This window comes from Mustela nivalis, assembly GCF_964662115.1.
Source record: "Mustela nivalis genome assembly, chromosome: 13".
NCBI lineage: Eukaryota > Metazoa > Chordata > Mammalia > Carnivora > Mustelidae > Mustela > Mustela nivalis.
In genome coordinates this window covers 47,269,795-47,341,883 of record NC_139032.1, presented here as the reverse complement: position 1 = coordinate 47,341,883, position 72,089 = coordinate 47,269,795, and the positions used below count along the sequence as shown (strand labels likewise).

The 72,089-nt window shown below is 39.6% G+C and overlaps 1 long non-coding RNA gene across 1 annotated transcript; it reads left to right on the top strand.

Moving 5' to 3' along the window:
* Positions 1-17,982: 17,982 nt before the first annotated feature.
* LOC309846495 lies at positions 17,983-56,690 on the top strand. The gene is made up of 4 exons (XR_014301959.1): positions 17,983-18,141; positions 51,643-51,720; positions 52,305-52,455; positions 52,806-56,690. It is a non-coding gene; the product is annotated as an uncharacterized lncRNA (long non-coding RNA).
* The last annotated feature ends 15,399 nt before the right edge of the window (positions 56,691-72,089 follow it).

Genomic DNA, 72,089 nt, shown 5'->3' with positions numbered 1-72,089 from the left:
CCTAAGTGATCCCTGAAGAACCTGGCCTAAGAGTGTAGATAGTATTTACAGTCATTTTCAGGAATTTCTTGTTATGTATGCCTAATTAAATTACTACAAAATTATGTATAGTCCTAAGTCCTAAGAAATTCTCAGCTAAATACTGCTATAAATTGTATTTTATCAAAAAATTATATTGCCCCGTGTTTATCTTCATAAATTCTATCATTTCTATCAGCTCCTGAGGAAACATTGGCACAAATATTTCTGAACCAACTACCTATGTGGTCAAGAGAGGAAATGGGACACCAATACTGAGTAATGAGAATTTATTCTAACTGAAGATGTCTGAAATTAGCCAGAATGTGTTTTTTCCTTTGTGCTGTGTAATCTGAGTTTAAATTTTTTTAAGGGATAACAGGGATATCACTCGCAAAACAGAAAGGCTTATCTTTGGCAGTCTAAAGTATTCCAGTAAGTCATAAATCAACTGGTCATTTCTCCATTTAATAATTTACCACCTTATCAAAAGCATCTCCTTGTTAGCTTTTTATGAGGCTTATCATCTAGAGACAGCCTCCAAAATTAGAGGCTAATAAATTATTAGCTACATGTCTAGATGCGCAACAGCTGACGGAGGAGTAATAAAAGATCCCTCCCTTCTTACTATTCAGCTGGGTAATTAGTCTGTATTCACGGGCACAGTGTTGTAAAGATCTAGAAACCATTCTGTTATTGTGTTCAATATAGGCAGCTGGGGGTAAAGCCTGGCGAAAGGGTTTTAGAAAAAGAAGCTCAGTAACATTTGACTATTTCTACTGGTCACATTTAGACATCTCAAACCTCTACCTCCCTCTGCCATCTGTCTGTGATAGAGGCAAATACTGATTATTTTGATTTATAATTATGAAAAATGTGGGCTTTTTGAGTACACTGTCAGATTTCACTCATCTTGATTTGGCTTTTGGAAGTCCACATAATGCCAGCAAAAAGGCCACTTTTTTAAAAGCAAATCCTAGGGTGTCTGGGTAGCTCAGTCAGTAAGCGTCTGTAAGGGTCCTGGGATCGAGCCCCACATGCTTCTCCCTCTCCTCTGCCTGCCGCTCCCCTTGCTTGTATGTGCACTCAATCTTTCTGTCAAATAAATAAATGAAAATCTTTTATTTCCTGGTGAATTTACAAAGCAAATTATCTAAATATAACTTAAGGGGGTAAAGATATTTTTTTTCCTTTCCATTTATTTATTTATTTATTTATTTATTGTCAGGGAGGGAGAAAGAGGGAGCAGAAACAGGGAGCAGTAAGCAGAGGGAGGAGAAGCGGCTCCCCGCTGAGCAAGGAACCCAGTGACGGACTCAATTCCAGGATCCCGGGATCATGACCTGAGCCGAAGGCAGATGTTTGAAGACTGAGCCAAGAGGGTGAAGATCTTTTATATTCCATTAGATAGTGAAAGTTTTCATGCACTTCAGAAGTATCCTTTCTAGCCCCATCTAGATATGTAATTATGTCTTGCCTTGGAAGATCACAGACAGACTAGATAGGTAGATGGATGGATGGATGAAAGGAAGGGAAAAAAGAAGGAAGAAAGCAGTGGGGGGAGAAGGAATTGAAGGAAGGAAAGAAGAATATATAGGTCACTAGGGACCTAGAACCTATCATCCAGGTTTGCAGTTCTAGAAATGTAGTATGCTTGATTTTCTCAGTATTGATGAGCCTCTTGGAAGTGGACTCAGTCCAACAATCCCACGTAAGAATATTTATGTTTATATTCACAGTAATTTTAAAATTTCACTAGAAGAAATCTTCCTGACCAAGATCTAAGACCCACTGCCTGCCTTCTTCTGGAAAGATGTAGTCATCAGAAAAGTTTGGTCAGTGGAGAAAGAATTTGAACCAAAGGAATTGATATGCTCTCGCAGACGTCACTTGAAACTATAGAAAAAAACAGAACTGAATAGCTAAAGTAAGCGAGCTGATGGCTGAGGCAAAGAGATACACATAGCCGTACGTTCCAGAAGTCACCACATTCAAGATTCAGTCCAGAGATCTGAAAGGGCAGGAACTCAGTGCTGATGGTAGTCACAGAAGACCAATCAAAGAGGGAAGAATGCTTGCTCATGTAATTCACAATAAAGGAATGTATATGTCAACACTTTCCACAAAATATTTCCTGCTTCTCACTTTTCCCCCACTCTGTTGTTACTAGACATGCTCATTGCTTTAACCAAAAATAAATAAATAAATAAATTGGAGTGAAACGTGTCATTTCCAGGCTGAAGATCCAAGAGGCAGGGTCTGATTTGCCACATCCCCTGCTATGGTTAGTATGGAAGCAGAGATGACCACATGGAACAAAGCCCTATGTCAACCTTTGCTGGGCATGTGTATGAGAAAGAAAGAAATAATTATCGGGCTAAGCCACTGAGACACTGGGGTTGTTTGTTCTGAAATATAACCCAACCTATCCTTCCTGTTGTGGTATATAGGCTGGAATTAAAAATTATTCTAAATTAAGGCACCACCTTCTTAGAGTCGAAGAACAATGACAATCTAATTAATACTTAGAAGTTGACTTGTTTATATAATCAGAACAATGGGAACTGAACAGTGCTGTTAGATGCCTGGGAAAGCGTAATGAACTGCCACTCACTATAATTGAGCATACTCTCCAGTGATTGCGTTAGACCCACCTGCCAAACGCCATAGCTCATTTATTCATTTACTCATTCATTCATTCATTCATTCAACAATATGTATAGAGTGCTTACTCATGATGGATCCTGCGGATACAATAAGGAAAAGACTGAGACCATCCCAGTCCTTACAAACTGGTTCTTATTATCTTAGCCTCCTTACTCTCATTCTTCTTGATTCCACGAAGATCACATACTTTACACAAACCACATATTCTTTATTGGAACAGTTTAGGCTACCACTTTCCTTAGTTATATTTTTGTTCTAAACATACACCATCAGTGCTTCTGAAACTATAATGTTTCTTTTCTAATCCATTCCAGACCACGGTTTTTGTAAAATGCTGTACAATAAAAACAAGTTACTAGAAAGACATTTCATGTGTTTCAGTGTCAAAGCAATGGTGGTAAGCTATAAAAGTTTCTAAACGATTACTTGCAACTCTGTACTTCTCTCCTTCCAGGTAGACAAAAATTCACAGACCAGCACTGGTCTGTGGTCAATACTTTGAGCAGGACTCCTCTGGACAAGCAGGGAGAACTAATACAAGCTAAGTTTTCTATTTGCTTTTGTAAAAACCATCTGCCTCTTAATCACCAAAGTGGTAAAGTTTTAAATGCCAAGTAACCTCTTCAGGTTGGCCCCCGAGGCCCATTCAGCTAATTGTTTGTATGATTATTTAGTTAGTATTATTTTAAACCAACTCACTTTTTTATATGGACCAATTTTTTTAATGTCTACTCCACACATGTAGAAAATCCATTTCACTTGCCATAAATAAATGCAACTGAGCAAAGAAGTGGTTTAAATAAGTTGTTACTCAAGTCTAGGGAGAGAGAGGGTGGCCTGCTCTGAGAACAGTTCAAATGTTACTAATGCAGAACTAAAACTTCCTACTTGACCTAATCAGGAGACTGAGAGGAAATTAAAGAGAACTTTTGCTCATTATGTATTTCAGTGCTATGTAATGCCCAGTTATGTTCCATCTAAAAGCATTTTAAGGATCAAACCATAGTTTCTTTATTCTTCAGAAAACAGGGCAATATTTTAACTCATCCCATATGAGGGCCATCCAAGTTGTCCACCATGACTGTGTCTGTCTACAGCCGCCTGTCAGGTGGTCCTAATCACATGGGTAACTGCACACAGGTATCAGATGTCACCACTTCCCCTCCTGATCACCCTGTCTTACAGACCACTGATACTGTAGACCACAGGCCCATTGCAATTCTGAAAGTAATACTCTCCTCAGATCTATACAGTCTTTATGAGCCTTTTTTTTTTTTTCTTAAGCAGACTCCACGTGCAATGTGGGGCTTGAACTCACAACCCAGCGATCAAGAGTCCCGTGCTCTACTGACTGAGCCAGCCAGGCGCCCCTGTGAGACTTACTGGACTCCAGTTGTAGCATCTGACACACCATAAGCACCCAACTAACTTGTATTTTCTTCCTTCTTCCAATAATAACCAGTTTCTTTTCCTGATGAGATGAGAAAAAAAATTTTTGAAGGCTGAAATTCCCCCCTCAGGCTCCCTTGTAGCTACAAGGAGGAAAAGTAATTCTTACACACTTATTTTTTACTGTTGTAGTTATTTAATTACAATCCGCGATTTTTTCAAGAGAACATTTTGCCTGGTACATACACAAAAATATTTACAGAACTTACCAGAGGTTAGATATTATGATTAAATTAGATAATTCACAAAATAAAAATGGCTTAAAACAACAAAAAAAATCATGACCCACAGTTATAATATTGGTCATATCCGATGGACCTCAGAGGTTTGGCGTGGTCTCTCAGTTTTCATGTATCCACAACTTTATCCAACTTTGAACATTACTCTGGCATTGGGGAGCAGAGAGTCTAAGGTCAGAAAAAGAGTCATTCCGGCAGTTGTGAAGTCTTTGTTATTTACTCCCAACTCCCTGGCTTCTGGGTACACATGCTGTGCATAGAACAGTCTGAAAATTTAAATTTGTATGATATTCCCAGACACGTGAATATGAGCCAAATCTTACAACAATGGAGAGATCCTTCCACAGGCATTTCTTACCTAGTGTTGAACTTTATCAAAGAATTTTTTCCCCCAACTAACAGTTTCAAATAAATGCTAACCATACAGTGTCTCTTCTCTTCCCTCAGGATATACAAACCACAGAATTCCGATGACTCACCCCAAAATAGCTTATGAATATGCCAGGGGCGGAAGGGCATGCTGTTTGGTTCTCTAAAACTTCCTGCCAAACTGAAGAAACTGAACATACACAGATATTTGGGGACTAACTGTGAGTAATAATGAGAATTTAATCCCCTTTAGTCTTCTGAGTTAGCAACAGCTTGCCTAACATGTCCGGTTACATCCTGTTTGCTATGCATGTGACTCCTCGAAAAAATAATAATATAATATTATTAGCACAATGTTTCATTGTTAAGACTGCTATTATCTATGTCAGTGGTTCTCAAACATTGGCAGCCATTTGTACACTAAGGTCATCTCTTGGAAGAACTATAAATTCATGGTTTTATGAAATAAACATGTTATTATTGTGAAATAAATTGCAGGATTCAATGTATGGAATTTTAGGGCTCCACAAGCTCTTAAAAAGGAAAGGCAGTTACTTATATTGATTAAAATCTTGGATGTGAATCTCAGTTCTTACACCAGCTATGTCACCTTTCATAGGTACTTGAGGTAAGTCCTACTTTTCCCTATGTAAAATGAGGATATTAGTACTATCTATGTTTAAGGCTAGGATTCTAGGTCCATAGGGTGAGGATTAAATAGAGAATGTACACAAATAAGGAGTACTGTTAAGTAACTAAATTATCTAGTGCAATCTCTTTTCATGAATAATGAATCTGAAGACCAAAGCCATTAATGACCTTGGAACAGTCACACACCCATCTCTGCATTACAGAGCATTATAATGTTGTGGTTAAAAACAGCCCAATTCAGGGGGATATGGGGTATGGTGAGGGCTGTGAAGTATATAAGCCTGCCGATTCACAGACCTGTACCCCTGGCCTAATAATATAGTATATGTTAATAAAAAGAAAAAATTAAATTAAATTAAAAAAAAAAAAGCCCAGTTCAGGCCCCAGTTTTCCTACTTGCTAGCTGTATAACCTTGGGCAAGTCGCTTCATTTCTCGGTGCCTCAACATTCTTATCTATAATATTAAAATAATAGTAGTATTTTTCTCACAAAGTTGTTAAGACAGCAAAAAAATGTAACATGTCACAGTGTCTGGCATGTACACACTAATCAATAAATACTACCACACCAAAATTAAGAAGTTCTGGTTCTCCCAAAAACAAATTTTAGAGTAAAATGAATGTCAACAATGCCATGCTCCTTAAAACTAAATCCATAAAAGCAACCCAGACCTAAAATAAATAAATAAATAAATAAGCAAGCATCCAACTCAAAAATGTGTCGGACACAGTTTACAAGGTGATCAGATTATTTGCAGATGCCTTTTCACATCAAGGTACGTGTCTTCTTCAATGACGTTTGTGTGTCATATTTCCCGTCTGTTATAAAGGAAGGATACCAACGCACAACTTAATATTTCAAATAGTTGCAGGAGTCACTTTGATTGGAGTTTGAAAGGAATGCCAATATCCAGCTGCCCTTGACATGTGTGGAAGAAGTGTAACGCAGTGGGAGAAGTGCCAGACCCCCCTTTGCAGTCCAGGCTCTGCCATGTGTCCAGATAGACTCAAGCTGCTGGACCTCTGAGTCACCATCTATAAAATGGGGACAGTTTCTGCCTTGTTACAAATGCTACATGGAAACAAGTATGAGACATGTTTCATAAATGTAATATGTTCTATGATATGCATTCTTTAAACAGTTATGGCAGTTATTCAAAACTATTCTGCAAGAGTTAAGGGTCAGAAATATACTTTCCTTTTTTTTGCTTAGTACATACTCAAAGGACATAGAGACTCTCATTTTAAGGAGCAGTACAGGAAAGAAACAGGAGAAAGACTTTAAGCCCAAAGACAGAAAGAATTTGAATGTTGCCCATCTTGACATGGGATAAAAAAGCATGCAAGACTATATGCTTCCATATCTCTTGACAATAATTAGCACCCATGGTAGGTACTTAAGACATATTTGTTAAAAGAATGGATGAGACGCAAATGAAAGATGTTAGGATTTACTGTGTCCAGCCCTTAGAGGACACCACTGTATCCCTACTCCCACCCATTTCGTCCCTAAATTGAAAATCCCAGAATTAGGCACAGCCATTGATGACCTCCAGGAGTTATATGCCTATAACTGCTAGCACCTGCACAAAAGACTAAGAAGGTGATTATGGTGTAGATACAGAACTTCTCCCCAGCTCATCATTTGTTATTTGTTTGTTTTTTAGCAATAGACCACCCTTTGTCTTTGCATTGTCTTGAAATTTTGTGAGTGATTTCAATCCTGAGTTGACACCAAGGGCTCAAAGGACCTGAGAAACCATACTTCCTACCCACAATAGACGTCATTTCCAAAAATGAGAGCAAAAGCACCTACATGACCTTTTCACTCCCCGCGTTTCTTGAAACACCACAAAAGAATGAATAGGAACGTTCTGTGGTTTGGGATGGGAGCCTGGACAGGTATGGCCTCTCACAGCAACTCGCACACAGTCCCAGAAAAAACTTGCCAAACAGAACTCTGCTAGGGGACTTCAGGGAGCACTGCGATTCAGACTGCTGCCTTCCGGTCCTATCAGACCAAAGATCAGTTGGAGATGCGTCAGGGTTGCACGTGTTTGCTGGCCCAGAACTCTTATTGCGTCATAGCCTCACCTGACACTGACTCATCGTTGGATGGAAAGCCAAAGCCTAATTGTGTTGGTCATATGTAGCTTCCCACTTGCAGCCAAGTGTTCCAACCCCTTGCAGAAAAATTTCACCTTGCTTTCCCACTACACCCTCAGATATTTCTAAGACAATAGACACCGCAGACTTCTGAATTCTCTTGCCACCCTGAGTCTGCTCCTGTCTCTTCTGATGGCTCCCCTCCCCCATCATGGCCCACCTCGGCATCAAACCTGATGAAGCTGCTGCAGGGGGTTGGGGCTCCTCCCTGTGGGCTCTCAATAAATATGCATCCAACTCAGTTGGGTCACTCTCAGAGATAAGAGGCAGCCTGGATGACCAGATTTCCTAAATACATCTGAAAACCCATTACCTGGGGTCAGGGTGACAGGAGATTTTTTTCTTTACAGAAAAACCAATTTTCTCAAATGCACAGTGGTAAGCCTCAATACAGATAACTGTGTCTTACTTGAGCTTTATAAAAAATTCAACATATCTGGCACAGGAGCTTAAGATTCTGAGGCAGAAAATCTAAATGGGTAACAAAATTCTCCCGAAGTAATAGGTGGTTCACAGACATCAAAGAGTCAAACCCAACATGAAATATGTATTGGACAAAAATAGCATAGAGCCAGCTCTTGTTTCTTGATACTTCAGGCTGTATGTTTTCCCATCTACCCTGGCAGATTCCTTGTCTTATCAGTTTGTGTACACATTGTGCTTGCAAAGTGCTAGAAACATATGTATTTTGGATTTTTTTTGTTATAGAAATAAAGAATGGATGAATGTGAGATTAGTAAGAACTAAAGAGAAGAAAGGAAAAGGGAAAGAAAAAAGAAAGACTAAACCTGTGGCGAATCAACATTTACGCTATGAGCATAAGCACTTTGTGTTATTTTTGTGTGACTTAACACCCTAATTCTAAAAATGAGCCTCTGAAGCCCGATTCTGTGTACAGCGGGCTGCGTGGGTGGGAATGGAACACCCAGCCCTTGAAATCAAAAGAAAAAATTGGGGAAAGAAAGTTTCACAATACTGTTAAAAAGAATACCCAGGTTATTCAAGGTAAAAATACTGAACATGTGGTAGGATCAAACAAATCTCATTTACCAAAAACGGGCATAGTCAATACTTCTACAATTCGAGAAGGCAAGAGAGGCTCTGGTGGGCAAGAGCACACACAAAAAATACCTACATAAATAAAAGTAGGTGGGCCTCAAAGAATTTAGGAGACTTAAACAAAACAGAAAAAAGAGAATTTTAGGGACCAAACTGGGATTGGTGTCTTCTAGGCGCATGCATGTGAGATGACTGAAATGAATACAAGCCATCACCAGGGAATGAGGAGGAGATAGAACGAGAACCGTCCCTCTCCCTTCCTGGAGAAATCAGCAACTCTTAATTGTAAATGATAACATTGCATAATAAATATTTTTTAAAGATTTTATTTATTTATTTGACAGAGATCACAAGTAGGCAGAGAGGCAGGCAGAGAGAGAGAGAGAGAGAGAGAGAGAGAGAAGCAGGGTCCCTGCTGAGCAGAAAGCCTGATGCGGGACTTGATTCCAGGACCCTGAGATCATGACCTGAGCCGAAGGCAGAGGTTCAACCCACTGACCCCCCCAGGTGCCCCATAATATTGTATAATAAATATTAATGATATCTATTAACAAGTAATAGCTACAAATCCACATTGGGTGGAAAATTATGGAGAAAGAAAAATGTTGGGCAAGAGTCTGGCAAGATCACTTGGGGATAAGTGTGGAAGGCACAGGCCACGTCAACCAAAAAGCAAGTATGTGGAACTGCCCTTGCCCACAGCAGAGGGGGACAGCTCTCTCCTGGGTGCTCACACAGCTCTGTTCACACATAAAATCCCGAGCAAGTATTCTTATATATCACTGATTTTGTTGTTTTCTTTGCCAATTGTATCATCTCATGTCATAGTATTAGCTTATAGCAGGTCCTTAATAAACAGTTGTTGAATGAAAAAAAAAATTAACCCATGTTATGGACTCTGACAATGACAGACTTTTCAAGCAGCTTAAGTGGGAGTAAGTTCAGCTTTAAAAAAAAAAAAATGATACATGCTTAAGGAAAACAAAACCCTAGAACTGACTGTAAATTTGAGCCTGCACTGGACTATCCTAAACAAGGAAATTCAGTAAGAATAGTCTCCCAACCTGGACAAAGCTAAACTCTTATCTATTCTCTGCACCTGTAACCGCTTGATTTATAAATAGTTTGCCCTTTTACTTTGCTTCATGGTCAGCTGCACAGCAGAAGAAATGCCTAAGATCACGTTGCTGTTGTGACTAATCTTTGCAAGAACAGTGCAGTAGATGAAAGTGAGAGCATCTGTGATGTGACTTGCGAGAGAGAGAAAGAAAGAAAGAATAGAAAGAAAAGAAAAGAAAAGAAAAAGAAAAAGAAAAAGGGTGCCTGGGTGGCTCAGTCATTAAGCATCTGCCCTCGGCTCAGGTCAGGATTCCAGGGTCCTGGGCTCGAGCTCTGCATGGAGCCTCACATCAAGCTCTGCATTGAGCCTGGCATCGAGCCCCGCATCAGGCTTCCTGCTCGGTGGGAAGCCTGCTTCTCCCTCTCCCACTCCCCCTGCTTGTGTTCCCTCTCTCGCTGTGTCTCTCTCTCTGTCAAATAAATAAATAAAATCTTTTAAGAAAGAAAACAATAACACTGAAAAGAATTGGGGTACCATGGAAAGAGATAGCGCAAGAAAAGAAAATGATGAACTAGTTTCTGAGAAGGTTTGCCCTTATAAGGCAGATGTTACTATATCTTAATATAAGTTGCAAAAACACACTACCCTAATTAATCAGCTCAACAGTATGGTACACAGCCTCAAAATTCGTCATTATGAAAACTATATGGTAGCACTTACTGGTTGATCTGTTCAATATATACTGACCTCCTATGTACCAGCTCTGCTCTATATGCTAGGTGTGCACAAGGGGATAAAGCAGGCAAAAATCTGTCAGAATGAGCCTAACGTTCTAGTATAATGTGCATAATATAATGCTACATCAAGGCCAAGGGAAAAAAATCCAAGACAGCATAAAGGAAAGAAGATGAGCTATAGTGACCTGGCAGACACAGCTGGAGACCTCAGTTCTGATCCCGACTTCTATAATGTCCAGCAGTCAGCTGCTCTTGCTGATTCTCTTTTCTACAGTTCTTTTTTTTTTTTTAATATTTTATTTATTTATTTTACAGAGAGAGACAGCAAGAGAGGGAACACAAACAGTAGGAGCAGGAGAGGGAGAAGCAGGCTTCCCACTGAGCAGGATGCCTGATGCGGGGCTTGATCCCAGGACCCAGGGGTCATGACCTGAGCTGGAGGCAAACACTTAGCCACTGAGCTACCCAGGTGCCCAAGAGCACACTTTTGAAGATGTCACAAAAATATATCCTTATATCTGGTTGGAGAACTTATATCTGGTTGGAGAATAAAATACCCAGAAAGTTACTAGCCATAATTCTGCACTCACCCAGTTTTAAGACCTTCTGGTCTCAAAACCTGTGTGGACCTTAAAAACAAAAACAAAGCTGAAAATTTAATTTCCAAGATTCCTTGGTTACTGATGCCTCTCCCCTGGGCCCCACCCCTGACCCCTCATCCAGCACCTGACAGAAGTAAACATAAATTCTTTCTAGAAGAAAGCCGTTAAACATAGGCTTCAAAGAACTCCCACAGATAAGGTGGCAAGGTGTTTATATGCAATAAAACCAGCCTCCAGGCATGCAAATCAGTAGGAAGAATAAATTCTAACAAGTAGTCAAGATATTAAATAAGTGTACTATTTCAAAGAAATAAATAAGTGCAAAAACATGTAAATAATCATTGAAATTAGAAATGCACTGGGGAAAGTATCTAGCCAATATATGGGGTCATGTTTATTCTTGTAGGCTTGTATCAATGGCCCATACTTTTATCCCATCTTTATTTTTGACAGCTTTATTAGGTATAATTGATATACAACATTGATGTACTCATATTTAAGGTACAATTTGATGAGTTCAGACAGATGTAAACACCTGCGGTATCATCACAACAAATTTTGAAGTACACTATTATTGTGTATTGTATTGTTAACTACAGTTACTATGTTGTACAGCAGATCTCTAGAACTTATACCACTTGCTGAAGATGTATACACATACTGAAGCTTTTTTTTTGAGAGAGAGAGTGTGCAGGTGTGCACCAGTGGAGGGGAGGGGCAGAGGGAGAGGAAGAACCTCAAGCAGGCTCCACACTCAGCGAGGAGCCCCATGTAGGGCTTGCTCTTATGACCCTGAGACCGTGACCTGAGATGAAATCGAGAGTCGGTCGCTTATACGACTGAGCCACCCAGGCACCCCTCCCATAATGAAGCTTTATAACCCTTGAACAATAACTCCTCATTTTCCCCATCCCCCAGTGTAGTCTCTGCTTCTATGATTTTGACTATTTCAGATTCCCTATCTAAGTGGGATCATGTAGTATTTGTTCTTCTATGACTAATATTAGTATAATGTCGTCCAGGTTCATCTGTGTTGTTGCGGCTGGCGGAACTCCTTTTTGAAGACTACATAGTGTTCCATTGTCTTATATATTCCACGTTTTTTTAAGCCATTCACCTGTTGATGGACACATTGATTTTTCCTATTTTTGGCTATTCTAAATGATACTGCAGTTACATAGAGTGTGATCCATATCTTTTCTATGAAGGTATCATAAAATATAATGATTTCCTTAGAACGAAGTTCTTAAGTGGGGTCCATAATGCTTAGAACTCAGGGAGTCTGTGAACTTGAATAGAAAAAAATTCATATTTATTCATTAGTAGAATTTCTTTCCATTTTGAATGTAAACAACAGACAATAGTAGTTGTAATGAACTGACTTTTTCACAATTACGAATCTCAGATATTTTTATATCATATAACAGTTATTTTGCAGATATCACAGAATGTTTTATACTCATCTCATTAGAATTATAGTACTCATTATAATAAACCTACAGTGACTACTCTGTTATAAAGTGATATTTTTAGTGTGTACATATTACCAGATCACGATTTTTAAATTTTTAATTTTTGGACACCCATGTTTCAAGATAATTGGTTTATTTTTTATAACTAGCTTCTTTGTAGTCTGGTATATTTGATTTTATCCATTTAAAAAACATTATGTAGAGACATCTGTAGACCTTATCTGACAGCCACAGTTGTCCATGACACAGAAAAGATTAAGAACAATACTACACCAAACAAACTCAGAAAAAAATACTATGACTCTGAAAATTTAAGTTTAAATTAATTTCCTTTTACTAGCGCAGAGGACCAGAGGGGAAGGGAAAATGGAATGGGAAGAAATCAAAGAGGGAGACAAACCATGAGAGACTCTGGAATCTGGAAACCAAACTGAGGGTTACAGAAGGGAGTGGAGTGGGGGATGGGGTGACCAGCTGAAGGGCATTAAGGAGGGCACGTGTGGTGATGAGCACTGGGTGTTACATGCAACTAATGAATCACTGAACACTACATCAAAAACTAATGATGTACCAGGTGGTGGGTATTATTGAGGGCACGGATTGCATGGAGCACTGGGTGTGGTGAAAAAATAATGAATACTGTTATGCTGAAAATAAATAAATTTAATTAAAAAAAAACCAAAAAACTAATGATGTACTACTATATGTTGGCTAATCGAACATAATAAAAAATTAATTTCCTTTTTATTTTTTAACTCTAAAGATGATCTTTATAAGTCAGCTAGACAAATTTTATTAAGGGCATTTTGTTTTGGCTTTCACGTTTTTATATAGATGTTTGTCACAAATTCAATAATGAAAGAGGAAAGAAATAAAGAGAAGAAGAAGCGGAAGACACGTTTTGCAATCTGTCAAGCTATAAGCTTTTACCTCCTGTCTTACCAAAAACAAAAAAACAACCCGCCCCCGAAAAAACATTTGAATGCCTCTACATTCTTAGTCATTTCCACATCACTTATCTAGAAATTTCTACCAGGCATATTTTCAATCTCTTGAGGAAGTAAGTTACTTAAACTTACAACCTGGCACATAAAATAGAATTTTCACTTTCAGATGTTTGTCTGAGTTTGGGTATTCCATGGTTTGTCTAACAAGGCTGCTTTATCACATTCTGTCTTCAACCTCTTTCTAAAATGTAGAAATGAAATTTAAATATTTTCCCTTCACACTGATCTTTCACTCGATTTAGCTCCCTCTCTGGCCCTTTTGTCTAGCGTTCTATCTTGGTCCTTGGATTTCTGCATGTTTGTGTCTCAGGTTCAGTAAACTCAGCTGACCCACCCCACCCCAACCAGAACTTCAAAAGAGGCTGGGAACAGCCACACTTGTTCTAGCTGGAACATCATCATTCTAAGTCCCTCCCTGTTTACTCTTGAGCTGTTTGGGCCTCCTTTCATCTCCAGTTCTCGGATTCTGGCACAATAACCCAGCTCTGACGTCAGCATCTAACCGCCTGGATTCCAGACTGTCACTGAAAGTTTTATGCAGTGAGGATTCTGGGGCTGTGCTCTCCACATAAATTTTGCAGTTTCTGCTGCCTTGAGGGAGAAATCCCCTTGTCTAGAATAAGACTTCCAAATGCCAGAGGATCGGGATGTGGCCAGCTATTGCTTCTTTTCATACAGCCCAGCAAGGCCTGTATACCATTTGCCACCACTGAAAAGGACTTTTCAATGACCCGTTGTATGATATCATTGACCTTCTCCTGTAACTAAAATAACATGAACCCTCTTGTCACACTTTCATATCCACTTCAGCAAAGTGAAATATCCAATAGAAAAGTGGCCTTTTCTCAAGTTTTCTCAGGGGTTAGAAAGTGCAACGAATTACACCTCACAATCCAGAGAAAAACTTCCAGAAAAAAAATGTTTCTTACTCATCTTTTTCCCCCAAATCCCTACATCATACAGCAGTAGACCAATCTCCCTCTCTGTCCCTCTCGCTCATTCTCTCTCTGAATCTCAGCTCATTGCTGATTTCTAATTTCCATGCAGCTAGAAAAGAGAATGAGGAAAATCACTATGAATTCATGTGAAGCAATTTCCCAAAGACATGAAGAGACTTACAGCACAATGCATAACAACATGTGTTATGCTCCCTTTTGTGTGGCGAATCATACACGTACCTGCATCTCTTTACTAAAAAAAGAAAAAAAAAAAGCAATCAATGAGCAACATGAAAACTATGCACATGGTTACCTACAAGGGGTGAGGGGAGCAGTGACTTTCCTCTGAGAATTCCTATTTTTATAATTTTGACTTGAAATCATGTTAATATTCTGTGTACTCAGGGCACCTGGGTGGCTCAGAGGTTAAGCCTCTGCCTTCAGCTCAGGTCATGATCTTAGGGTCCTAGGATCAAGCCCCGCATCAGGCTCTCTACTCAGCGGGAAGTCTGCTTCCCCTCACCCCCGCCGGCCTTTCTGCCTACTTGTGATCTCTCTGTCAAATAAATAAATAAAATCTTTAAAAGAAATATTCTGTATACTCAGAGAATAAACAAAAAATTTTTAAAAATAAAAAAGGACAAGAAAGAGGAAAAAAAACACTAAAACTGAAAGCAAGTTGAAACAAATGAATCCAATGTTATTTCAAAAAATAACATCAACAGGGGCTCCTGGGTGGCTCATGGGCTAAAGCCTCTGCCTTTGGCTCAGGTCATAGTCCCAGGGTCCTGGGATCGAGTCCCGCATCAGGCTCTCTGCTCAGCGAGGAGCCTGCTTTCTCCTCTCTGCCTGCCTCTCTGCCTACTTGTGATCTCTGTCAAATAAATAAAATCTTAAAAAAAATAACATCAACAAAAAACCTATATTACAGGGATGAAATGTCAGTGAACAAGCTACTCCAGGACCCTCGTGGCTGCAGCATCTGACTCAGGGGCTTGGGCCATGCATAAAGCAGGGGTTGAAGAACAGCAAACACGTTCTGAATTCTTAGTAACAGGTTTGTTTTTGAGTGGTATAGGCAAAAGAATTCTGAAATTATTTTATATCTATTATAGGATTTAGCAAATAAACTAATAAATAATAAATAATAAATTAATGTATGGAGAACCATGGTTTTCTCACTGTGGAAGGAAGAACAAACTAATATGGAACAGGGAATACAAAAACCCTGTGAGCATAGAACCAAACTGGTAGTATGGGCTCAAGATTTTTAATACACATATTTCTATACATGTGTATGGGGACATATATATGTATTTGTGGAATTTATGTTTATGCATACATACAGCATGTGTTTATGTAATTTATATATGTGTACATGTATCGCATATGTGTATACATAGAGATTCTGTGAATAGAATTAAGATTCTATACGTAAACCTATACATATAGATTCACATCTATATGTAGACATTAACTAAGATTCTATTTACAGAACGGCTTAAAAGCTATCACAGTAGCAATGAACACCCCTAGTGCCCAGATCTTAATCTCAAATACCATTTCTCACTAAAGGGAACCAGGAATCCCAGTTTCCCTGATATGAGGCTTCATTTAACAGCTCAAACTGAAAATTTTTAATCTACTTTTAAAAGAAATAGTTATGACTAAGGATTAAAGATCTCCAAATGTTCTCCATGTTCTTTTGAAAGGTGTGTAAAGACCCTCAACTTTTAATATCTTAGAGTCAAATCAAATTCCTAAAGTCCTTTGGCAAATAACTTCTTAAAATCTTTAAAGTCCCCTACCTTATAATTTGAAACAGAAATGAGCTATTGATATGAGTTTACTGGGCTTGGGGATAGCAAAAATATCACAATGCTAGCAAACCTAAGACTGTGTCTATACCTATGTCACCAAAGAAACTGTCTAGGAAATAGACAAACTCATAGATAGGTAGCCTTCATGTGAAAAACACATTATTTTTTCTTCAAGAAACTTTTTTTAGATTAGATAGCAGTAACTCAGGAAGATCTGTGATCTGTGAGTTAAATCAAAGGTCTGCCTTTAACACTTCTAACCTCTAAGCTTGAGAATAACTAAGTGACCTTTTTTTTAAAAAAAAATCCAAGAAAGTTGACCATACAAGGAGAGTTGTACACCTTTTGTTCACCCCAGGCAACCTCCTGTTTTGCATCGTATTTCACTTAACTTTTTGACACCAAATTTACAGTTTCTTTACCAAGAATAATAGTCTTAGCCAACCAGTATATTGTGAAGAGAGGCTTATCATAAAGGGGGAAAAAAGTATATGGTCTTCTCATAGTCTTCTTATAATGAAGTAGGACCATAGGTTTCAAGGGAGACCTACCTTCAGATGCTATCAGGAAGGAGCCATTCAAATCCCCACTAATCCCACAGCAAATGACTCAACCTGCTTCCTATTTATAAAGTCAATGAAGAAAGGGGTAGCCAAAGCCCCAAGGGGTAAAATCCCCTACTTGGGAGCCAAAGCACTGCCGTAGGCAGTTAAACCTACATTTTACCTAGTATGACTACATAGTCAGTTTGCCAGCAGGTCGGGAAGCATGGGTGTCCTGAAAACTCAAAACAGGAAAGAGACCATTTAGGCCTACTAGTTCATTCTTCAGAGATCAAAAGTGAGGTGAAGTGAATTGCTCAAGACAAAACAAAACAGCGGCACACCTAGGACTAAAACCTACTGTTTGGTCTAGAGTCCAGAATTTTCTCTGGAACAGAATTTGTGTGATGCTGCATTTTTTTTTAATGTAAGCTGCTTTAATCAGCCAATAACACAAGTTATTAAGAGTATATAAAGAAACCGTTGAAGTAAATTTACCAATTTATGGAAATCATTACAGATGAAAACAAAGGCAAGTGATGCGATGTGAAGAAAATGAAAAAATTCTTCAAGCATGGCATGTTAGCCCTGAAAGAATACTGGAAGGCGATATCCTTCAGGGTTTTTACAAGAGTTTGTCGTTGTTTTGGTCTTTTGTGGTTGTGTTTTTCCGGGGAAGAGGAGAAGTCATTTTGTTTGGTTTTGCTTGTTTACATCCTGTGTGTGTGTGTGTGTGTGTGTGTGTCGCAATTTTTTGTCATTAACATATAATGTATTGTTTGTTTCAGGGGTACAGGCCTGTGATTCATCAGACTTACACAATTCACAGCACTCACCATAGCACACACCCTCCCCAGTGTCCATCACCCAGCCACCCCATCCCTCCTCCACCCCACCCCAGCAACCCTCTGTTTTGTGAGATGAAGAGTCTCTTAGAGTTAGCCTCCCTCTCTGCTTTCCTCTTGTTTCATTTCAAACAGCGCCCCCGAGGTACCTTTTCTTTTCCGGGGACTCGGTGTGAAAAGCCCCATGGACTTGAGCCCCTTGTTTTATTCCACGGGAACTGAAGGCCAGACACCAAGGTCTTTCCCTTAGAGGCAGAGACGTTTCTTAACGAAGTAACGAAATAAAGATACTTTCTCAATGCGTTCTTATACTGTTGCAAACGGAGGTAGAGGGAAGGGAGGGAAGGAAGTGGGGCGGGGTATCTATCCTCTGCGCCCCCTGCCCCAAGCCCTGGCAGAGCGCAGGCGGGCGGCGCGCCCTGGACGGAGACCGGGGAGTCCCAGGCCCAGCTAGACACAGAGAGGCAGCCGCCCATCACCTCCAGGAGACCCAGGAGGAGGTAGGAGGCCGCCGGAAAGCTGGAGATCCGCTTCGCTGCTTGCCGCTGGGGTGGGAGCGGGAGCGCAGCAAGGTGTGGGCTCGCCTGGGAGCGAACATCTGGAGCGTGGAGGCTGTGCTGTAGGGGGTTGCAAAAGCAGATCGGGTCCCCGCGGGGCTGTAGTTTACAGTAGAGTTAGGATCGCTTTGCGTGTGTGTGGGGGGTGGGGGAGCGCAGGATCGCAGGGGCGCTAAGAAAGAATCTCCGCAGGCCGATTTTTAGGGAATATGTTGTTGAGATATTCCAGACTGGGTTGGTATATATGGCTAACCCGGTGGATTGACAAGACACGGTGCAATCTTCAAAGGGCTTTTGCAAAAGGTGTCTGCTCATTGCTAAGGTTTCAGAAATACCAACCTGCACCACAGTTGCTTTGGAAGAAGGATGAATTAAAATGACTTAGCTACTAATGTTAATCTTGAACCCGAGGAACATGAGAATCTAGCTTGGTGCTCCGATTTAGGAAATGACTGCGCCTGAGTAAAGTTACAGGAAAGAATCATAAAATGGAGGGGTCCTTAAAAAAACCGATCAGGCCCAGCACTCCTTTTCCCCAAAAGTTAAATATTTAAAACAACCAAAACAATTATTTATCTTAAAGTTAATACTTTCCCAGGTATATTAATGACTCATTAATCATTTATATCACACAACACATTTTCATTGACTGTCATGTTCAAAGTAACACAGGAGATTGAAAAGAAAGAGGCAGGAGAGGGAGGGGGAGGGAGAGCGGAGGAGAAGGGGGCGGGAGGAGGGGGAAGAGGAGGTGGAGGAGAAGAAGACGACTGCAAAGAGGATCCTCTAACAATCTGCCAAGGGCAGCGCCTGGGTGACTCAGCTGGTTGAGCATCTAACTCTTGGTTTTGGTTGAGGTCTGATCTCATGGGTCTGGGATGGAGACCCTGTGGTCTCTGAGCTCAGCAGGGAGTCAGCTTGAAGATTCTCTACCTCTGCCCCACTCCTGCTCCCTCTCTCTCTTAAATAAATCAGTCGCTGCTCTCTCTCAAATAACTAACTAGATAAATAAATCTTTTTTTAAAAGATTTTACTTATTTATTTGACAGAGAGAGATCACAAGTAGGCAAACAGGCAGGCAGAGAGAGAGAGGAAGGGAAGCAGGCTCCTTGCCAAGCAAAGAGCCTGATGCGGGACTCAATCCTAGGACCCTGAGATCATGACCTGAGCCGCAGGCAGAGGCTTTAACCCACTGAGCCACCCAGGTGCCCCAACAAATAAATCTTTTTTAAAAAATCTACCAAGAAAAGATCATTCTAGGTCAATGCACATTAATGTGCCAAGCGGACATAAAAGTTCTGTTTAAAAAAAATTAAGTGTGTGATAAAGTTATGACCAAAAAATTAATAAGGAAAGGAAACGTTATCCTTTATATGCTATGAAAATGAAATGATTGGAAAAAGTCTTGTCGGTGCTTCTCATCACACCATACTTCTAAATTTAATTCAGAAGGAATAAAGAATAAAGTATTTTTAAAAGTCATAAACCAACATGAAGCAAATTTAATTATATATTTACTACTTGAGAATAGGAAGGACTAAGCAAAATCTTTGAAAGAAATAACAATAAAAACCACTGACAGGCTTAACTGTAAAAATGTAAAATCTCTTTAGGAAAAAACAAATGAAATTAGAAGAAAAACTTAGAAAAATATTTGCCAGTGTAAAACAACAATATAGAAAAAGTTTATATCTTTACTATAGACAAAATATTAACTCAGTAAGATGGGTCCTGAAATAGAAAGTTGATCAAACATATTAACAGGCAAAAAAATTACAGTTATAGATAAACATTTGAAAAAATATTTCCATAAAACACTGAAACATAATTCATTGTCACAAAAACTTAAATGGAAAAAAAAGAAGACAGATGTAATATTTTATGCATCAATTTATCCTAAAACTTGTATGTTAATATCGTATGCTAAAGAAGTAGAATTAAAATAAGTGCTTATTTTCTGGAAATTGGAAAATAATTTCTGAGGGACCACTAAGCAATAAATACTAAGAATCTTACAAGTATTCTTACCCTGAACACAGTAATTCCATTTTAGCAACTTAATCTATGGACTAGTCATAGATTCACACAGATTTGTGAAAATAATGATTGTTGTTCACTGACTTGGGAAACGCATAAGATAAAATGTAAATTGCAAAAAGTGGGTTACAATTAATAAAAGCCTCTTTGTACACATTACATACACCTATATGTCATAAACGGCCACACTGAAGACTAGAGGAAATATTCCAGAATATTGAGGGTCATCACTGGGTCATGAAATTATGATTAATATCCCAACATTTTTATAAGGAACACGAATTGCTTTCATTACCAGCAAAATAAATATAAAATGGAAAACAATACAAAAGAACAAAAATAAATTATCCAACATTCTCAGGAAACCAAATAAAATTCTATAAAAATAAAGAGCAACACTTTTAAATTCTAAAATATTATGCAATTTAAAGCTAAGGATTTTGCAACTTAATCCCTGAGCAAATGATTACTTTCTCTATAAAAAATCACAAGTCTAGCCTCCTCTTCCTCATCAGCATATGTTATTAGTGTGTGTCTTCAAATAAGTGTCTTTTATGATTTCTAGTGACTTTTCACATTCTTTTTGCAGAATTATAGCAAATGGGACATGTTAAGATATGTGAGACAATCATGTAAATTTGAATATGGATTAAATATATTAAAATTTGTTAAATTTGTAAGTTGTGATGATATGGTTTGCACATAAAACATATTCTTTCAATCAGCAATGCACAATAAGTATTTATGGGTGAAATGACACAATGTCTAGAATTTGCTTAAATACTCTAGCCCCTCCACAAACACAAAAGTGAAGGTCTAAATGAAACAAGATTGTAAAAATATTTATAATTCTTGAAGCTGCATAATAGGTTCATGAGAACTTATACTTTTTTCTCTCCTTTTGTGTATGCTTTAGATTTTTCACAATAAGTTTTTAAAATGTCAATGGAATAGTTTGGGCAGCTACTAATAAATATATTTGTCAAATAGGAAAACATCATCCAAGAGAAATCCAATAGAATGACAGCTTTTAAGGCAGTAGGATTTTTCCTCAGTACTTTTTATATTGTTCAGGTGTAAGATACCACTGGCTTTTCAGTTACTTTCCCTCCCCAACACCTCCTGTTCTACTCCTTCCTGTTAACAACATTTGTCGCTACATGAATACTAGACGTGGGTCAGGAACCATGATGGATATTTTTTTCAAATTTCAATAATCTAAAAGCGGTTTATCCTATTTAAAAGAAACATATTCTCAGGGGTGCCTGGGTGTCTCAGTGGGTTAAAGCCTTTGCCTTTGACTCAGGTCATAATCCCAGGGTCCTGGGATCGAATCCCTGCTCAGTGGGAAGCCTGCTTCTCCCTCTCCCACTCCCCCTGCTTGTGTTTCCTCTCTTACTCTGTCTCTCTCTCTCTCTGTCAAATAATAAATAAAATCTTTTAAAAAATTCTCTAATTTATATATATATTTTTTTAATTTTTTATTTTTTATAAACATATATTTTTATCCCCAGGGGTACAGGTATGTGAATCACCAGGTTTACACACTTCACAGCACTCACCAAAGCACATACCCTCCCCAATGTCCATAATCCCACCCCGTTCTCCCAAACCCCCTCCCCCCAGCAACCCTGTTTGTTTTGTGAGATTAAGAGTCACTTATGGTTTGTCTCCCTCCCAATCCCATCTTGTTTCATTTATTCTTCTCCTAATTATATTTTTAATAAATAAACAAAAGCACATTATTTCATTTGTATTGTTTTAAATAAGTCAATATTTCCATCAGTTACAGGTGGAAATAATTTATTTGTATAACTGTAAAGAAATACCATCCAAAAACCTGGCCCTACCCTGCTATTCCTTGTTGCCACAGCTGGGAGCCAAGTTTGAAAAGTCCAGAAAGAGGAGACAGAAGGATACAGTTCTCTTGTGTTATTTCAATATTTGTCTTTTCTCCTGCCATAGATTTGAGATAGGAAGCAGCACAGAAATATATTATTATAGGAGATGAAACCTCTTGATTATGAAAATCTCTTATCACCTTCAAACTTGATACAAGACTTCTGCCCACATTTGGCAGTTTGTAATCTGCCCTGGCCCAGAGCCCTAAATTAGTGGAGCCACCACGGATGAGAAGCCAACACAAGGGGATTTCAGGCCATCACGCTTGTGTGACTCTAATCCATCTTCTTGATCCTTACTCATCTCTGATCGCCAGGCTCTATGCCCCGCCCTCCATCCTGGCATGTACCACCAGAAGTCTTGATGCTTATGATTTTTCCTACCATTTGTACCTTCAGTTTTCCCCCAAAGACATTTATTTATCATCCTGCTTTCGGTGACTCGCCTCTGCCTGAACCTTGGTTCCAGTGAATTCTCCATGCCTTTCAGCTTTTTTTTTTTTTTTTTTAAGCTTTCCCACTTTCCTGCTCCTCCTCCAGCTATTCAAACCACACCCCAGCGTCGTCGCTGGGCACAGGTACCTGATGCTTCCAGGGCTAGGGGGTTGTGATACCGTTCACGACCAGCCCTAAGCATGTGATTCTCACAAACTGTCACTTTGACAAAGATTTGTAAAATAAATGCTCATAATATGTATTTGCTGGGGTGTTTTTACCATCACCTTTGCCAGAGGGAAAGGATGTGGGCTTTGCAGTCATAGCGGACAATGAAGCACATTTACTTTTCGGTGCATTTTGAAAGGATAGCTTCTCTCATACCCACTTGGTGCAGATATCGTTTCCTGGAAACAAGGAAAATGAGTAACACTTAAACTTGAAGCTAAAACCAAAAGCTTTGCTTGAATGAGTATTTTCTAATTATTCTGCAACCCTATCTTAGACTAGAAAAATTACCCAGACTAACTAAATCAAAACTTTGAGTTTTACTTATTTTCCCTCAGTTTGCATTCAAACATTGTGTGACTTAAAACTTTTTTTTTCAACTACTCACCTATTCAACAAAACAGCTTGTTCCTGTGGACCACTCTATTCAATTCAACCAAATTAGCCAGGCATCAATTATGTTCAAAATACTAAAATTAGGGGTGCCTGGGTGACTCAGTGGGTTAAGCCACTGCCTTCAGCTCAGGTCATGATCTCAGGGTCCTGGATCGAGCCCTACATCTGGCTTTCTGCTCAGTGGGGAGCCTGCCTCTCTGCCTAGTTATGATCTCTCTCTCTGTCAAATTAAAAAACAATAAAATAAAAATTTAAAAAATACTAAAATTATAAATGTGTCATAATAATCATAGATGACAGTTACTAAGTACTTAGTCTGTGCTAGGCACAGCAATTGTCATGCATTGTTTTTTAAAAGATTTCATGTATTTATTTGGGTGAGACAGAGCAGAACAAGAGAGAACACAGGGTTGAGGATGAAAGCAGAGGGAGAGGAAAAAGCAGAGTCCCCAGCTAGCAGGGAGCCTGACATGGGGCTTGATCCCAGGACCCTGAGATCATGACCTGAGCCAAAGCCAGAAGTTTAACCGACTAAGCCACCCAGGACCTGTGTCGTGTATTATTTAACCCTGACAGCAACACTACAAAGTACGGGGGTTATTATTTTCAGCTGCTAAACTGAAAATTCCTTAGTATAGACGTTTAGAGATATTCTAAAGTATTATCGAAAAATGAATTACAGGGGCACCTGGGTGGCTCAGTGGGTTAAGCCTCTGCCTTCAGCTCGGGTCATGATCTCAGGGTCCTGGGATCAAGCCCCGCATTGGGCTCTCTGCTCAGCAGGGAGCCTGCTACCCGCCCCCCACCCCGCCTGCCTCTCTGCCTACTTGTGACCTCCATCTGTCAAATAAATAAATAAAATCTTTAAAAAAAAAATGAGTTACATTTTTAAACTAAAAAATGACAGGCTGCCTGGGTGGTTCAGTTAGTTAAGCATCTGCCTTCAGCTCAGGTCATGATCCCAGGGTCCTGGGATCGATCAGCATGTCACGGTCCTTGCTCAGCGGGAAGTCTGCTTTTCCCTCTTCCTCCGCCTACTGCTCCTCCTGCTTGAACGCGCCATCTCTTTCTCTCTCTGTGTCAAATACATAAATAAGTAAAATCTTTTTAAAAAACGACATAAGAAACACATATAGGCAAATATATAACCTTGGAGGCAAATGACCAGAAAACTATATCTCACTCTGAGTTCACGATGGTCTTTGCCACTGATGTCCTATCATAAGAGTTTCATCATTTGTTAGCATTTCTTCCAGGACATGGAAAGGTGTGAGGGAGAGGAGAAAGGAGAGACCAATCCAATTTAAAGTTTTTCAGCTGCTAGATGCTCTGGTAAGAAGTTGGTTAAGGGATAATCAGAAATGACTGATTTGGCCAAGATTTTGAATTCACCATAATCTCCAAAATCCAGATTTACATATCAAATTTGGACACTGAACTAGAAAGCATTCACTTTTGGACACCTATAAAAGCCAGAAGATTTCTCTACATTATCCTACTTAGTAATTACATCTAGATGACATAGCAGGTTTTCATACCCCTGTTTTATAGGTAAGGAAATCAAGTCTCGCAAAGATAAAGTAATGTGCTCAAGATACCAAAATTGCGATGTCTCTGGGGAAAGTAGCTGAGATGACTCGGAGAAATTGAATTTTGAGATTATGTAGATGTTGGTTCAAATTAGAGCTCTGATATATTCCTGCTGTGTAACCTTGGACCAGCTCCTTACCCTGTCTGAACTTCTGCTTCCTTAACCATAAGATGGAGATAATGATACCTAATACATAGACTTATATAATAATTAAATGAGGTAACGTATACACAGGAGATGAGTTCTTCAAAAGATAGTTTGAATTGATAGTACAGATGATAGTTCTTCAAATTCCTCCCCAGTGTGATTTATGTAGTAAAGGGAAAACCCAGGTCTGCTCAGTTGGGCCAAGACTCTCCCTCAAATGGCAGTCACTGTGCCCTAGAGTAAAAATGTAGAGAAGGACAGAAACTAAAGTGAAACTTATGCGAGGAAAGGAAGGAGGTATGGCCAGAATAAGGAGGGTCAAGGAGCTCTCCACATCAAAGCCTCACGCATTTTAAGCAACATAAACCACATTTCTAAAGGAGTTTTCTTTAAAGATATGGGTTGAAGTAGCTCACAAAATCAAAGGAAACTTGAATAGAACAAGGCTTTTTGCACAACCAGGAAAGAGGACTCAGTCATGAAGGCAGGTTGGACAGTTTCTTCAGGATACAACCAAGGAAATGAAGCCTCCAGCCATTTTCACTCCTTAAGCCACTCACTGAGTTTCAAGACCCTGGGAGAGAGAATCAGTTAGTCTGTGCTGAGTCCTGTATTTGTTCCACGGTTAAAGGAGTCTAGTCACCTATGGCAGCCAGGTTACTTCAAATGACAGGGAAGGCAGGATTCACCAAGGAAAATTGGAATCCCTGAAGAGAAGGAGTATGGAAGCCTGAGCAGGTGGAAAGAACAGGGTTCACAAGAAAGTATATGTAGGTGATGGGAGAAAAGTCACAAGAGGAAGCCTCTTTTATACCATTGATCAAAATGTTTCTGTTCCTTTGCCTGGGTGCCCCATGACAATGCGGGCTCCTTAAGGGCTGGAGGCTTCTTTGAATATCTGTCCTTAATGAAGTTCCCATAATCAGCAAATCTTAGCAAATCTTAGATGTGTAGAAAGTTCCTATGTCACCACACCAACGTCACCATGGAACAATTATTGGTTGGATCCCATAAACAAAAGAAAAATATTCATTTACAAATAGGGCACATAGATGAATAAAATGGAGGATTAGATGTTGAATCTAAATAAAAAATTTGTTAATAATAACAAAATTAATAAATAATTTAATAATAAATTAGTTAAAAGTTCAAATTCCATTCTCTAGAATTTGTGACTAATATAAGTGAGAAAGAAAAAAGATCTTTAAAGTCTGGTAAACAACAGACACAACTTTTACTGTGTACTTTGATATGCACAATAAACTTATCCCTTCATAGTGAGGTTTGTGGGTTTTTTAAAAGATTTTATTTATTTATTTGACAGACAGAGATCACAAGCAGGCAGAGAGGCAGGCAGAGAGTGAGGAAGGGAAGCAGGCTCCCTGCTGAGCAGAGAGCCCGATGTGGGGCTCAATCCCAGGACCCTGAGATCATGACCTGAGCCAAAGGCAGAGGCTTAACCCACTGAGCCACCCAGGGCCCCCATAGTGAGTTTTAAAAGAAAGTAAAAATTTCATTTAAAAAACAAATTCGAGCGGCGCCTTTGTGGCTCAGTCAGTTAAGTGACTGCCTTTGGCTCGGGTCATGACCTCAGGGTCCTGGGATCGAGCCCTGTGTCAGTCTCTCTCTCGCTCTCCCTGTTCTTGCTCAATCTCACTTTCTGTCACATAAATAAATAAAATCTTTCTAAAAATGTGATCCATAGAGAAAGATGCTGGCCCTTTACATCCATCCATGCCAGGGTGAGGACATACTTTATCCACTACCATACCCCAACAACCTGCAACTCTGAGTTGTTTTCTCATAGGAGCATATACGTTTATTGATTTTCCCATACCTTTTGCACATTCCCTTAGTAAGACTATATTTCAGAAGGTTCGAGATAGAGCTTAAAATATTGGAATACAATCTAAAACATGGGCCTTAAAACTAAATGGCTCATGTGGGAATCCAACTCATATTTATTGACTATGGACACTTGCAATTGATAATAAATGACTTGCCCTTGGTGATATTATATTGCCCTGAACTAACAAAGTCACCTCTCAACTAAGGGTGACATCATAAATGCTCTCTGTCTGCAATAGTTAATTTTAATGTGTCCATTTCGCTAGAGTGTGGTGTCCAGGTTTTGGCCAACCGCCAGTCCAGATGTGATACTGTGAAGCTACGTTTTAGATGTGATTCACATTTAGTCTGTAGACTTTGAACAAAACAGGTTACCTTCCATAATGTGGGCAAGTTTTATCGAGTCAGCAGAAGGCCTTAAGAGCTAGAACTGAGGCTTCAGGATAGATATAGATGTATATGCTGTTTGATCTGTTTCTCTGGAGAAGCCTGATGATACAATATCTTAGAGTGTTTCCAAAGGTTTTGTGAATGGAAAGTAGGTGACTCTCTTTTTTAAATTTAAAATAGTGCAATTAAGCGATTTTTCTCTGATTCTATAGCTTATAAATCTATAAATAGCACATTTTCACTCACTTCCTTGTTTAAAACCCACAAATGGTTTCCCAACCTCCAAAATTCTTAGCATAGTCTCCAACGCCCTGTGTGATCTGCCCCAGATAGGCTCATTTGAGCAGATTCGCAGACATCACTTCCTACCGTTGGATATGACAATCAGTGGGACAAAGAATGCCTCAGTCTCTCCCTGGTGAACAAAGGACTAAAGCACTTATCATAGATGCTCTTAATAGTCTCAGTGGGATATCTGAGTGGATTGTCCTATCACTTGCTAGATTATTTCTGTCCAAACAACAGGGGCCTGCCCTCAGATGCAGATTACTGTCTACTCAGAACTGCTAAGTGCCAATGATGAGGCTTATCATGGGCGCTCATTTCCCAGACCCCTTTCTATAACTCAGTCTATTTTGACAATACAACACCCCCATAGGTGTGTTACAATCCACTGTCCTGGTCTCCTAAGGTACACACCCTGATCCCTTTGATGGAACTCGAGAAACTCCGTGGTGCCTATGAATTATTAGAAAGGACATCTTTGTATCATTAGAAGCACATTTACAGAACTATCTCTCAGGTTACTGCCACAGAAGGCACCTTATATCTACATTGGATCCTTCTTTATTTTCTTCAGTTTGAGTGAGAAATGTTTTCTAATACGGTCTAATGTTCCCTTGTGGGGTCTAGAGCTCCCTGTGCCCTGATTAGGTTGTCCCATTCCTAAATAATATGGCCATATGGTTTGTCCCTATTTCTGAGTCATTCTGCACCTTCTCCTAAACCTGTCTAATAACACTCTGTTGTCAAAATACGGAAGAACTGAGGTAATCCCATTCCCACCCCTCAACAAGCAGGGTTGAGAGATAAGCTACTTACTTTTGGGGAAATACGCTAATAAGAAATTCCATAACAGAAAGAGAAATCTGTGGAAATTTCTCAATAAAATTTACTAATGGAATGAATGTGTAGAAAGTTACAACTATACCTGCATCCATCAGCTGGCTGTGCCACCATATCTTAGGCTATAACACACACACACACACACACACACACACACACACACCCTCATTATCACCACCATCACAACAACAATGCAAAGGGACAAGGAAAAGGGACAAGTGTCCCATAATCCTAATCAATTATAATCACAGGATTATAAAAAGAAAAATCTGGATTGTGTGACTGTAAGTATTAAATGAATCAACAGAAGAAAGAGGTTCTGTGTAGGACCTAGAAAAAGAGAAGTAAAGCAAGAAGTGGTCAGTGTCTTTCACGCATCATCCAAGGGGGAAGTGACTTGAACCTTGAGCTTGGACCTACCATTTCTCTAGGCAGATAATAAAGATAATAGCTCCCACCCACAGAGTTCCTGCTCTGTGCCAGGAAAGTTCTAAGCCCTAGGCATTTACAAACCCATTGAAATGCACAGCAGCCTATAAGTAAGTGCTGTTATTTCCCCCATTTTCAGGTAGGGAAAACTGAGACACAAAAGATGTATTTATTTCCCTGGCCCCAAAACCAGGAATGGAGCTGGACTTGATTCTAGATACAGGCCCCCAGGATCTGCTCTCTAAGATTAGAAGAGTAAAACTGGACAAGACAGCTTTCCTTTCTGTTTAGGAAGAGGGAAGAGAAAACTAGTGTTTGTTGGGCAAATGTGAGTTGCTGAGTATTAGGCCAAGAGTGTTACATATACTGTGTTGGAAACAACCCCTGAATCAAACCATCTGATCCTCATTTTATCGAGGTATAATGGGCCTCAGAGAGGTCCCTGGAGAATCAAGTACTTTCTTGAGGATTACTTGGGGAACTTGTCAAAATCAGACAGTGTGTTGGTTTCCTTTCATTCATCTTGATACTAAGCAACAAACAAATGTAGTATATTAAACAGATCCCGGCAAGAAGATGCAATCTTGAGATTATGGTCCATGTGTTTATCTGATATGGACCAATGAACCATTTGATAAAACATGCCACACACACACACACACACACACACACACACACACACACAAAACAAAAACAGGAAATTCAGTTCAGCTGTCTTCTGAACTAAGTCAAATTTAGTTGAGCGTGACTTAACAGATTCCATTCTGCTGCTTATATGAGTCAACAGAGAGTGTTATGTTTAATGAAAAAGACGTCTCAGAATCTGCAGAATTGAGTACATTTTAAATCCTTCCAATTGTTTGGTTAGTACCATAAAAACTTGTTTAGATGTAGGAGAGAGTTAAAATAGAAGTTACAAAAGCTGGAGCCAAAATCAGCATCCAGGAATCTCTCAAGTACAACAACTTACCCTGAGACATTTCCTTCAAACAAATTTACATTTTATTTTAAGGATAAAAGTAGTGGACCTTCTAGAAGGGTCTATGGAAAATAAAGATAAAAATTGAAGACTAAAACTTACAATCCTATGGTGATCATGTTAATATCTGAGGCTGAGATAGTATTTTACAATGCATACACGTTAGATAATATTTCTATGATGCTATTTATATACTTCTGGGTCTTTCTCAGTTAACATTTAATTCAGAATCTTTTCCTATGCTATTAAATATTTTTTGAAATTTAAAGATTGCATATTATTTATAGCCTAGATATACCACAGGGTATCTTCTGCTGTCAGACATTCACTTCTGTTGTTAGAAGCTTGCACCACAATAAACCAAGGAATCAAAGGTAGCGAGAGTATTGACACATTACTCTGAAAAACTGAAAATAAGGAAAAGAATCAAGCATGTATCATGCCTTTCCAGCATGAACTCTTTTAGAGTAATCAAATTGTCAGAGAGAGAGAGCTTTTCTTTACAGAAAATTTCCAGTTCATGCAAAAGGATTGGTTGAATTAGAAAAAATACCATTTTGTAGGTTCTAATGAAATAATGGCTCTAGGCAATGATCATTAATAAATGTAATAACTAATAATTATGTAAAAAGTCAATAGGAACCTTGATAAAGAGCGCTCTCCAGAACTACAAATCAATCTTAGAGTCACTGAAAGTGGGGCAAGCAGAAATTATGTGCATACTGATATAATACAACAGGAAGTAGAAAACACCACACACACAGTATTCTTGCCCCCCCCCAAAAAAACCTGAAAATGAGCCTGACTAATCAAGCCTCATTCTAAGTGCTAGTTTACAGAAAATAAGAGAGAAAGCGAAAAACATTAAATGATACCATGAGGCAGACATCAGCTAAGTCTGACATTCTACAGGACAAATGACCTAGTTTATTCAGCAAATAAATAGCAGGAGAAAGAGAAAGGGGGGACTGTTACACGTTAACTTCAGAGATGTGACACCAGTATGTGCAATGTGCAGACCCTTCTTATGGATTCTAATGTGAGCAAAACAATTATCAAAAGACATTCTGTAGTCAAGGAAGAAATGTGACCATAAACCTGTTTAATTCCCTTAGACTTAATAATGACATTTGAATACTTTTTGAAGCTTTTATCATATAGAAACATTTGCAAATAAAATAATAAGAGGTCTTTCATTTGCTTTAAAATCGTTCTGGACAGAAAGCAAACAGAAACAGATGAAATAAGAGTGGGAAAATATTAATAATTTCTGAAGCCAGGTAATGGATACACAGAGATTGATTGTCATATTCTCTCTACATTTATATTGGCTTTTCCATAATAAAAAATTTTCCTAAAAATATTGAAATGAAAATCTTTGCATATATATTGAAATAAAAATCTTCGCATATATATGGCAAAGTTATATATAAATATCATTTCTGTAATATAGATATCATATATAGGTATGTTTCAGGATATTTATCTATCTTTGTTTGAAATTTTTCCTAAAACCACAGAGTATATTCCTAGAAAGAGAATTGTGAGGTCAAAAGGCCAAACTTATTTGAGGTTCTCAAAAAAAGTTTTAGGTGCTCTCCAGAAAGTGTACACCAATTTATGACCCCACCAATGTCCATCACCAGACCATTATCAAAATTGCATATATGTATTTTGAAACATTCTATTTTGATAGAGAAAGGCTATCTTGTTTTAAGTAATCCTTTACTTAGAAAATGAGTTGAAATCTTTGAATTAAAATTAGCCTCTTGTATTTTGTCTTCACTGAATTTTCTGGTTAAACCTTTTATCCATTTTTTACTGCAGTCAGAGACTTTTGGTTTTGAGCTATAAGAATTTTTTATATACTAAAAATAACAGCCCTTCTTAATCTGATGTCAAATACTTTCACATCTATTGTTTGATTTTTATTTTGTTCATTTATGACTCTTCAAAAGTCAATTTTCATATAATCAAATCTATAAACATTTGTGCTTTCTTTCATTGCCTTTATGCTTAAAAATTCCTGTCCCCTCCTAAGATGAGGTAAATACACATCTTCTTATAGATTTTTAATGATTTTTTGCTTTTTCATTTTTAATCCATCCAGATTTCATCTTGGTAAGTGGTTTATGGTGTTAATTGGCATTTTTAGTCTTTTTTCAAATAGTAAGTCATTTTTTTCTTCATTTTTTTCTTTTCTTTTTCCTTTTTTGGGTTTAAGACACCTCCTGACACATAATAAAGCTCTCCATATACTCTTGTATGTTTCTGACCTTCTTGATAACACAGCTCCCTCTTACTATTGAGTTTTGTGCCTACACCATATGATTATGATTTTACACAGAGATATTTGCAAATGACATATCCAATAAAGGTTTAGTATCCAAAATAAATTTTAAAAAACCTTTACAACTCAACACTAAAAAACACAAATAATCCAATTCAAAAATGGGCAGCAGACATGAACAGATGTTTCTCCAAAGAAAACATGCAGCTATCCAATAGACACATGATAATGTGGTCAACATCACTCATCATCAGGGGAATGCAAATCAAAACCACAATGAGATATCACAGCACACCTATCACAATGGCTAAAAGAAAAACATAGGAAACAACAAGTGATGACAAGGATGTAGAGAAATAGGAACCCTTGTGCATTGTTGGTGGGAATGCATACTGTGGAAAACAGTATGGCGGTTTCTCAAAAAATGAAAATTAGAATTATCATGTGATCTAGTAACTCCACTATTAGATATTTACTCAAAGAATATGAAAACATTAATTTGGGGTGCCTGGATGGCTCAGTGGGTTAAAGCCTCTGCTTTCAGCTCAGGTCATGATCCTGGGGTCCTGGGATTGAGCCCTGCATGGGGCTCTCTGCTCAGCAGGGAGCCTGCTTCTCCCTCTCTCTCTGCCTGCCTCTCTGCCTACTTGCGACCTCTGTCATCAAATAAATAAAATCTTTTTAAATAATACTCTTTAAAAAAAGAAAGAAAACATTAATTTGAAAAGATAAGTGCACCCCTGTTTACTGCAGCATTACTTATAATAACCAAATTATGGAAGCAACCCAGTGTCCATTGATAGATGAATGGATAAAGAAGATGTGGTACATATTTTTAATGGAATACTGGTCAGGCATAAAAAAGAATAAAATCTTGGCATTTGCAATAACATGAGTGGATCTAGAGAGTATAATGCTAAGTGAAATAAGTCAGTCAGAGAGAGACAAATACCATCATTTCACTCATAAGTGGAATTTAAGAAACAAAACAAAGAAGAAAAGAGACTGACAAAACAACAACAGACTCTTAACTAGGTGGTTGGGGGTGTGAAATAGGTGAAGGGAATGAAGAGTACACTTATAGTGATGAGCACTGAGTAATGCGTAGAATCAATGAATCACGAGACCATACAACCTGCAACTATTATAACACTGTGTGTTAATTATACTGGAATTAAAAAATTTTTAATAATAAAAAAGTGATTAAAAATTACTTTTTTAGGGGCACCTGGGTGGCTCAGTGGGTTAAAGCCTTTGCCTTCGGCTCAGGTCATGATCCCAGGGTCCTGGCATAGAGTCCTGCATCGGGCTCTCTGCTCAGCAGGAAGCCTGTTCTCCTCTCTCATTCCCCCTGCTTGTATTCTCTCTCTCTCTGTCAAATAAATAAATAAAATCTTTATTAAAAATTACTTTTTAAAAAAAGAGATAAGGTTGTTAAACTAAGGAAATGAGAGAAACAAGTAAAGGGCAAGAGATATTACAGCAGATTCATTTCAGTGTATATCGTCTATATCACTCAATATTTTGTCAGCAGCTATACAAATTCTGTGAGTTCTAGAAGCAATAGCAAAGCCCCTAAGTTGGTGTACAGAATGTTATTTTATTTATTTACTGCTGTATGTTCTTGGACAAAGTAAATAACTTCTCTTATCCTTCCCTACAAAACAAAGATAACATCTATAACATGAGGTTCTTATAAGGTTCAAATGTAGGTGAGAGGTATTTTTATTACTTTTTTAAGAGGGGGTGGGAGCAGAATGAGAAGGAGAGAGAATCTCAAGCAGACTCCATGCCCAGCATGAAACCCAACATGGGGCTCGATCTTACAACCATGAGATCATGACCCAAGCAGAATCAAGAGTCAGACCCTTAACTGAGTCATCCAGGCACCCTACAAAAATATTGATAATGCCCAGGATAGTGTGAAAAAAAAAGGGGGGACCACTAATCCATTGGGAAAATGCTAGAGATGTTTGCCATGTCTTTTTCAGTAATTTCTGCCGTAAAGATGTTTACTTTTAGGACAAATGGGCATTATGCAACCTGCCACCTATGCTGAAGAGAGTTAGAAAACACACAGAGAGTCTTCTTTAGTTTGTGGCATCATTAATGGAATTAAAATTTTTGCAGTCAACTTCGACTCTATTTGATCAACTTGCCTGAAGTGTACAATGGACTCCTCACTTGGTGCCTTTTGGACACTACCAGCATGGCTTCACCTGTACACTGAGGAGTTGAGAGTAGAAGAGAAAAACCCCCCAATATAGTTGTAAACAAATGGGACAAAAACAAACAGCCGTCCTTAAACATACTTCAACAAGTAAGCTTTATATACCCCTCATCTCTAATATCAGAAGCTGTGATCTGTGCCTTTAAAAAGATGGAACCAGCACTCACCAGCGCAGGTAGGACTGAAACACAGCTGACACCTGGGGATGGTAGCCAAGCTTCCAATAGTGATCTGGAGTGCCTGCCCTCCCCACCTCCTGCTTTAACAGCATGGTGCTTACCTATAGCTGAGCACCCCACTGTCTTTGTCATCAAGCCTCAGGTTTCCCCATGCTGGCTTTTCTTTTCTGCCAGCCAGTCTGTCTCCTCGCTGGCTTCCCCAACTTCTGCTGTCCTCACTTACTGTGTCTTGCCTTCCTCCCTAGGTCAACAAGCCCTAGCACGTGGGACACAAGGAGGAGCAACCTTTCAGTAAATATACTTGGTAAGTAGAAGTGAGTCTCGAATGAACAGAAGAAAAAAAAAAATGCTACTAAGAAGGTAAAAGATGCCAGACTCAAAAATGGCAGAATGCAGCCTTAAGGCAACCGCAGCCATAAATTAGAGGAAAGTTGAATCCTAGTGGAACAGACTCCCTGACAGCTCACGTTTGCATTTCTCTTCGATCAGAGAGAATAGCTCAAGTGAAAACCATATATGCTTTCCCACCAATAGTGTAAGAGGGTTCCCCTTTCTCCACATCCCATCCAACACATGTTGTTTCCTGTCTTGCTAATTTTGGCCATTCTAACTGGTGTAAGGTGATATCTCAATGTGGTTTTAATTTGAATCTCCCTGAGGGCTAGTGATGATGAACATTTTTTCATGTGTCTGATAGCCATTTGTATGTCTTGATTGGAGAAGTCTCTGTTCATGTCTTCTGCCCATTTTTTGATGTGATTATCTTTTTTGTGTGTGTTGAGTTTGAGGAGTTCTTTATAGATCCTGGATATCAACCTTTTGTCTGTACTGTCATTTGCAAATATCTTCTCCCATTCTGTGGGTTGCCTCTTTCTTTTCTTGACTATTTCCTTTGCTGTACAGAAGCTTTTGATTTTGATGAAGTCCCCAAAGTTTATTTTTGCTTTTGTTTCCTTTGCCTTTGGAGACATATCTTGAAAGAAGTTGCTGTGGCTGATATCTAAGAGATTACTGCCTATGTTCTCCTCTAGGATTCTGATGGATTCGTGTCTCATGTTGAGGTCTTTTATCCATTTTGAGTTTATCTTTGTGTACAGTGTAAGAGAATGGTCGAATTTCATTCTTCTACATATAGCTGCCCAGTTTTCCCAGCACCATTTATTGAAGAGACTGTCTTTTTTCCACTGTATATTTTTTCCTGCTTTGTCGAAGATTATTTGATCATAGAGTTGAAGGTCCATATCTGGGCTCTCTACTCTGTACTACTGGTCTATGTGTCTGTTTTTATGCCAGTACCATGCTGTCTTGGTGATCACAGCTTTGTAGTAAAGCTTGAAATCAGGTAACATAATGCCCTCAGTTTTATTTTTGTTTTTCAACATTTCCTTAGTGATTCGGGGTCTCTTCTGATTCCATACAAATTTTTGGATTATTTGCTCCAGCTCTAAATGAAACAGGTTCAAATAACTTCTCAGCCCCGCTTGGCTTCTTTCACTTTTAGTAATGAAATCTCCAGAGGGGTTTATTAGTCTTCATATGAGAGCGATCAAAAGAAGAAAAGAATGCCATAATGGCCGTGTGTGTGTGTGTGTGTGTGTGTGTGCACTATCCTGAAAATCTATATACCATCTAATACTTTAATTCATCCATTGTATTCCCTGTTGAACTAGATTCATACTTACATGTGTAAGATTGAGTTGAATGTAAACAAAACAGTCCTATACAACCTTCTCTAAAACCACCAAGCACAAACCAGAGCCCCAAGTCGTCTGCCATCCAAACAAATAAAGCCGTAGCCTTTCTTCTCATACTTCAGTCGTGAAATTAGAAGTGCTTCTTCATTGTCTTTCCTAATTCCTCAAATTCCTACTAAACGCCTACCATGGGATAAACAAAGCCAGGCATGTGTCCATCCATTTTTGTCATTAAATGACATAAAATCCATGGTATTACATTTTGAATTCAGCAAAGAACACAAAGCTGAGAGAAACCAGACAGCTATGATGACCAGAACTTAAATTTTAACTCAGGTCCTCTGATTCCAAGACCTTTCCACAAGCTTAGCTTTTCTTTCCTGAAATCCTTGCTAAATTCAGTGAGTAACTGGATATAAAGTTTTATCATCAGTAATAATAACAAACACAGGAAGTATCATTATAGAGTATACTTTTAAAAAGTCAGATTGTTTTCGCGTGTATTTAAAATTGGAGGGGCACCCGGGTGGAGCAGTCAGCTAGGAGACCGACTCTTGGCTTCAGCTCAGGTCATGATCTCAGGGTGTGAGATTGGGCCCCACATTGTGCTCTGTGCTCAGTGGGAGTCTGCTTGGGATTCTCTCTCTTCCTCCTCTCTGTGTCTCCCTCTGCTCGTACTCTCTCTCTCAAATAAATAAATCTTTTTAAAAAACTAATAAATAAAATAAAATTGATAATAGATTTCCAAGTAGGAAAAAAAAAAAAGAGCAAAATACAACCGTTCTCATCAACAGGTAAAAGCAAAGTGAAGACAAATGTCCAGACTTTGAAGACAAGCAGACATTCCTGAAAAGCAGCTCCAGCTCTGTCTGTATTTACTATCTCTGTTTCTCTGGGTGAGTCACTTCACCCCTCTAAACCTCGGCTTCCTCATCTGTAATGTGATGTTAACATCTTCACTCAAGGATTAAATCAAATACCACATAATTACCCTGAGCATAGCCAGAAAACCATAGTTGGTACAGTGAGCTTTCAGGTTTTTAGAAGCAAATTAACAAGATTTGCAGAATGAAGATGAATCAAGTTAAACACATACATTCACATACATAATACACAATTATATATGGATGTGTGCCTGTGTAAATTAGGTGAATGTACACATTATTTAGAAAATATGAAAATTGTTGCCTCTGGGATCAAACATGCAGTACAAAGTAGCAGATGTGTCTGCTCAGCCTAGCTCCTTCTCTTCCTTCAACCTTGCATCCCCACCCCATCCCTCTCTTCCAATCCAGGTCAGGATTTGACCTCTTCTTGATCTTCTCCAATGGTGCTGCATAACCTCCCCATGTATACAGTTCACCTGCGGAGGTGACAAGTGTCCCAGGTCCCCCTGCACCCAGGAACACTTAACAGGCACCCACAAGGCTTGGAGCAAATATGATTACATTTACAGATTATTTGGGATTATTTGTGACTTTTCAACACCTTGTCCCACTCCAGGTCCCTACATACAAAACACCACACATCACCATTATCAATTTATATTTGTTTTTGACTTTATAACTTATATTTATATTTGACTCTTGCATCTTCTTCACCGGGCCTACCAAATGGCCCTTCACTCTTAATGACAGGGGGATAATTTCCTCTTAAAGATGTACCATATTTTATATTTTGATAACTCTGGAAAATTCCTAATATTAGACCAAAGTCCCCCTTTGTATGATATTAATATATGTGTTTTCTTCTCTTTAATGATCCTTTAAAAATCTTATCTAATCCCTTTTCTATGAAGTCAGATGAATTTCTGTTGGAGTTCTTTTATAAATCAGGTTGTACCACAAGGGCATAACGCTAAGTGAAAGATGCTAATCTCAAAAGATGATATACAATATGATTCCATTTATATGACATTCTGTAAAAAAGCAAAACTATGTAAGGACAGAAAACATACTTGTGGTAGCCAGGGGCTGGTGGCACCAGTATCAGACCACAGACAGGTGTGTAAGGGAAGTCTTCTGAAATTATTCTGTGTCCTATTATGTTGGTATGTGGGTAGTTACAATAATCTATGCATGTATTAAAACTCATAGAACTGTATATTTAAAAAGGTAACTATTACTATCTGTAAATTTCAAAAAGAATTATTTATTGACCTCTCACTCTGTGTGTGTCCTATGATTCTTTCATTTTAATCTTTATAATGACCCCATGAGAAAAGTAACATGATTATCATTCCCATTCTAAAGGTAAAGAAACTGAGACACAGAAGCGTTATAACTAACTTGCCCAAGGTCATAAAACTTGATAGAGTCAGAGCTGGGATTTAACCCAAGTAGTCTGACCCCAGAACTGAATATCTACACTGTCCTATGGTGTCTCTGAAAGAAAGGGAAAAGCTACTTGAAAGAAAGGGAAAAGGAGGGGCACCAGGGAGGCTCAGTGGTTAAGCATCTGACACTTAATCTCAGCCAGGTCTTGATCTCAGGGTCGTGAGTTCGGGCCCCACGTTGTACCCCATGTTGGGTTCCATGCTGGGTGTGGAGCCTACTTTAAAAATTTTTTAAAAGAAAATGAAAAGGAGCTTCACTTACCCTCTGTCAATGAAATCACATGATCTATTTAAGGAATAGAACATCAGAGAGAATTGCATCAACACAATTAACTTGCAAATACCACTAAGATCGAACATTTCTGGGCCACAAAAAGTCCTAATTGCTGTTTTAACAACTAATATTTAAACTTGGCAGTTTCCAATTTTTCTTGCAGTGAAATGTCTTATTAATCTACTAAATAAATTGTAAAATCAATTTTCTAATGCCTGTGTACACTGGTGGTAAAATCTTTCCCTAACTGTCCCTTAAGGAATCCTGTTTCTGATGTGAAGAAAATGGAGTACATCAGTTGGAGGCTCAAATAAATTGTTTACAGTTTCAAAACTCTTATTCCACTCCTTCTGCCTTCCCACTCCCCAAAGCTAAATCCTTCCGGATATTTGTTAGAACTAAAACCTCTTAGTAATGAGACAAGCAGATAAATACACCCACGTTTGGTGCCTTGTGGTCATTCTTACACATTCATTTAGGTTTCTCAGTGCCTGCATTCTATATGCCCACAAACTCTATTCCATTCACTTTGCAAAAATAAAGCTATCGCTACAAAAGTGGTAAATGGCATGCTTCAAATTCAGCAGCAGCTGCAGCTGGGAAGAGAGAACGAAGGGAACGAATTATGATGGCTTTTTAAAAATAAAAGTTACAAAGAGGGCCTAAACTTGGTAAGCACAATCTTGAGATAATACAGGTTGCTTAGTTTTGATGTAAAAATTTGGTTCAAGGGGCTCCTGGGTGCCTAAGTTGGTTAGGCATCCGACTTTTGCTTTCCACTTGGATCATGTTCTTGGGGTCCTGAGATCCAGCCCCACATCAGGCTCTTTCTCTCTCTCTCTCTTTCAAAAAAAAAAAAAAAAGTAACTAAATAAATTTTAAAAATTTTAATAAAAAATAAAAATTGGTTCAAAAAAATCTGCTTTGCAATTTTTCTGTCCAGTACTTGCTCACGGCGGTTGTAATCACTTCAGCTCCCTACCCAGGACAGATTACCCATGCGGTCATGTACACATTCGCCATTTCCAGGCAAGAATGATCTGAGGTCTCTGTAATATTTCTGCCTCAGATCACCTTCCCTGAAATACTCCAGAGTTTAATGAGCTATTCTCAGCCTATCACCATCATCTTCCGAACATCTGTAGGCTGAATTCCCTTACTCTTCAGGGACGGCTCTTCTAATAAATTCAACGCCTTATGTAACCTACAATTAAGTTCAAGCAAAGTCACATCAAAAAAGGAATGAAAGAAAGACTGTAGAACCTACTCTGTCATTGGAGTCCAACAGTGCCGGCCCCCCTCATCCTTCTGTCACTTCCCATCAGCCTACTACAAGACCTATTACTGAATCTCTGGTCACCTTTTTTCTACAAAAGGGCTTCAGCCATATTTATCTTTCAGGGCTATAGTTAGAATCAAATAAGATGATGCTGACCTAACTGGGCTCTCTCTAAGTGATAGTTATAATTACAGTCAAGGAGAGAAATCCTACAGATGGAACAGCATTTGTCTATGGCCATTTGCAGCTTTATTTCACAATAGTTCCTCAGGCAAATTTGCCTACTCCCTGCCTCAATATCAAGTTTGATCTTGTTACAAACTCATGGGGCTTTCAGTGTTAATTATTAGTTATGAGCACAGCTCCCATGGAACACAATGGATTTTGGTTGATGAAATTAGGCTTGGGAGAGAAATATTTCAGAGATCAGAAACGGCTTTGCAACCTGAGGCAGCTAGCCGGCAGATTGCACAATCGTAATTCACAGGCGCGAGCACACACGCCCACACACCCAGGAAATGTGGGGGTTCTTGTGGAAATCAGTAGCTTATCTATTATGTGCACTCCGGAGCTGTAAACAAGACCATGTGAGGACTCAGCTAGAATGCTTCCTCTGACTCAGTATTAAACAAACTTCCGAACTGTTAGGGAAGGAAATAAAGCCACTGGACCCCCAAAGACATCCATGACAGAGAGCCAGGGATCATGGGAGTTGTTAATATTTAATTTCTGTCGGAGACAGATACAAGAATTAAAGTAAGTTTTGTCATAAAAACAAAATGTTGCTTAATAACCAAAAGCGAGCATGAATTAGAGTCAGTTGTAATCTTCATATGGACTGCCCTATCAGAAATTTGCATGACCTTTGCGGAATGGCAGGATTTTTAAAAACCTTTGGTGTTTTACTCCATGAGACTCCTAGCACAACTTTCTATTTGGTGACAACAACATTAGTGTCATGGTCTATATGATGTTAGCTCAGAATGAATCAGAGACAAAGATCTCACCAGTGGTGGGAAAAAAAAAAAAAAAAAACCCCTAGGGTTTTTTTTTTCTCATAGATTCTCGTAGACAGCACAACATGGTATAGTGGGAAAGACATGGGCTTTGAAATCAGGAGTGCTCTAACCCTAAGTTTTCTAGCCCTGTGATCTTGGGCAAGTCACATCTCCATACTGAGATCCTATTTTCTCACCTGTAAGATCATGACACTGAGGAGGCTCTTGTTAAGATCAAATCAGATATTAGATGAGTAAGCATTTTGACAAGAGCGATGCGAATATGAGGTATTATGACTCACTGCTTTATCCTGTGACTGTCCTCATATCATCTGAAACAGAGTTCAAGTTTAGAAACACCCTGGCATTGTTGTTGCTTGAGGTAAATAACAAGCTCTAAAGCTTACTTCCCTTTTGGGCTTCGTGACATTTTGATTTTTAGAAAGGAAAAAAGATGGCTACCGCCTGTAACCGGAAAGCTGCTGTTACAGCTGAATCCAGAGGATACAGATCTTACTTACGTATAATTTCATTTCTGAGTTTTAGAAGACTGAATCCAGAATTCACCAATTATAAAATAAGAGGAAATGGTGAAAGCACCCTAATCCTTACCAATGCCCACAAAGGACGATGTTTTATTAAGTGTTGTCTGGGTGCTCAGACAGTAAAGGACATTTACCATTTCCGGCAACCCAAAGCTTGACCTCACACTTGGACTTCTGAAGGTAAACTTCCTGAGAGGAAATTAAATACAGAGAACCCCTCCCAGTTTGACATACCAAAAACACCATAAGACTAAATTAATTTTTAAAATTTTACTCTCAAAGTATCAACTCCAACAGAAAATGCAGTTTTTTAAAAATTTAGAATAAGAAGTGAAAGCAAAATCAAAGATATTCAAAATATCCTTTTCTTCTTGCCTATGTCCCTATAAAAATTGGCCCTAAAGTAAGATGAACTTTCTTCCTTCTTTCCCTATATTTTTACTTAAACCCTAATCGCCAAGGCTTAAAAATGAAAACATTCAACTGAAAGGAAAAGAAAGACCTATAACAGCCACATTTACATATGTGACTTATGTAATTCAAGTCAAATATGAAAATTTTGTACCCGATTCTCATTACTCAAGCCACCCAGGATGATTCAGGTTTGCTTTCTTCTCTGAGGTATGTTGCACCTTTCAAGTTCAATGGGCACTCTGAAAGGTCAAACAGAGTCCATCCTTCAGGCAGACGAAACACTGTTCTATTTTTAGAAGACCTCTAGAGAAGGAAATTCCACAAGCTTCCCAGCTACACATTCCAGTGTCTATCATATTGCACTGTCTGAAAAATTTTCCTTCTCTCTTATCTAAATCCTCATTCTGAAGTTTAAGCCTGTTGCCTCCTGTCTGGTCCCTGATGGAGATGATGGAGATAGTCTCATCATCCTTCATAGATCAACCTCCTTGCATGAGGCTCTTCTCAAATCCCGCAAGCCAGAAGCCCCTTGATTTCTTTTATTTATTTATTTATTTATTTATTTTTAAATTTTTTATTTTTTATAAACATATATTTTTATCCCCAGGGGTACAGGTCTGTGAATCACCAGGTTTACACACTTCACAGCACTCACCAAAGCACATACCCTCCCCAATGTGTATAACCCCACCCCCTTCTCCCAACTCCCCTCCCCCCCAGCAACCCTCAGTTTTTGTGAGATTAAGAGTCACTTAGGGTCTGTCTCCCTCCCAATCCCATCCTAACACTCTTTGCTGCAGCTCTTAAATCGTTGCTGTTCCTCACCTATCATTTTCTGCCAAGTTTTCTTCCTTCCACCTTGTATTCACTTCACATACCCTTTCAAAAATGATACTTATAAAAAGCAAAGGAAATCAAAATTTGCCAGTAACTTTACTGCACTAAAGAAACCTTATTTTTTATTTTGTTTGTTCTCACCCCTCCTCCGGACACATTCACACATCCTTGTAAATGTTATGTGCAATTTTATTGAATGTACTCCCAGTTTTAAAAATTTCTCCTTCAGTTTCACACCCCAGAGCATGTGTTGAGTGAGCTAGCTCATTGTCATAACATTAATAATGCTGGTGCAAAGGTCAGGAAGAATTTCCTCCTTCGTTCAATAAAATTAAATGATGGATTATGTAGTACTGAAGCTCTCTCTTACGTTATAAGAACTGAAAGCATTTGACATTGTCCTGGACACCTCGCAGGTCTTAACAAGACACACAGCCAGCTTATTAGAATGAAAAATATACTTTCTAGATGATCCCTGCATCTACCTCTACTGTGCAAACCTAGGTTGGTTGAGAGAGCTGGACCTCAGGGGAGGGCTGAAGCCAGGAGTGGAGAGTCACCTGGCAAATGTGTGGAGGGGCAGGAGCTGTGGCTACATGGTCACACCTCCTAACATCTACTGGGAGATCAGATCCCCTGAGAACAGAATGCTCAGTCCTAATGGGCATTCATACTTGTGTGCCTTCCAATTTATAGTTTTCTCTTTCAAGAATGTTTCTCCCATGGGGCACCTGGGTGGTTCAGTCGTTAAGTGTCTTCCTTCAGCTCAAGTCATGATCCCAGGGTCATGGGATCGAGCCCCACATCGGACTCCCTGCTCCACTGGGAGCCTGCTTCTCCCTCTCTAACTGTTCCTTCTCTCGCTGTGTCTCTCTCAGTCAAATAAATTAAAACTCTTAAAAAAAAAAAAAAAAAGAATTTTCTCCTCTCCCAGTCTGTGTATCTAATCCAGAAAGTTCATTGTTCAAGACTCTGACCTAGGAATACTTGACTTAAGAGGTTGTCCCTGATACCCTAGACTGAGTCCCTCTTTAGAGCTTCCCACAGCAACTTCTGCCTGCAGCATTTACAACCTTCCTGTTGACTTTGCTTTCTCTACCATTATGGGAGCAGAGATTTCTTGGGTAGGGACTATGTCTTCCTCATCTTTCAGTTTACTCATGCTCATATCGCTTCTACCACCTGAGTGGCTTATTAAATGAGTGAAATAAATATAAAGAGGTATTTCGTAGAGAATGAAGTCACTTCATTCTCTAGATAAGGATAGCTTTCATGGAGGAGTTGACATTTGTCTTAGACCTTGAAGAACAGTCAGGATTGGGGCATGCAAATTTAGGAGAAATGTTATTCTAAAGAATTACGTGAACAAAGGAGCATAGGGAAATAGAATGTTTGGAGAACAGTTCAGTTTGGCTGGAATATAGGGTCTGTTGTGGGAAGAACATTTTTTTTAAGATTTTATTTATTTATTTGTTAGAGACAGCACAAGTAGAGGGAGCGGCAGGCAGAGGGAGAGGGAGATGCAGGCTCCCTGCTGGGCAAGGAGCCTGATGTGATGCAGGGCTTGATCCCAGGTCCCTAGGATCATGACCTGAGCCGAAGGCAGATGCTTAACTGACTGGGCCACCCAAGCACCCTGTGGGCAAAATTTTTTAACACACCGACAAAAAAAAAAAAAAAAAAGAGTATATTTGGTCTAAAGGATATATCTTTAATCTATAGACAAGGAATAACCACTGAAGTTGTTTTTGTTTAAAGATTTTATTTATCTTTTTGAGAGAGAGAGAGAGAGTCAGCAAAAGAAAGCACAAGTCAGGAGAGAGACAAAGGAAGATGGATAAGCAGACTCCCCTTTGAGCAAGGAGTCCGTGATGGGGGGACTTGATCCTAGAACCTTGGGATCATGATCTGAGCTGAACACAGATGCATAACCAACTGAGCCACTCAGGTGGCCCACCACTGAAGTTTTTCAAAGAGATACATGACAGAGTAAAATCTATATAGGAGTCTAGTTTTAGAAATGGTTGATACCTGTATTAGACTAACCCTCCCACAGATAACAGTTATAAACTCCAAATTAGTATAAAAAACAATTATTTAAAATTACTTGAGAATAATCAAAAGGAGTCCAAGATAGAGAGGATTCAACCCTTTGCAGAAGGCAATTGCACAGGGTGAGACTTAATCTTAGAAAGCTTCTCTTCTGAGAGCATTTCTCAATCCATGTGGTTCAGGGTGGCTAAAATTCATAAAGAAAGCCATTGTCTTTCTGACTTAAGGAGTTAGAGAATGAATCAGGGATTCATCAGGGATGCCTAGGTGACCAAAAGGAGGGAAAAACAGAGAAGAAAGCCCCCAAATCTCCATATAAACTCCCCTCAAATCCTTGACCAACCACTGAACTGTCCATACATGGAGGAGGATCCAAATAGCCCAGCAGAGAGCAAGCCATTAAAAAGGCTGAAAAACTGAACAGAGATTTCAGCTGAATGACCACCCCCCCCCATGCAAAAAAAAAAAAAAAAGAAAGAAAAAAAAATCAGCAATCTTCAGACAAAGGTAAAAGATCCCAAAATCCCTATAACAAATTATCTGCAATGCCTTATATATGAAGTCACTAGAAGAAAAGGGAAATGTGACCTACCATCAAGAGACAAGGGATGCCTGGGTGGCTCAGTGGGTTAAGCCTCTGCCTTTGGCTCAGGTCATGATCTCAGGGTTCTAGGTTGGAGACCCACATCACAGTCTCTGCTCAGCGGGGAGTCTACTTCCTCTTCTTTCTCTGCCTGCCTCTCTGCCTACTTGTGATCTCTCTCTCTGTCAAATAAGTAAATAAAATCTTTTAAAAAGAGAGAGAGAGACAAAATAGTCAAGACAAAGCAAACTCTGAAATGATGTAGACATCATAATTAGCAAAAAAGAATTTAAAGCAAGAATCATAAATATATTCAAAGACTTAGGAGAAAGTAGGATTCCTCAAGAGTAAACAGATATGGCAACAGAAAAATGAAAGCTATAAAAAAAAAAGAACAAAATGGAAATTCTAGAGTTCTAGCAGTGAATGGAGAACTCCCAAATGAACCCAAAAACTGAAGACTGAAGATTTCAGGAGGAAAGTGGGAGGGATGGTGGCGAGAGTGAACATTAAGACTGATTTGCTAAAAGAAAAAATACTGAAAAAAATGAGCCTTCATTTTTCAGAGCCTTTATGATGATGGACCAATGATATCAAGAGGTTTACATGCACATGCATATAATCAGAGACCTACAGAGAGAGGAACAAGAAAATGAAGGGGAAAATATTTGAAGAAATAATGGCTTAAAACTTGAAAAATTGTTTAAAATATTAACCAACATAGCCAAGAGTCCTGGTGAATATGAAGCAGGAAAAAATATAAAGAAAATTAGACCTAAGTACATCAAAAATTGAACTAGTGAAAGCCAAAGATAAAGGGAAAATCTTCACTGCAACTAGAGGAGAAAGAATGTATTACACAATGGTACAAATCATGCCTGACTTCTCAATACTCACAATGGACACAAAACACAAGGGAGCATGTGGAAGTAAACAAAAACCTATCAAACCAACATTATATATCCAGTGAAAATATCCTTTGAAAAGGAAGATGAAATGGACTTTTGGGGATTAACAGAAACTATAAAATTTACTACCAACCAGTCTTCTCTAAAGGAAATTTTTCAGGGGTGCCTGGGTGGCTCAATGGGTTAAAGCCTCCCAGGTCCTGGGATCAAGCCCCGAAGCAGCCTCTCTGCTCAGCGGGGAGCCTGCTTCTCCTTCTCTCTCTGCCTGCCTTTCTGCCTACTTGTGATCTCTCTGTCAAATAATTAAATAAAATATTTTAAAAAGTAAAAGAAAATTTTCAGGTTGAAGAAAATGACATCAGATGAAAGCTCAGGAGTCATAAGAAAGGATGAAGAGCCATTAAAATGGTAAATAGGAATAAATAGGAAAACCACCTTTTTTCTTCTTTTAATTGACTTAAAAGATAACTGAAAAATTTAAAGCCTTCCAAGGATTGCAGAACATCTGTGGAAATTTTTAACATCGAGATCAGAACCAAACAAAAAAATTTCATCAAGGCACTTCACTTGAATCTTCAGAACACTGGGGACTAAAGAAGATGTTACAAGCTTCCAGAAAGCAGGGGGAAATCATTATGAACAAAATTACCTCGGGATTTTTCAATTACACTGAAAATAAGAAGATATTACTTTCAAATACTTGAAGGAAATTATTTTTAACCTGTAATTCCATATCTACTCAACTAAACTATGTAGAAGGCAAAAATAAAGACTTCTTCAAACATTCAAGGACTCAAATAAAAAAATTACCTCCTATGCATCCTGAGACCGTTGAGGCAGTCTCCAAGAAAGAAAGCATGATGTATAAGAAATAGAAGTTTGGGTACAAGAGGATCACAAAGAGAAATCTCAGGAGAACAGCTGTACAGCAGACCTAGAGATAAAAACAGACATTTCATGGAGATAAATTTCAAAAGCACTCCATTTTCAACCATTTTCTGGGCTACTTCAGGGACCTTTTCAAGTTGACAGCTTAAATCCCTGTGGAAACTCTATTCAATTATTTGTTGCATTTTTCTATTTCTCCATTTATTTCCTTGGCACATACCAAAGAAGCAACAAAGACAGATAGCAGAAGATAGGATAGAAAATAGAAGCTAGAGATATATTGTAAAGTAAGGATTTTTTCTTAGCTTGAATTTTCCCAAAAGTAGTGCTGGAGGCAAGAAGTTGCAAACAGGAGGCAGAAGTGAGGAGAGAGCAAGGGAAAGTGGAAAAAAGCAAACACACCACTTCATCTTTAAGATAACTACTGTAGGCAATTGGCGCTCAGTCATGATTGGAATTTTCTTTTTTTTTTAATTTTTAATTTTTTATAAACATATATTTTTATCCCCAGGGGTACAGGTCTGTGAATCGCCAGGTTTACACACTTCACAGCACTCACCAAAGCACATACCCTCCCCAATGTCCATAACCCCACCCCCCCTTCTCCCAACCCCCCTCCCCCCAGCAACCCTCAGTTTGTTTTGTGAGATTAAGAGTCACTTATGGTTTGTCTCCCTCCCAATCCCATCTTGTTTCATGTATTCTTCTCCTACCCACTTAAGCCCCCATGTTGCATCACCACTTCCTCATATCAGGGAGATCATATGACAGTTGTCTTTCTCTGCTTGACTTATTTCAATAAGCATGATACGCTCTAGTTCCATCCATGTTGTCGCAAATGGCAAGATTTCATTTCTTTTGATGGCTGCGTAGTATTCCATTGTGTATATATACCACATCTTCTTGATCCATTCATCTGTTGATGGACATCTAGGTTTTTTCCATAGTTTGGCTATTGTGGACATTGCTGCTATAAACATTCGGGTGCATGTGCCCCTTTGGATCACTATGTTTGTATCTTTATGGTAAATACCCAGTAGTGCAATTGCTGGGTCATAGGGCAGTTCTATTTTCAACATTTTGAGGAACCTCCATGCTGTTTTCCAGAGAGGTTGCACCAGCTTGCATTCCCACCAACAGTGTAGGAGGGTTCCCCTTTCTCCACATCCTCGCCAGCATTTGTCATTTCCTGACTTGTTGATTTTAGCCATTCTGACTGGTGTGAGGTGATATCTCATTGTGGTTTTGATTTGTATTTCCCTGATGCTAAGTGATATGGAGCACTTTTTCATGTGTCTGTTGGCCATCTGGATGTCTTCTTTGCAGAAATGTCTGTTCATGTCCTCTGCCCATTTCTTGATTGGATTATGACTGGAATTTTCTAAAGAGGATATAGAATGCCTTTTGGAATTGTTCACCTAAGAATAGATTATTTTTATCTACCACTCCTATCTCATATTAGTTGAAATTTACTTGAGGATATATCAGCCCCTATGTGCTTCCAGATCAAGCATAGCTGGTCTTTGAAAATACCTAGGGGCCAAATAGCCTGTGCTTGAGAAAAGATGTCAGCCTGAAGTAAGCTATTGAATGTGCACTGAAATCAGAGGCGGATCTTAGAGGAGGTGAGTCAAGAATCCAGAAGCAATTCACACAGTCTGTCCTTTGTCTCCCTCAGAAATTCCTCTGCTTCTAAGTCTTCAAGGTCAGCCACAATTTCTACACCACTTCATAGGTAAAGTTTACTACAGCAATCTCCAGTCTTCAGTGCTGCAACTGGTCCTGAAGTCATTGATATCTTACTACCTCTTCCCTATACCACCTTACTACCTCCTCCCTCCACCATCAATATTAAACTTCCCTCTCCTCCAACTACTACTCCTACTTGTCCAGGTTCCTAGCCTCGTGGGGTGATGTAACCTGCATCCCTAGCTGGCTGAGTTCTTGGCTATCCTGCTGGTGTCAGACCATGTTGGCTACAATTGTCATTCAGCGTTATCGCCAGGCATGTAAATGACAAGACATGCCCTTGCCAGTGCCTTAGTTACCCCACTTTGCCCAAGGCTTTTCCTCAAGTCTCCTCTTCCTAAATCACTCCCATTGAGAGTCTAGTACTATATATTGTAGCTTGGGTTCTACCAGAAAGCAAAGCCCTAGTCAAGGAGATAATCCCAGAGTACAAGTGGGGGACCAGGGAAAATTAGGGAAGGGAGAAATGTCTACATAAAGTTGCATTTCTGACATCATGGCTCTTGGATACTGGGGTTTAATTTTGGTGTCTAAGGAAAATACAGAATGTATTTCAGAGCTGTCCTCTAGAAAGACAACTGGGGAAAACATTAATCCATAGGTTTCCATCTCTCATTGATTGAGGATTTCTCTCAAAGTTACCTTTCATAAATTTGGGGGCTCCATGTGGAGCTTTACAACTAGGATCTCATTACAAGCTGTAGCATGGATGAAGTCCTTGAGATACATGGTATTCATATGAGATGAGACTCTGTTGTAATATGAGACAAATCTAGGTTGGAATCAGAGTTGAGACTGAGAAGATATGGTTTTGGGTCTTAGAGGCTCTGATGGAGTCTATCTGAACTTCTAAGGAGTTTGGACTTAAATTGGTAAAACATAAGTATATACCAAAGAGTTTTAAGAAAAAGACTGACATAATTAGGTTTGTATTGTAGGGAGATAACACCTGAGATGCTGAGGAGGATGAATTAGGCAGAGAAGGGGAGGATGAATTAGGCAGAGAAGGGGATGGCAAAGTAGTACAGGAGAACGTTCTGGAGATTCTGCCTATGGGTGATTGTGCATGAGAGCAGTGTCCATGAAGAAGGAGGAAGAAAGGAATTAATGAGCTACTTGAGATATTGAATCAATGAGGGAAATTTGGGAAAAGCTTCCCACTGATAATTTGCTCAAAAATACTATTTTAACAAAGTATCAGCAACCAGACATTACCTGTCAGTTAGTAGGGAGTGGAGAGTTTGTTGACATAATCAATGTGGTTTCAAACTCAGGCCAATGAATGGATCATGATGCTAGACATAGGTATGTGCATAGGAAAAAGAGAAAAGAACTCATGTGTTAACTTTTTTTTCCCAAGGGGGTGGGTAGAGGAGAAATTGATGTGATGTTTTACTTTCATTTTCTAAATTATCGTTTTTGTGGAATTTTTATCTTTCACCATGAGATAATAGTATTAGGTTCTAGAATCAGGGGCAGGGGGAATGAAGACATCAAAAATAAAAAAGAAATAGAACTTCTTCTATATACACACATGAAAAAAAAAAAAAGATTGAGAGAGAGAAAATCTTCTCTCTTACGCCCAGAAAATTTAATGTTACATACTTGAAAGGGAGGTTTTTTTCTTTAAATAAATAATATAAAAGAAAGTTTTAAAAATGTATGGAAAGAATAAACTGCAGGAACAAACCACCAAAATGTTGAAAGCACCAAAGTCTATCCATTCATATGATGTATTAATATATAAGTGATATAAGATGAAATAATTAAAAAAAAAAAAACTTTTAGTTTTGGGGTTTATCAGTTCCAGTGTGGTTTTGTGCTCTCCTCTGCATCTCTTCAGCTGTTTTTGAACACTTAACAGATTCTATGCTACCTTTTTTTTTTTTCCCTTTGTGGGATTTGTATTCCTTCAAAGACCTAGCCCCATACTTTTCTTTTTTATTTTTTTGTCAACGATATTTAATGAGCAGCTACTATATTATCACTGTGGTAGGGGCTGTGGATGTTATCATCCCTACCATAGACATAGTACTTACCCTTCTGATAGTAATTACCTAGCTTTGTATCTGACTTTAGCACTTAGTTAACAGTATAACTTCAAGTAATTCACTTAATCTTTCTGAGCCTCAACTTTGTCATTGTTAAAGGGTGGGGAGAATATTGCATGTACAGGATAGCATTGAGATGGATATTATTCATTTATTCATGCATTCATTAATTCAATAAATATTTGTTAAGTGCTCTCTACATCTAATATGTATGTGTTTTGTGAACCAAAAATAGTATGTCTCTAGTGTAAATTTTTATTGTGTGTATGTAATAAACTGAACTAGCATTTTTTACTTTTACTTGCTGGTCTGTTTATTTTGTTTAAAAAATCTTTTTTAGCCATGATGTTCTATAAATTCAAGCACCAAAATGCGTCATCTTCTAGGTCAGAGTTGCTAACCATTTTCATGTCTAAATTCAACAAATCTGTGAATCTGAGAACAGAGGGTAACATTTTACTCAAAGTGGTCAGACACTCAGCCAACAAAACTGGAAAGTAAACAGAAGCAAGAAGAGAGCTAATGAATAATGAGAGCATAAAGGAAAGGAGGAAGTTTGAGGGATGGTTTTGAAATGTGCTTTCGTGAAATCACATGTGCTCCCTTTTTTCTATTAATATTTTGAATGTGAGGACTACAGGAAGAAAACCAGATACCTCGCTGATAACCAAACTGCTTGTTGATTGGACTTCTGTGGACCATTTTATAAGGTAACTCAGCATGAGACGTCTGGAATATTTGTGTTCTGACATTCGCATTATTTGCTTTTGAGACTAAATCCCACACATATCTTTATAATATTTAATATAAGCAATAGTCGTGGCAGAAAACCAATGGTACAGAAGCTGCCCTTACTTTGGTGAGAACATCAAACTTAAAGGAAGAGAAATATTTTATTATAAAGCCCACAATTTTCACCCAACCTTACTCCTTGACAGATCCTGGTGGGATTAATTACACATAGACATTTTTCATACCATTTGCTACCTGCAATCTAATATTAGCTCTTCTGCTTGATGAAGCCTTCATCATACATATATGCACCTCCATATATATTTTATGACTTCAAGGAATTTGAGAACTCTCCCGTCTGCTGCCTGTTCCCTTTATCACTATGTCAACATCATAACTGATAACCAGGAAAAAGAAGCAAACCTGGGTAGAAAATGTAGAAAAGGAAGAGTTAAAAGTCAGCAGACAGACCTAGTGACTTTGGAAATGAGTGGAGTCTCTGACTCACAGTAAAAAGTACAGCACATAAGTCCTTGACTCCAGATCAAATGTTTTTCCACAGGAACAAGGATTCGCAATCCTGATACTGCTGTACATGGACCCTGGACTTGGCGGATGGTGGGAGCCCATTGTCCCACTGGTGGTGTGGAAACATTCCAATAAGCAAGAGGGGGCTAACATGATCCAAGTGGTGATGGATTGGAGTCAGAAACGTCAGTAGGAACTCACGTTTAGGTGGAAAAGCTAGTCTCGTCAGACAAATGCTGGTGAACACGTCAGTGGTGCATAACCCTTTAGTATGTGTTCACAAGAGCCTTACATTGTTGTTCACATGCGACTTTAATAATCTACCCTCAGGGCTGGCAAGCTGTTTCTGTAAAGGCCTGAAAGCAAATATTTTAGGCTTTGTGGGCTCCATGGGCTCTGTAAAGACAATGCCATTCCGCCCCTTGTGGGACCTCAGTAGCCATCAAGCCCATGGGTGAGAGAGCAGGGCTGTGCTCCACTCAGACAGGGCACCACACCTGACCTGTAGTCTGCCGATCCCTGATCTCTTCTACAGAATCAGAAAAGTGAAAGAAAATACATGAACAGGACCACATGTGCTGTATGAGCTCAACACTGGAAGAAGTACTTGTAGAGAAAAATGTTAGCAGAAACTACTCGGAAACATTAACCAGATTTTTCCCTGGATGGTAGAATAAGAACTTTCCCCGCTCCTTATTCCTACCATTGCATTTTCATGTACTCAAAGTACGAAAAAGGAACCCAAAAGCCAGTCTCTGAATTCGTACTTTCATCAGAAAGCCAGAGATTCCCGGGTCAATTTAAGATTTGGAAATGTTCTTCTTGGTGACAGTTTTTTGAATATCCATTCAAACAACAACAACAACAACAACAAAACTTGAGTTAATCTTCATTCAAGTCTCCATATTTGGACATTCAGAAGCCATCTTTTGCAATATTGCTTGCTTCCAGTCAACTCAGATTATGGTTTTGAATCTATCGTTAGTTATTTGTGAAATGTTTCACTTCTTTCAGAGCTTCTGAAGCTTTAGGAGGATCGCCTACAGGCACAATATTGGAAAATGTTGCCTGCACTCCTCAAGCTCTTCTTAATGACTCGTGTTCTTAATAGCCTCTGTTTAAGTGACAAAAGAACCAGTGTTGTTAGGAGGGATGTACAGTGCATTACACAAGTTTACCCTGGCAAGCCACAGGCCCTGATCTGGAATCCTGTGTCAGCACTTTTTAGTCCCACAAACATGGATACAGATGGGTGTGCAGGCTGCTCCCGGCTCTTCCCGGGGCCAACCAAAACATGGAAAACAAAGGCCTTTATAAGCTCAGTGCTGACCACAGTCCCTACAGCATTGCTAAAGTCACATTTTTCCTTTGACTTTCCATCTACAGAATACCTCTCACCTGAGAGAAATCAGATTGCATTCACAGGCAAGGACTCCAGCTTGTTCTAATGAGGGTATGTAATTGCTCCCTCTGGAAAAGGGAAAATGGAGCCTTTCTTGGTCTTTCTCTAAGAACTTAAAAAACAACCCAATGAGTCTTTGAACACAGGACACAAACCAAGGACAACTAGTTAGCCTGGAGGACAGGCACGCAGTTGGCTGACACCATGCAAAGAACAGAAAATAAGGCCATTATCTGAGACCATTCAAGGGAGGGAAAGATACACTTTCTCAGCTTCGCCAGCACCTCGAAGAGCCCCAACTTAGCCACCATAAAGTCATCCTCTCCTGTCTTGCACACCATCCATTATTCTCTCTCAGAAGGAATTTTGTGCTATTATAAGTAATCATCCTATTCTGGTTGAAACCTCTAGTTGCCTTACTAGAAACATGCTCTTTGTGAGGGCAGAGACCACAGTCCTTTTGTTTTTAGTTTTTGTTGTGTGTGCTGTTTTCTATAATAAATACGTGATAAACATTTGTTGAATGCATAGATGAATCACAGAATAATTGTAGAAAGACCCCGGATTACTAATCAGACAGTGTGTGTTCTAGTCTGGCTCTATCAACTGTGAGATATAATAATTAGGTTCCCACCATGATGGGAACACCCACCCCAAATCTTAGTAACTTACCTGGGAAAGCACTAACTTTTGCCCACATCACAAGTCTGCATGTTTGCTGAAGCTCTACTAGGCTTGGTTACAACCAGCCTTCAGGTTGGAGTCAGGCTGGCTCCCCACATCTCCGCATTCTGGGACAATCTTCTACTTAGAGCATGTTTTCATTGTGAATGGCAGAGGCATGAAGGGGAGAGAGGAAACACACATACCTCTTCAAGCCTCAGCTTGGAACTGACACACTGTCACTTCTGCCTACTTTCCATTGACCAAAGCAAAGCATATGGCCAAGCCCAAGCTCAGAGAGCAGGGAAATAGACAACAGTCACACAGTATTCCACAGCGAGGAAGAGGAGGGAAGGGAGAATTGTGGACAAATAATATTGCCTATAACATTAGACAAGCAAAACGCATAGTTTCAGTTTCTGGAGGAGGGGGAGGGGTGGGGAATGACAATTCTAGTCCTGATAAACACAGGGCTCTTCTGAGGGCCATATGTTCTTATGTAGACATTATGCAATTAAAATTGTTTAAGCAAGAGCCTGACATTGTGTTGGCACCAGATAATGATTGGAAATAACAAGTCCATTTTCTTCTTCCTCTAGAAAAAAAGACGACAATCAAAATATAATACGATCGTTGCTTCACATAAGTTGTGTATAGAATATTGTGGGAACAGTAGATAGAGTTATAAAGTTGGCCTGAGTCATGTTCGTGATGTTCTTCAAGCTTAAGGAAGAACAGCCGTTGTGGAGAAGAGGGAAGTGGAAGTGTGTAGGAAGAGAGGAGGCGTTTGCTTTATCAGGAACATTTCCTTTTTAGAGTAAAGAGGAAAGATTTGAAACAAATACGGCAAAAACCAAAGCTGTCATCTGATAAATCTGGATATTGAAAAAATGGAGTCTGTTATGTTACTTTCAGTGTACGTGTGAACTATATGATAATCAAAAATTAGAATTTATAAATTATTATAAAATCAGTGCCTGGCAGACGAACAAGGGAAGGAAGATATTCTGGGCAGAAAGAGGACACGTGGTAGGAAAAATGACTTGGTCTTTTTTTTTTTTTAAGATTTTATTTATTTATTCAACAGACAGAGATCACAAGTAGGCAGAGAGGCAGGCAGAGAAAGAGGGGGAAACAGGTTCCCTGCTCAGCAGAGAGCCCGATGTGGAGCTCAATCCCAGGACCCTGAGATCATGACCCGAGCCAAAGGCAGAGGCTTAACCCACTGAGCTACCTAGGGGCCCGGGTCTTAATGGATAATAGAGTGTGAGGAAAAACGGTAGGAGAGAATGAGACAGAGGAACAGGAAGGGACAGTATTAGTGTTATACAGCTGCGATACAAACACTGGGTGACTTAGAACAGAAGAAATTTATTGTTCCACCATCCTCTATCTGAGGTCAAGGTATCAGCTGGGTTGTTTCCTTCTGAGGGCTCTGAGAGGAATCTGTTCCATGCTTCTGTCCTTGCTTCCAGTGAGGGCCAGTCATTCTTGGCATTCCTTGGCTCATACATACACCACCCCAATCTCTGTCTCCACCTTCACCTGGCATTCTCCTTGTGTGCCTCTGTCTTCACATGGCCATCTCCCCACCGCATCCCCCTCTATGTCCAAATTCCCTCTTCACATAAGGACTTGTTGTCATGTTGGATTAAGTCGTGTTGGATTAAGAGCCCACCCTACTCCAGTTGAACCTCACCTTAATTTAACTAATGACATCAGCAACAACCCTATTTCTGAAAAAGATCACATTCTGAGGCACTGAAGATTAGGATCCCAACAGATCTTTTGGGGAGACACAATCTAACCCAGATTTATGATATTTATGATAATAGCCAAAAATGCTACTAATTTTTGGCTATTATCATCAGCAAATTTTTGTATTTCCTATGAAAATTCGAAGGAAGAGCATAGTATATTGTTAACCAATTGAAAGATCTCCTCAGGGAACCTATGTCTTAGCTGACTTGAAGGAAGGAAATGACCAGAAGGACGATGTTTTCTGTGTTTCTTCCACTTTACTCTTCTTGTGCCTCCCAGGAGAACCCCCACCAGGCTCTGCTTTGCAGCAGCCCACATGGGGTGACTCACCATCCTGCCCCATCAGTTCTGTCATCTGAAGAAAAAAGCCTCCGGCTACACCACCACTCTCTGGACTGCGGTGTTTGGCCCTGAACTTAATTTTCAACCCTGGGCTCTACAGAAACGAAGTTGCACACCAAGATCCGGCAGCAGGGATCTGCTTCCTGGTTTATCTCTGTTTTAGGAAACTTCCTAAATGGGCTCTTCATGACGCATGGACAGAATTTTCCATCCTTCAAAATCTGTTTTCCGGTTTACAGCAAAAAAAAAAAATGCCAGTGAGTTCCTTCAAATCAGTGCTTAGACCACTTGGCCCATTCCTTGTCCTAGCCAAATGCTTTTCCCCTCTAACTGAACTATGACTGAACTGTCTAGCTCTCATCAACTTCTCTATCCCCCATTTCACTCCACTCTCTCCTTGGCTCCCTATTTTGTGAAAAACCACGTCCTTTTGTTCTTTGAGCATTCCCATGCCCTTTTTACCTCCAGGCCATTTCACAAGGTTCTTCCTCCAGCTTCTCAAATGTCAGCTCCCTCTGAAACTTCACTCTCATTCTCAATTAGCACTTCTTGGGAGAGGTCGTCTGTACCCTTCTTCTCCAGAACAGCTTCTTCAGATTCTCAGATTTCTTGTGTCATTTATTTCCTTTTAGAATTATTTGTTCATTTCATTAATTCCTGGCTGACTGTATGTCTCCTTTAGAAAAATGAGGAAATGTGTCCACCTAGTTCAATAATAGCCTCTGTACCTGGCACTTAATAGGGGCCTCATAAATGGAAATTAAATGAGAAAAAATAAAACTTTGGGCTCAGGCCTTCTCCACCAAGTCTTCACAAGTTTAGGCTCTAAGCAGGAAAGGTAAGGCCACTTGCTTTAGCGGCCCGTTAGTGCCGGTGTCCCAGGTCTCTGATTCTGTTTGCTGGGTTACTGATACCTTATTCTGAAGTCCCTAATCTTGGCTTTTGGATTTAGTTCCAAAATTCTGGATTCCAGACCCTGTTTACAAGAGACAGAGCCTGAGGAGATCAGCTGGGCTTCTCCCTGCCTCTTCCTGCACTCGAGGTTTTGTGGGCTGGGAATGATACTTTCTGCTCCTACCTGGCTTAGTTAATAGCCACAGAACGGACCCCAAACCTCCGAAAGCCCTCCTTGTCTGACTCGGTTCCTGTCCTCTCTCTCTCTCACGCCCATCTTTCCACTCTGAATCTTCCTTCTTTTTATTTCCACCCCAGTCAGACCATGACAACAAACATAAAGGTGTGGTTCCTATGAACACCACTTTACAAACTCCACTTTTTAAAAGCTAATCATTCCCACTCCCAGCAACCTCTATTGGAGGCTTATGCAAAACTGCTAGTACACCGTTTCACTAAATACAACGAATCACCACATTCACAATTAGGATCGATGCATTTGCTGACTCCAATACAGACAGGGGTTTCCCCTGCCACATTTTCAAGTTTGGGAACTTTTAGACACCTTTCAGATATGGATGAAACCATTTATAGCCTCGACAGTGGGGATGCCTTGAAGACTTCCCTCCGCAAACCTAATTCTATCACTTTCTTTAAAATCCAGTGTCCGGAAAGCATTTGAGAAAAGCTTCAGTGAGTTGCCTGGATATTGTCCAAGCTCTGGATACCATAGTTAGTCACACGGAATGTGGAATGGGCTAGACGTCTTGGAATTATTCTCGTTAAACTGGTGTAAGCGATTGACCCAAAAGCTTTAATAATCATTATTTGTTTAACAAGTTCCTGTGAGGAAAGCTATGCAGTTGTCTTGTGAAGTAGCTTCTTAAAAGGCTTTTATTTTGTCTGGATATGATAAGAATCATTACGTGGTATGTCTAGCTGATGACTTAGTATTCTTTCAGCGCATAGAAACTTCTATGGGAAAAAGAATTAGACAATAAGCACCAATGACTTAATACATGCCATGTTTCCAATTCAATTTGCTTTGATAAAAATCAAATAATCCCCAGGAACACAAATATTTATCTACAGTGATTGGACAGTCTGTTAAAATTGGCATTCTCAGTCCCTCCACAACATTCATTTGTCCTTTATACGACCCACACATTGTCAAGAGGTTAATAATGTTGAAAAATTCCTGTGGTGTTTTTAGTTTTTGTGCTATCTGGCAGAGAGCATCAGGATCCTTAATTTTGTTTTCAACATAGCATATTCTTTATTCACATTGAATGTTCCTCAGTCTTAATCAACAAAATAGGAAACAGATTGTTAAATTCTGAAGTCATTGTAAATTCATAGCATTTTTCCTTTGAGCAAAAATATTTTACATGACTACAATGAAATATGAAAAGAATCTGTATGATCAGGAAAAAAAAAATTGTATGGTCAGAAGGGTCAACAATTAAAAGAATAATAATGTGTCCTGAGTGAAACGGACCAAGATTCTAAAGGTAAACAGGTATTATTAAAGAGTTTGGTAAAGTGAGTTTTAAATGTGTTAGTGTTTATATTATAGTATATATTTCAGAATATGATCTAACCCTAAATATAATTATATACTACATTGCTTGTGTGCAAATATTATTCTTTCCTATTAGCATTGTTTTAGTTATGTTATCTTAAATACTTCAGCACCAAAGTAAAATATACCTTAAAAAAGATAAGTTAGGGGTGCCTGGGTGGCTCAGTGGGTTAAGCCTCTGTCTTCGGCTCAGGTCATGATCCCAGGGTCCTGGGATCGAGCCCCGCATCAGGGTTCCTGCTCAGCGAAAAGCCTGCTTCCTCCTCTCTCTGTCTGCCTCTCTGCCTCCTTGTGATCTTTGTCTGTCAAATAAATAAATAAATAAAATCTTTAAAAAAAAAAAAGATAAGTTATCTACTCCAGTAAAATCATGGCAGATAAACCCTTTGATCAACTATGTCAAGTATATGTTAAATCATAAAATCTCATAGGAGTCCCTATAGAGGACACCTTCATACTTTCAAGGTTACTATCTTCTTTAAAAGATTTTATTGATTGATAGAGAGAGAGAGACTATAAGTAGAGGGAGGGGCAAGGGGAGTGAGAGAGAGAATCCAAACCAGACTCTGAGCTGAGCATAGAGCCAGATAGATGCAGAGCTTGATTGATCTCAGGACCCAGAGATCATAACCTGAGCCACAATCAAGAGTCGGACACTTCGCCAACTGGAGCCACTCAGGCATCCCTCATGGTTACTATCTTTTATACATTAGATTCCTAATGTGTTTCAAATAGGATTGGAAAAAGTAATTATTTATAGTGAGATAGGGCAATAAATGAGAGTCATCAAATTCAAAAGCATTCATGGGCTTTACTTCCTCCAATAAATCTCAGGTGTTTAGAAGAAAAGTACAGTGAGAAGAAAATTCATATCAAAACAGCAGGTAGAGAAGTAAGACTCCCAATTTTAACCCATCAGGGAGGTGGATGCCTCTAAAAACCGTAGGTTGTGTAGCTTCTTGTTAGTCTGTATGTTAAGCACATTGTTGTTAAAAAGCAAAGCACCATTTTTTCCTAAAGTGACATGTAGCTTGGAGATGTTCCCACTGTCCCCAACTTCTTTTTTGGACAATAATCTCCTCCACTACCTTTACTTACCTTATCCACTGACCCCCACCCCCATCTCTACCACTATTTTTCCATCTCCTTTGCCTCCTTCAAACTGATCTTGTCCCCTGAGCCCATTCTGACCAACCCCAACCAGCCTCATTCATGCCTATCTCCACCTTTACCCCTACAGCTTCACTCTCACGCATGGTCCCTCTGCTCAAGGCTATTTTGCCTTGGGTCCATGTTCAGTGGCTGGTGTGTGTGTGTGTGTGTGTGTGAGAGAGAGAGAGAGAGAGCGCGCTCGCTTGTGTTTTGGAGTTATTCTCCTTGTGCTCAAACCCCAGCTCTGCTCTTAAACTGCTGTGAGGTGGGTCAGTAATGCCATTAAGTCACAGTGCCCCTTTATGTAAAGTGAGGATTATAATGGAATTTACCTAATAGGGATATTGAGGCTAGAAGGAGATAATGGAAGTAAAGCACTCAATACAGTGCTGGTAAACAGTAAACACATAATAAATATGGGTTTTTATTATTCTTGTCATAGTTGTTATTTTACTCACACAGAGGTAATTCTCTTCAATGAAAGAGGAAAGTATTTTATATGACTTTGTAACACCCTGTAGGTATGACAACTGCACGTTTGAAATCAGGTCAAATGACCCAGCAAATCACACGCACTCATGCAGCAAAGAAACAGAAGCAGTGAAATAAAAACAGCCCCAGGTGATTTGGGATGGGAAAATCTCTGTATCCCCAAGTCCTGTGCTTTGCTCTTTTCATAGCTTGAGTCCTCGAATGAAAGTATGCCCCGTCTACACAGTGAAGTTAATTACTTATTTGTTTGGGGTTGGATTCTGAATCCATAGGCAGATTAGAACAAGTTTTTTTCCCCTCCCTGCATGAGATGCATAAACAGAGACACCTATGCAGTTGTTGCTGTTAGAGAAAACCTTATCTTCTCTTCCAACAATTTGTTGTGAGGACAATATCAGGGGAAAAAAAAAAAAAAAAAAAACCTTCCCAGTACTAGGGTGGGAGGGGTCAAGACAGAACCCAGTGGGTGAAACAGACATGTTATCATGTGAAAACTGGTGCTGGGAGGAAGTTGCTGATAGAGCTGGAACCCCTGTTGACAAGGAGAATGGGCCAGAAGCTCTGTGATGTCCAAAGTCTTCAGTAATTGTCAGTAATTATATCTGAGAACAGACTGGACAAACACCTTCAAGTCTGTTAACTGGATTGTTTTGGAAAATCCCAGCTCCACTCTGAGAATCTCATCTGCCTAATTCCAATCTTGTCAATATTTTCAATGTGCATTTGAATATAAGAACCAGAGCCTTCTGAAACACTGCCCTTTGGGTCAAACTAGGGAAGGACCAAGAGGGGAGTGGGGGAGGTACGGGGCTGCAGATTGGTGGAACAAGAAAACAGCTCCAGCAGAGACTGGCCGTCACAGAATGCCTTTCTATGGTTTTTAAAGGGAATTTCCAGGATGGACACACCTCATAGACAAATGTAGGTAAGTATTGCAGTACATTCCAAAGTCAAATACAAGTACTTTTTGTCATCTTCTATCCATGCCCCTGTTCCCAAGCATTTATGCAGATAACTGAAAAATGACACATTTCTTTCCTTGGCTCTCCATTTCTCTGAAGGCAGACAAGCTATGATACTGAAGGCAAACACACCACGTAACAAAGGAGATAATTGTGTCTCTCGGGTAATCCAGTGATTTTCTCCTGATGGTTGTGCCCTTTTGGTGCCCTTCCCAACACTGAAAGGAATCAACACACGTGCACCCACGGGAATAGAATGGCTCCAAATGGCCTTTTGTTCCCACATTCCTAATTCTCATAGTCCTCACACTCTTCTCCTGGCCTTGCTTCATTTTCAAAGTGAAATATATATATCCCTACTGTACCTTAGTTTGATAGCTGATCTATTGTTGTCTCTCATTATGTTTTTTTAAGCCATCACTACTGATTATCCATTAAGACTGTGTATTGGAGGGACAAATATCCATCCCGTACTGGGGTAAGAACAAGGGCCTGAAAGGTGAAAAAGCCTATGGGTCATTATCTAATCACCACCAAATGCACACCACCATAATTTTTGTCAGTGTGATATAGAGCATACAATTAAGGCAGAAATTATTGAGGCCAGGTGTAGACACCCAGTTTCTCCACCTACTGTTTTCTCTACTTTGGTGTATGCTTGAAATTTTCCATCATAAAAAAAGTCAAAAATTTATATGACATCAGAGAGACAAACTCAGAAAAGAAAAAACAAATGGGTCTGAACAATATTCTCTGATGTCGGATTACTGTAGGCATCATTCCTCTGCTCAGCAGACCTCCAGTGTTCCTCTTTGCAACCTTGGGAAGCTTGTGGGAGGAAGACGGGTGTTTATTTTTAGTGTGAGTTACTTTAGTGAGTGCCCAGTTTTCTTGTTGAGGTGGCCCACACAGAAATGCTATGTATTTGATTTTTCAAACCACATGGAGGTAAGGAAATAAAAAGGGTAAAGACTTTGGCATTGGACAGAGTAGATTTAAACCCTCTTAGGGTTCAGCTTGGGGGAAGTTACTAATTTCTCTGACCTTTCATCTCTTGTAAAGTGGAGTTCATATCAACCTCACAAGGTTATTATAGGAAAAGTGCCGACTCATACGTCTGGCAAATAATAGATTCCCAATGCATGTTCATTTCCTTCCTTCTTTTTAAAATATATTTTATTTAAAGATTTTTATATATTTATTTATTTGAGAGAGAGAGAGCTAGAGAAAGCATGAATGGTGGAGAGGGGCAGAGGGAGAAGGAGAAGCAGACTTCCCACCCAGTGGGGAGCCCAAACTGGGGCTCGATCCCAGAACCCTGAGATCATGTCCTGATCCAAAGGCAGACCCTTAACCGACTGAGCCACCCAGGCCCCTGTCCGTTCATCTTGTGATAGTTTCAGTTGCTAATCATAAAACAAGTGGAAGAAACTCCAAAGGCTTTCTAAGATATAACTCTGAAATCTTTTTAGTTCTCCAAAACACCAGTAAAATCTTGGCCTAGCCTGTCACTGCACATCATTAATAGCAGGGCTATTGACAGACAAGGATCCCATGTCTTTAGACAGATTGGACACCAGGTTGTGTGGCATTATTAGAAAGGACAATAAACTTTCAGTTAGCGACATGAATTCTCATCTCCACTTTCTCACTAAGAGATTTTGCCTTTAAAAGGGACACTTAACCATCTCTTCCCTTGGAGAGAAAATCTTTCAAAAGCATTTTTAAGCTCCCAACTTCCTAAGACACAGAGAATGAGAAGCCTAGAAACTGACTCAAATATATGAAATTAATAATTTGCTGTGTCACTATCCTAAATAGAGAGACATTGGTTTGGTTGTCCTCAGCTATGAAAACCACCCTTATTAGACTTTGACAAAGTAGAAGCACTATACAAATATGAGGTTTTGACTCTGGATCAAACCACCTTCGCCAGAGGCCACTGCAAATAATAGTTGTGTTGTGTGATTATTATTTTTCTTACGATGATGAAAGCAGGATTAGGACTTTAATGCAATAAACAGGTGCAAATCAGCTAAAACCCAGGACAGAGAACAACTGACATTGTAGGACATCAAGTGTCAGAGGCAGCGGGCCCCTGGCCTGGCCCTGTGCTTACTGCAGCCTTGGCAAGCTACTTCACGTCGAAGAGCCTCAGTAGCTTCATTGCTGGGATAAGGCATATCCTTCTTTAAAAGTTGTCAGAAGTTACATGAGAAAATGCTGGAAAAATGTCCCTGGCATTCTTAATTGCTTAAGAATCTATTTTCTTCCTAGATTATGCTGAGTGAAATAAGTCAAGCAGAGAGAGTCAATTATCATATGGTTTCACTTATTTGTGGAGCATAACAAATAGCATGGAGGACAAGGGGAGTTAAAGAAGAGAAGGGAGTTGAGGGAAATTGGAAGGGGAGGTGAACCATGAGAGACTGTGGACTCTGAAAAACAATCTGAGGGTTTTGAAGGGGCGGGGGAGGTGGGAGGTTGGGGGAACCAGGTGGTGGGTATTGGAGAGGGCACGGATTGCATGGAGCACTGGGTGTGGTGCAAAAACAATGAATACTGTTAAGCTGAAAATAAATTTTAAAAATTATTAAAAAAAAGAATCTATTTTCTTCCTGAATTTCTACTTTAGAAATAGGATACCAGCTCCTTGCCAATAACGTTAATTTTTCTGAGTTAAAATTCAAAAATTTTACATTTCATATTTACGAGTTACTCATTGTTATATGTGCATGTGTAAGAGAGAGAGACAGAGACACAGAGATGACACACTTATAGGGTTTCAAAAAGCAGCAAAATCTTGACAGAAGAGCAAGAGGACAGCAGTCAGCAGAGCCGAGCAATCACAAAGGCAACATGGGACTCATGGACAGACCAGACAGATTTAAGGATTAATTCACTCTCAGTAGGAAACTGTTTCCTTCCATCAAAAGTCACAGGTCACAGATGTCTCAGGGATACCTAGGTGGCTCAGTCAATTAAGCATCTGCCTTTGGCTCAGGTCAGGATCCCAGGGTCCTGGGTTCAAGTCCCTCATTGGGCTCCCTTATTGGGCTCCTTCTTAGTGGGGAATCTGTGTCTCCCCCTCCTTCTGCTGCTTCCCCTTGCTTGTGCACACATGTGCTCTTTCTCTGTGTCAAATAAATAAATAAATAAATAAAGTCTTAAAAATAAAAAAAAAAAACGTATGGACGTCTCTAAAGTCCTTGCCACCACAGCCCCAGACACAGGCAACTTGTGCACGTATTTTGGTCAAGATGATTTGCAGAACTAGGGGGTATTGTGCTGAGTGAAATAAGTCAATCAGAGAAAGACAATTATCATATGATCTCATTCATATGTGGACTTTAAGAAGTAAAACAGAGGATCATAGAGGAAGGGAGGGAAAATGAAATAAGACGAAATCAGAGAGGGAGGGAGACTAACAAGAAGAAACTCTTAACTATAGGAAACAAACTGAGGGCTGCAGGAAGGGAGGAGGAAGGAGATAGGGGGCTGGGGTAACTGGGTGACAGGCGTTAAGGATGCACACGAAGTGATGAGCACTGGGTGTTATATGCAACTGATGAATCCTGACCTCTATCTCGGAAACTAATAATACACTTGATTTAATACAGTAATACAGTAAATAATTATATATATCATAAGTTTTATATATATAATATAAATATTAATACACTGGCACTTAAGTGAAATAAAATTAAAAATAAATAGAAATAAAAAGTCACATGTCTCTAAAGCCTTTGCCACCATAGCCCCAGTCACAGGTAACTTGTGCACGTACGTTGGTCAAGACGATTTGCAAATCCCCCTTGAAAAACACAGGCCTCACACCTCCAGCGTATCCCATATCTGAAGAATTCAAAGCTAAGAGCGAGCCTGCACAACGCATGTGAACACAGCTGAAGCATCTACATTTGAGATGTTACGTCTTAAACAAGTGCCAGAGACAGAATCCTCTTCAGTGGAAAATCAGCTTTGACTCAAGAAAGTGACCTGTAAAACCCTGGACAGTGCAGGATGTGACCCCAGCACTCATACTGACACAAATCAGCAGGTGACTCAAAACCCAGGGGACAGGAAGAAACAAACCCACAGACAGAACAACCCAGAAGACCAAGCATTCCCCAGACCATATTTATCATCATCCTAATGGTTTGGACTAGGGGACAAGCCACTTCTGGTATCAAAACCACTCCATGTTGTGTGTTAGCTTTGCTCTATGTGAATTCAATATGCAGATGAATATATATTTTTTTCCATTGTTTAGGCTGAGTTTTTCTCAAAGATGGCTGGCAGTTTTGTTTAAAAAAAAAAAAAAAAAGATGGCCGGTGTAATACACCACCACATTTACAGAGAAATACCTATAACAAACGGTGCCAAGACACCCTAATCCTATTTGAGAACACCACCTTTTATGTGTACACAATAGGTATTGACTCTGGCCCCTAGAATTTTTGGGCCTCACACCACAAGATGGGATTTAGGGCACTTACATACGTTAGCTATCTTTCTGTAGTGGCTCACTATAATGGTTGGTGCTCCCAGGGCTTTCCTAATTTAGGACAAAAGATTATTTCACTGTGTCTCTGTGCCAAACTGAAAAAGCAACTGGTCTACCTCAACATTTCTTCAGCTCATACGTCCTTCTCAGTGCCTGACTCCTTTTTTCTTTTCTCTTTCTAGCCTCAGAGTTCCTTTCTCCAAAGCTATTCATCTTTTCCTCACCTCATATCAACAAGGAAATCATTTAGCTGATGAGATTGTTTGCCCCAGTTTACTCTGTGGTAAAGACAGACCTTCCGTATTGTGGAATCCTGGCCAGAAAGACAGCTCGGCTACAGCCACCGCCTCCTCATTCTTGGAGGGGGAGAACCCAGACATGTCTCGGGACTTGCAACTGCCCCAGCCTGAGGAGACAGGAACGTCCGAGACAAGAGAGGAAATGCTATGGGCAACAAGCAGAAGCCGCACAGTCCACCACACCCAGTGGTGGAATTTGTTCCCAGTAAACACACATTGCTCTAAGTACCATTATTTATTAGAGATGAAAGAGAAAGATCATCTGCTTCTCAATTCAGTTCCACTCTTCATAGGATACACATGGAAAGTGGGTATCTGCGCTTCTGTGATCCAGAAACTAGACTGCGAAGCCCAGAGCTACCTAAAGTTTGCTCTGTTCCATGCACCTTGTGTACCATGTCTCCCTTGAAACTCCAAGATGGTCAGTGACTTCCAATCAGACCGGAAAATCATGAAACATGAATAACCTGTGGAACACTCTTTGGAAATCAAGTCAACATTCTTTAGGAATGATACAGCGTTGAGAATTAGCCTTATTAAGCAACATTTAACCTAAGTGAAATGATAGTAAAGAGAATAAGGAAGAATAAAGAAAAAGAACAGTGGAAGTACCAGCCATAATCCACATCCTGAAGGGGTCCTTCCTGTCTTAGCCCAGCCTGTCTCCCCGTAGTTGAGGATGCTATAACCATCAGAACTTAGAGAAATCTCCCGGGTTCCTCTTCTTCTCTTGCATAGTATCTCTGAGCTCAGTCCAAGAGCCATGTATCCACCTCTCTCCAGCTCCTAGCTCATGGTGAGCAAAGCATTTAGTCATTCCTCCCGGCCCATATTCCAAACACCTTGCCATGCTTCACTGGGTATGGTCTTCAGAGTCAGGACCCCATTTTTTTTTAAGCTCTTCAGTGATAACACTCTGTTCTTTCAATGATGGATCTGATTTTTCGGATCGTCAAGAGGTATTCACAGCCAGTCCCTCTAGGGAATAAAATTGGTCATCAAGCCAGATAAAGCATTTTCTGTTAAAAATAAAGTGTGTGTGTGAGAGAGAGAGAGAGAGAGAAACTGGGCCAGAAAGATGTTTCCACTGAAACATTTAAATATGTTTTATGCCAGTATGTGTGAAAAATTTCCAAGGGTCACAGCTCTGAAGGACAATTCACATTTGGATATAGACATTGTCCTCTGTTTGCTTTAAAAGATTGATTATTTTATAGCTACAACTCATAAAGCCTGTGGTCATAAAACACCTCCCTCTATCTTGGAGGCAGGCTATACTTGTATAAATAATGTTATCAGGTTCTAATTCAGCTAAGACCACTGCTGGCCCTAAACGTGGCTAGACTCCACGCTGCACTCACGTAGCCAGGACCACAGAATCTATTCCCAAAAACAAGTATGACTTCTAGCTTACATGGGAAAATAAAAAAGGAAATTTTATCCCAAAAGAATAAATATTAAGAAGGATAAGAAGTGACTTAAAAAATCAAAATAGCTTTAAAGATAGAAATAAGCATAATATTGGCTTGGGGAAATTTTTATCAGTTACAGAGGGCTTTTAAAGAGAGAAGCAGCAACTCTATCTTGATTCCACATCTGCTACTTGCCAAGGTGTGGTCATCCGTCTTCAACAACCCTGCTCTGTCACCATTTAGCTCCAACCGACTTAACTGTGCCCTTTGTCACTTTCTAGGCCTGCTCCCCAAATCTGTTGTTTGCTACTTTAGAAGCTCCTTATCTCCTACAGCTTAGTATTCTATGCCTACTACTTCCACATTTGTTTACCTGTTCCCTTATTAATCCCCTAAGAAGTGGGATTGTGGCTTTCTGAAATAAAGACTACACTTCCAGTCAGACAGAGATGGATTCAAATCTTGGCTTTTAGTGGTGACCTCAGAAAATGTAATTAATCTTTCTAAGTTTTCCAAATTAAAAAAAAAAAAAGATTACTGTAGGTTGTCCTAAATTATTTAACATATGTTCCTTAAAAAATTTTTAAATGACTACATAAGCCAAGTATTTATAAGTTTGTTCAGTCTGTTTTGTTATTTTTTCCCCCAAGATTTTATTTATTTATTTGACAGAGAAAGAGAAGGATCACAAGTAGGCAGAGAGGCAGGCAGAGAAAGGGGAGGGGGGGAAGCAGGCTCCTGCTGAGGAGAGAGCCCAAAGTCGGGCTTTACTCCAGGACCCTGGGATCATGACCTGAGCATGCCCACTGAGGCACCAGGTGCCCCTGTTCACTGTATTTTGTATGCCTACATCATATATATAAGTTTTATGAAGTGGGAACATAGTCTAATCTTTCTTGTTGTGCAGTCTGCTTTGTTTCCCTTTACATTACCAGTAATGCCGCCTTTGCCTGTAGATCTTTGCAGGGACCAAGAGCCACATAATCGTAAGCATATGCCTTTCTGTTGTGGTTGCTGAAATGCTGGCATTGTGTCTGACACTAGAAGGTTCCTCTCCATTTTGGTTTCACATTTGCCTCCCTCTGCGTGCATATATTGGCCCTCCTGCTGTCCTCTAGAGCAACACTGATGAATCTAATCCCCTTGTCATAGGCAAGCCACCTACCCACTCTTCACCTCCACTGTCGTCCACCCCATGGGAGAGTATCTCAAAGCTATCTTTCAATTATTATGGTTGACATTAGCAGCTATTTCCTCTTTTTATATAACCAATACATTTTCTGTGCATTGTTTCAGTCTCTGTAACATTGTCAAAAGCTGTCTTAGCTTTTGAAGTCAGACTGGTAGGGTTCAAATAGCAGTCACTTAACAGCTGCATGTCCTCTCTGAGCGTCTGTGTCTTCCTCTGTAAGACAAGGATAATAGAAACCACTTTGTAAGGTTGTTCCAAGGATTATATGATTCCCAGGAATACCTACAAAGTGCCAAGCTCAGTAGTTGGCACGAGGCAAGCACGATGTTGGCTGCTGTGAGGAGGAAGAAGATAAAGATGTATGTGCTCGGGAAAATCACTGCCGTCTTTCCATGTCTCAGTTTCCTAATCTGTGAGATGAAAAGGAAAACGGATAAACGCTGACAACAGTGGTAGTGATGATGAAACAATCCTTGAGCCCTTGACACTTTTCAAAGCACATCCATACACAGTGGGTCCCTGGGGAGCACTCACTGGTATCCCCTGCTCTCGGCATCTCCGACTTGCCGGCACAGCCCAGCAATGTGCCGCAGAACATAAATGCTGACTCTGGCCCTGGGCCTCCATTTAGCAGAAAGATCCAAAGTCCTCACAGACCTTATCCCTCCGCCAGTATCTGACTTGCTATCTGCAAAATAATTCAGGCCCATAAATCTAGACTCCCAAATGACACCAAGAGACTGGAAAGAAAGAGACAGGCAAAGAATAAAACAAGGCAATCGTCTCTGTGGAGCAACTATACCATATCACACTACGCTGTTGATCATTGATACCATATTACGTACCCTATAGACCATCAGAATGTCAATCCCATGGAGTACTCACAACAACCTAGGTGGAAGGTTTTATTACCCATATTTCTGAGAATTCCCTCAGAGGAGTTCAATAGGCGTGCCAAGGTCACACAGCTACTGACTTTAAAACCAGGATGGAAGTCTGACCAAGCCCAAAGTTCAAGCTCATGCTAAAGTTCCATGCTGCCTCGTGGAGATTTGCAGTCTACTAGGATTGCCAATTTTTTTTTTAAGTTTTTTTTTTTTTTTTTAAATGTATTTGACAGAGAGAGATTACAAGTAGGCAGAGGGACAGGTAGAGAGAGAGGGGAAAGCAGGCTCTCTGCTCAGATTGATGCAGGGATCAATCCCAGGACCCTGATATCATGACCTGAGCCGAAGGCCAGAGGCTCAACCCACTGAGCCATCCAGGTGCCCCTGTTGGTTGTCATTTTAACTTCTCCACTAAATCTTGAGCCCATTGAAAAGTTCTGCTCCCTAAATGGTGCCAAGAGCATGAGGTATTTTATCATACATAACAAGCCTATAGGTGGCGCTATTTTTCACTCATGAGTGATCCAATCTGGCGCCTCTCCCGAAAGCTTCAAAGCAAAAATGTCACTGTATTTTGAGGGCACCCAGAGATGACTCTGCCTCAGAAGTCTATCACGTTAAGTGATCAAGACAGCTGTTGAGCAACAACATTTCTACCATATTTACAGAATAACAGAGAACAAACACGTCTGAAGCATGATCATTGTTCCATACAATAAATATTGTCATTGAGTGAGCTCAGGCCACTTATTTTGTTCTTGTTCTTCCTCATTTGTCACCAACACACTTCTTTGCTCCCTGATTTGACGGCGGCTAGCCCTGAGGGCACATGAAGGTGAAGTTAGCATAAAATCCGTTGCTAGAAAAGTCTCCAGTTGGTCAACAGACTTGCTTTCCTGTTTAAAGGAAGCAGCATGAAAATGAGAGAGCAATGAAGTCACGGTCTGGAGACCCCAAGGATTTCACTGCCTTTGGCAAACTCCACTGATCTAGAATACTTGGCTTAAATAAGTGAAATTGCAATTATATGTTAAGACCCATCTACGTTATCTTCATTGCCATTTCAGTAGACAGTGACTAGATGTCAGGCAGGGTACACTAACTATTATTGTACTGGGGCCTCACAGATAATCCCGAGAGGTAGGCACAAGTGTTATACCCACATTTAATGAGGAAGCTGAGGCACAAAAATGTTATATAACTTTCCCATTGTCAGAGAACAAAACAATGGTAGCATGAGGATGCACACCCCAGCACCCAGACTCCAACGTCCATGCTTTCTCAAAGCAAATTTCTGATTGCCTCTAGAGAGTGGTAAGATACTCAGGTGCATGCCCATAAACAGGAACTGTTTAGTTTAATAGTTTTCATGAGATTTCTCAATCCATTTAAACAATCCTGTACTAATCAATTGGTGTGATGAAAATGAACACGATCTCCGTGTGCTAAGCAAACCCTAGCTACGGAGAGCACACGAATTTGCTCTGTAGGGTCACTTGGTTTACCTGCTGGGTTGATCACACACAACACTTGAGTTGGAATTACACTGAGAATTTCTGGCATGGGTGGAGCTACCTGGTGGTAGGTATACTTAAGGGATTACATTTGATTCTTACAGTGACTTATACTGGAAGTCTCTGACAATGAGAGGAATAGCTGTTAGAAAGGAAAGGTAAAAATAAAGCTGTCCGTCCATGGAACAGTTTGTTACTGGTTTGTTTCAGAGCCTACAATTCATAAATCTTCCCCTCCTTTTGATTTCACAAAGGTCCTTCTCTTTCCAGAAAGTTCCTCTTCTCGGAGCCAAGGACCGATAAGGAATGAAGACAGAACAACAGGTGCCTTGTTGTCTCAAGTGGCTTATTGACATCGCTGAGATTTTTCAGACTGGGTAGTACCCATTCAGCTCATTATGCCCCTCACAGCAATAGTCTTCTTTGGGTAGTTTCTCCCTGTGGGAAGAGAGTGAAGTAGGGTGGAGTGAGAAACATATGAGTCTCTCTCTCTCGTTCTCATTCTCATTCTTTTCTCATTCTCTCTATTTTCAAGTTTAATGCAGCTCAATTTATGTTCCACAAGGGAAGATCCCATTACAGGAGCTATGTATGTGGCCACAAGATACAACTGAAAGACATAGGGGCACAAAGGCTTGTAATAAGGCACCTAGGACACCACACCCTGGGCAATGGCTCCCTGTGTTAGAACTATCTGCCAAGGACACGTGACAAATGGCACAGCCCTCACTAGGGGTCAGAAGGTCGAGATTCCAGC